Raw genomic sequence first — 72,089 nt, forward strand, 5'->3', positions numbered from 1 at the left:
TCTTTGTTCTTTCATGTTTTCAATGATCTTCACGCGTTCTTCAAATGTTCTTGACTTTCAAAAATTTGGGAGATTCTAGCCTTTTGCCCCTATTGAACAAAATATTTGGCAATATGTCCCTGTTTTGAAACTAAATAGGTTTGTGCCCCTGTTTTGAAACTTGATTTTAACAAAATCGAGTTTCAATCGAAAGCTCGATTGGCTTAAAATCGAGTTATGCCAAATGAAACTTAAAAAAAATAAATAAAAAAAACTTGCATGGAACTCGAGTTCCATACCTATAGTGGCGTTTTTTATGGAACTCGAGTTCCATGCAAGTAGTGTAATTTTTTTTTTTTTTTTTTTTTTAAAGTTTGATTGCCCCATACATATAGCTGCATTCAGGGAGTCTATAGCGGCGTTTTTTATGGAACTCAAGCTCCTTGAACTCGAGTTCCACGCAAGTAGTGTAATTTAAAAAAAAAAAAAAAAAAGTTTGATTGCCCCATACATATAGCTGCGTTCAGGGAGTCTATAGCGGCGTTTTTTATGGAACTCAAGCTCCTTGAACTCGAGTTCCACGCAAGTAGTGTAATTTTTTTTTTTTAAGTTTGATTGCCCTATACATATAGTTGCGTTCAGGGAGTTTATAGCGGCGTTTTTTATGGAACTCGAGCTTCTTGAACTCGAGTTCCATGCAAATTTTTTTTTTTTTAAGCATACATATTGCTGCGTTCAAGGAGTCTATAGTGGCGTTTTTTTTATGGAACTCGAGCTCCTTGAACTTGAGTTCCATGCAAGTTTTTTTTTTTTTTTTTTTTTTTTTTAAGTTTCATTTGGCATAACTCGAGTTCCATGCAATCGAGTTTTTTTATTGAAACTCGATTTTAGTAAAATCGAGTTTCAAAACAGGGGCACGAACCTATATAGTTTGGAAACAGGGGCATAATGTCAAATATTTTGCTCAATAGGGGCAAAAGGCCAGAATCTCCCAAAAATTTGTAATGGAAGTTCTTTGGAACTTTGGAGTTTGAATCTGATGGATCTTTGATGAATTAGAATTCTTCAAGTTTCATAAGGCTTTAGAACATGATTCTAGGAAAACTCCAAGACTTGGTAAAATGATTTTGATGAATGTTTTTTGTATTTGAAGGTTGAAGTTTTTAAAGTTCTTGGAGACTTTGGAACTTGATTCTATCAAAGTTTCAAGACTTCTCAATGTCCTCCTACAAGACTTAGGGTCTATTTGGATAAGCTGTTTTAAAAAGTGCGTTTTAAAGAATTAGCATTTTGGACGTTTTAAAAACAAAATTTTTAAAACCACGTATAAGTGTTTGGTAAAACTTATGAGAACATTGAGAAGATTTCTTTTCCGTAAATTACCAAAATAGGACACAACTCTAACACCAAAGTACACTCATAAAATAATATCAATATATATGTGTGTGTGTGTGTGTGTGTGTCTATAAGTAAATGCCTCATGTGAGAGTGCATGAACTCCTGCCATGTAGCACTCTAATATTGCATTTAGCCTTTTTAACCTCTTCTCGTTAAGTTGTTTTTACTGTTACCCAAAAAATCACATTATTTTTTTCATTATTATTATCTACAAGATGGGTCGTTGTTAAAAATTAAACCAACTCTTATGAAAAGCCCAAGCCCACTTATTCCCTTACATATTATGACCAAAGCATGATCATTTCCCATATGTAGATGAAAGCACAAAACCTAACCCACTTACAAACTCCCTTTCTCCTCCCCCATGAGTAGATAAAACTTGAAAGCCAAGACCCTTACTCACTAGACACTCTCTTCCTCTGTACAAGCTTCCCTTCAAAATACACACTCTCTTCAATTTATTTACAAACAATGGTTTGTAGGCCCTTCTATGTAAACAAATGGAGATGTATGGATAAGGAAGATATACAATCACTCTAAAAAACTTACAATCACTCTAAAAAAATAAAAATAAAATAGGAAATATACAATCTAACATCAATAGTCCCACCACTCTCTCTCTCTCTCTCTCTCTCTCTCTCTCTCTCTCTCTCTCATTTTGAGTGTTATATTATGATTCTCCAAATTGAAGATAATATTCAATCTTACCAATGGGCTACACATTGGAAGATTGTCTACTAAGATAATGAGTGCTTCTCTTGTTGTGTTACAAGAGTAATTCTTAAGTACTCTCGGAGCATGGTGAATAGTATTCACTTATCTCACATTTATAGTATGATCTACTCATTAAATTTATGGTAGAATTTATCATGAATGTGAGAAGATGGAGCACCATTTTACTATACACTGATAGTATCTAAGAATTTTTCGTGTTAAAGAAAAAGTCAAATGCTATGTGGTATGCCATAGTCACCAATAGGCATATTGCATTCAACTATATTCATATTAAAATTTTGAGTTATCTATGATTGTATGGTACTAGGTATGAAAACCAATTTGTTAACGACTTTTGATTTGCTCCTACAACCAATTAAGAAATTCACAACAAGTTAGATCAAGCTGTTTGTGTGCCTTCAAATTGTAGGTTTTTTATTTTATTTTTCTACAAATGCATGTAAGTAGCAGGTCCATCATAAGCATAAAGATAATTATAAGTTCAGATATTGACAAAAAAAATTGAGCTACTGCGGTAATAGATTCTAATAGCATTTGTCCCTTTAGTAGATTCTAATAGTTTTTGTCCTTCTTTAAAATCTAAATAATTTATAGGATTCTAGCCTCAAATATTTGGTATAAAATCTACAATGCAAAAATAATTTTGGTATGCCACTCTAGAAACTAGAGAGGACTACAAAAACTTTAAGTTAGATGCACACCAATTTTTTTTTTAAAGTCTTCTTGTAGTATTTATTGTTTCAGTTTAAGACCAATATAATTTAATTATACTTTTTATGCAAAGTTTAAAACCAACATACTTTTAGGCAAATTTTCCCATGCATCGCACGGGTTTCCGACTAATTTAGTCAAGTTACAGTTCCCCACCACTATAGCGGTTCACCAATACAGTCACCCCGCCACTATAGTTGTTCACCAATCTCAATAATAATATAACTTTCCCAAATCAGGCCTTGCCATCTATTCTAAACCACAAAAACTAAATGCATTGAAAAGTTGAAACCCAAATCACAAATAACATAGTGCAAAACTAACGGGAGAGGAAGAAAGAAAGAGCTTGCAGCAATGACGTTCTCTAATTGTGGTGATTGAGCTTGCAAATGGTGCAATTGAGGCTCTGCCAGTGCGTCTTCTTTCAATTTCCAATAAATATTGCTACATGTGATTTGGGTACATCATATTTAGATGCCTCTACCAAATGTGTCTTAGCCACAATTGGAGCTTTGCTGTGATGTCGTTCTGCAACTTGTATAAAGAACAACAAGAAGTAGCAAGTACAAGTTGTCATTAAGCAAAATTTTTGTCATTAAGTAAAATTTTGAGGATATTTAGGTATTGACACCCTTCAAATTTGGATTGTAGTGAGTTTCTTAAATTGCCGTTTCCAAAAAGTGCGCCTGTATTCCATTTCCAAAACACCAAATTTGACGTTTTGGAAAATGCAATTGCTAAAAAATTGCAATGCCAAACGTCGAGAATTTTGTGTTTTGATAAAAACATTCGATTGCATGGTGCAAACACATATCCAAACGGGCTCTTAGTAGAGCTTTTATTTATAGGAGTCTTGAAGAAGGTATGATGATACATGATTGACTCTTACTAGTGACACATGTCATAATTTAAATAGAGGAGCTTTATATCTTGTTTTCCAAGGGATACATGACATTTATTTGATTAGCCAAAATGTCTTAATTTAAAATAATACATGACAATATTTAATTAGACTTTTATGTCATTTTAAATTAAATATCAACATATCAACACGTGTCGACATGTGATTGGCTCTCAGATATTTTTTGGAATTTCTATTCAGTGACACTTAGAATATTTTCAATAGTCTTTGAATAATAATAGTGGAATCCACTAAGTAGCGTTTGGTAAATTGTGATTGTTTGAAAATTTTCCACTTCAACAAAGACCGGAAAAAAAAAAAAGAAAAAAAAGAGTCATTTCATGCAATCACGAGGCTTGGGAATTTTAAATGAAAAATAGAATTTTCAAGAGTAAAATAGTCGGTTCTCACATGAAATCAAAACTATGGTTCAAAGATATTGGAGAGTCAAATTTCATTGGTTAATTTTTTTTTTTCTTTTTTGAGAAACACATACACACATGCAATTTTGGTGTTGGCGTATGAGTATATTCCCTTATCTCATCTCCTTTCTCTTATATATATATGTGTGTGTGTGTGTGTGTGTGTGGTTAAAATATATTAAATGGAATAAAATGAACATAGCAAAATAGTTGATTTTAATTGGTCCTTGAATAGGATAAAATAAATTACCCATAAAAATTTCATCGGTTCAAATTCAAGGAAATGAAATGAAATTTAGAGCATAATTAGGCATTTTAAATTATTAAAGTCATTAATTATTTTTATAAATGAATAATTAATTAATATTGACAACCTAATCTGTTCTAGAGTCAATCTAATAATTAATTATTTCTCTTTCAATAGCCACCTCAACAACACAGTCACCATTGCCAAATTCAATTATATAATCCATTTGTTTCAATATTAGTGTTTTTTTTAAAGTAATTGTTTTAATTATTTATTTTCTATGTTGTGGGTTATAGTTAGCTCAACTAATAAAGTCTCTGATGATTGAATAAGAGATTTGAGGTTCAATCCCCGTCTACACAAAAAACTGATTGGTGTCTTAGTCTGATGATAAAGAGCTATCATCAAGAGCAGATGTCATAGGTTGTGAAAGTCTAAAAAAAAAAATTATATGTTTGATAACAACCTTAAAATTGAACTTAAAAAAGTATATTTTGACTTTTCTTTTTAAGCTTGACATAAAATAGAGTTGTTTTCTGAAAAATTGTTTCAGAAAACAATTTCTAAAAAGGAAGTCATACTTTTAATAAGGTATTCCATTGTTGTACATAGTTTTCATTTGACACATTTCTTCAGTACTACCAAACACAAAGAAGGTGAAAAACTATTATCATATAAGATTTTCTATCGAAACAAATGGAGAAAATTACTATTTTATAGGCACAAGGGTAAAAAGGTCATTTCAGTCAATAACGAGGCTTGTGAATTTAATTCAATGGACAATTAGATTTTCGAGGATAAGATTGACAAATTGTTATTTCTCACGGTCGAAGATACAAGGGAGTCAAATTTCATTGATTGAAATTTTTTTCATAAAATGGACTTTTTTTTTATAGAGAATTTGAACTTATAGCGTCCGCTTCTGATGATAGCTCTTTATCATTAGACCGAGACACCAATTAATTTTTGGTGTAGGCGGGGTTTCAACCTCATATCTCTTAATTGCACACAATAAAGAATAATTGGTTTTAATTGGTCCTTGAATAAGATTAAAAATAACTAAATGAGCATAAAAAAGTCACAAGTCCAAATTCAAATAAATAGTAAACTCACATGTATGGAATGAAAGCTAAGCATAATTGAGGCGACTTCCACTTTTGGTTGGCAAGACACAAAAGTCTTCTTGCCATTTTCTTGGGCGAAGACTTTGAGCGTGTGATTGAGGCCATTCGGCCATTTGGTTATAAAAGTCCTAGAGAGCAAGAGTGAGGATAGCGCAGTTTTGAAGAACTGCGAGAGAGAGAACAAGCAAAAGACAAAATTACTATTTACGTAAGTCAATTAGCACTTAATCCTGACTTGAATTGAATTGTCGATTAGCATGTAGAGGTGAGCTGCATAGATTTCTTGTCAATTGGTGGTGAGCTACATGGTTTTCTTTAGTGTTCTGAAAATTAAGTTAGAGATGCGAGATTTGTTAGGGTTTGTGCCCTAAAATCAAATTTATGAGCTTGCTATAAATAATTAAATTTTTTAATTATATGAAGCTATTTATAAATGAACTAATGGGACATTATCATAATCTTTGAAATGCATTATATGTGATTTAATTATAGAAGATATAAATCACAAGTTCCTTGTAAACTTAAAATATAGTTCGTAGTCGGTGATGAAATTGGGCATTTCATCTATGAAGACTATAATGCATCAACTAAGATGGTTTATCTTGATCATGGAATTGGAGACTTCTAGTTGTGTTTTGATATGTCTTAAGTGTGTAAGACATATTGAACTAGACCACTGTGATATTAATTAATCAATTAACAACTATCACATAAATAATTAATCTCACGACTTCTAATTCATAGACTCTCAATCTTGAGAGGATAGTGAACCTGATCATGAAATGTAGATTACTTTGATATATCAGGAGTGAGATCTAGTTTAATGATCAAAACCTCAATATATTAGGTAACTACATGTAGTATTGAGAAAACACATATTCTCAAGATAGAATCTACAATCTCTTTCTATAAAGACACGAAATATCCCATTGAGATAAGTTTAATGGGAACTGATTATTTAGGGCCAGTCACTTTAGTAAAGAGTTACTAAAGTTCATATCTTATGAAATTAGATTTCATAAATATGAATAATTAAAAGATTAAACCAGGGGTTCAAAGAATAAAATAGTTGTTTACAAAGTGACAGTTTAATTATAACTAAGGGGATTCTCATGAGAGATAAATCGTTATTGAGTTGCTTCTTCTAAGGTGGTCTTATCCTTGAGTGAACGCCATTCTATATAATGATTTTTCCTTGTGTTGTTTCTTTATAACAACTCAATAATGATTTTTCCTTGTGTTGTTTCTTTATAACTAAGGTGGTCTTATCCTTGTGTTGCTTCTTCTATGGCGTTAACTCAACGGAGATTCTTTTTTATTTCCCTTTTTGGAGATTATAATTTTATGTAAATGAAATGAGATTTCTAAACAAATGTTAACTTATATATTTTTATTGATATGTATTATATGTGGGTTTTAGTTAACTTAATTGGTAAACCCTTTATAGATGAATAAGAAATTTAAAGTTTGAACCCTGCCTACACCAAAAAATCAATTGGTATCTTAAGCTAATAATAAAGAAAAAATCATTATTGAGTGAGTGCCATAGAAAAATCATTAAAAACACTTGATAGTTATGAAATGTTATGAAAAAGGATACTCCCCTATGCAACCTCAGTTTTGATAAGACCACCTTTTGGGTGCAAGTACACGTTATCCTCATTCGATACATGAATAAAGCAGTGGCAGAAAAGATTTGTGAACTACTGGGGGAGATTATTCAAACCACAAAAAACCCTTTGAACGAGGGGGGAACTTCATATGAGTTAAAGTTGCTTTGGATGTATTACTACCTCTCTACAGAGGCCGTGTAATATCCCTGGAAGATGGAAAGCAAGTTTGGGTTACATTCAAATATGAGCGCCTCCTAAATATTTGCTACTAGTGTGGCTGTCTGGATCATGATGATAAAGACTATGATATTTAGATTGAAAGGGAGGGACCCTATTACTTGAGCAAAAACAATTCGGACCTAGCATATGAGCACCGACCTTCATCTCATCCTAAAAGAATATAGCTATAGTCCCAGGTTTTTATAAAGCCAAGATAAACGAGCTTCCTCAACCCACTAGCCTAGTGGAAGAAAGAGAGGTTACACCAATGGAGCATGAACTAGTGATTGGAACAACCTTGGCTTCATCGGAATTAGTCCAAGAAGTGTCATTAGGGAGTACAAGCCAACTTAGGGAAGAGGTGACAAATTTGGCAAAATCTAATAATTTGCATGAATCTTGGAATGACAAATCACACTATGCAGTTACTTCTCCAGAAACTGTGGAAGGAATTAATCCCAAAAATAGTGGCCTTGATTTTTCTCTATTCAATTTCGAAACACAACTCAGAGATATTGATTAATATCTCACTCAATACGACCCCCAAAATTCTCCTTGATTTGGTCCCGCTCTGCAAAATAAGTCTGACACTTTTATTCAGCTCCAACCAGCCGAAAAGGTGAATGCGCATGCTATTAGTGAGACAACAAGGGCTTCCGACTTTCCAAGTTAACTACAAGTTATGCCTAATTGGACACGTAAGACTAAGTCCAACATTGCCAAAAACACCCCAAACACTAAAGCTACTCGGGGTAGTTTGAAACAAAGACTGGAACAGGATGTAGATCACTTAGAATTATCTCAGAAATGACAACAGATTTTGATGAGTGAAGAAGTAACAACCCTTGTATTAGTGGAGGCTGATCATCAGCCCTGCTAACAACAATGAATTGCTTAGCATGGAACTATTGGGAGCTTGGTATTAGGTTCATATTTTGTGTAATTGGCTAATCCTTTGACAAAATGCACTATACTTGTAATTGTGTAGATCTAATATGGGTTTAGTACTTCAAGAAACATGTTGTCCAAGTCAAGTATTAAAGACATGAAATTTGGTTCAAGAAATAAGTGAAGAAAAGCTGTTCATTAAGTCTCAACAGATAGCTCACAGATGCCTGCTATCGAGACTTAATGTGAAGCTCAATAGATAGCTCGACAGTGGCTCGATATATCAAGAAATAAGATTTTAGAATTTCCAAATCTGAAATTCGGCCTAGTCTTGCATATTTGTTTGGGGTTTCTTTTCTCACAACCCTAGACACATATAAGACTTATTTTAAAGGCTGTCACATACAAATACAAAATCCAAGAGACTTATTTTTTCTATGTGAAGTTACTGCATTTGTGTGTCATAGGGTTCTGTAACCAAGTGCTTCCAGACCTTCATTGTTGATAAAGTGAAGAACTTTGCAACCAACAACATCTATTTAAGTTGCTAGAGTTAATCATGTACTTGGGATTCGTGCAAAAGGATTAGTCACAAATTGGAGGTTTGTGCATCAAGAGAAAAAAGACTACTATAAGATCAAGCCCAATTGGGTATTGGAGTAAAGGTTCAACTGTAAGTTAGTATTTCGAGTTAAGTCAAGGGTAATTGGTAAGATTCCTTATACTTGTAACCACTTGATTGTTGATTAGTGGATTCTTGAGAGTGATAACATTAAAATCACCTAATGAGGTTTTTGCCTTACGAGGTTTTCCCCATTTGTCAACAAATCACTATGTCTAATTTATTTTCTGCTGCATTTAGTATTTTTGGGTGCCTCCATGATTTGCATGAAATTAAATCTAATTAATCAATTTGGGTAATTGAATTAATCAACCAGAGTCAAGCTATCTTAACTCAACACTTGGAAACCCACGTACGGGGAAGTAGCTTGTAGAAATTATATGGGCGAAAGATCCCTCTATTGTGTTTATAGCTAAAACATGGACAGATGAAGCTAGGCTAGACCTTGTACAACGAAACATTGATTTTGAGCATAGATGGGTGGTTTCCAATGATAATAGAGGGGGTGGATTGGTTCTTTTTTGGAAAGCAAAAGTCAATCTCACTGTGGAAGATTCATCAAAGCATTCCATAGATATTTACATTGACAAGAACACTGACCATGCATGGTGTTTTACTAGTTTATATGGCCAACCAGAAGCAACAAGGAGGTTCAAGGCTTGGAAAAAGCTTCCTAATCTTAATCACCACCCTAATCACCCTTGGATCTATATACGAGATTTTAATGAGATTACAAAACATAACTAGAAATTAGGGGGAGCCCCATGGAATAACAAGCAAATGTAGCTATTTTGAGAAGTGAAAAATGAATGTGGGTTTATGGACATGGGGTTTGTTGGCCCTTGTTTTACTTGGTGTAGGCACTTTGCAGACGAGTGTTCAATTTAGGAAAGAATTGATAGGGGACTTACTACCACTGAGTTCAATCTGAAATTCCCAGTCCTTAGAATTAATCATCTCCACTATGATTCCTCGGACCATGCACCACTTTTACCTAATCTCTCAGGCCTAGAGCCCTCCCTCCATGGATTTTTTTTTCTTCGTTTTAAGGAGATGTGGCTATTTGATAGTTGATGTGGGGAAACGGTGGAGACATCTTCGAGGTCATTAGGTAGCCATGAACCTGATAACACAATTTTAAAGAAGATTGATAAATGTGGCAAGGACCTTGCGTGGTGTAATCTGAATTGCTTCGGTAGTGTCTAAAAGGAGTTGGAAAAAAAAGAAAAGGTCCTTGATTCAGGCTAAGGGGGAGGCTATCCATAGTGGGTACAATGATTGGTTATAGAATTGAAGGTCAAAGTGAACGTACTCCTAGATAGGGAAGCTCATATGTGGAATCAACGGTCACGTGTTTTGTGGTTGAGAATGGGTGATAGGAATACTTTGTTTTATCATAGTAGGGCCATGAAAATACAGAGGAAGAATTCAATCAGGGGAATTTGGGATGATTCCAATCAGTGGCATGAAAATTCGGAGGAAATAGCTGCTATTCTAACCAACTATTATCAGGATTTGTTTTCCACCTCCAATTCGATTTCTATTTCTAATGCTTTGACACATATAACTCAGGTTATTACCCAAGATATGAACGATAAGCTTTCTAGGGAATTCCATGAATGTGAGATCACTGAGGCTCTAAAGTAGATCACTTCCCTCAAAGCTCCTAGCCAAGATGGTTTGCTACCAGTCTTCTACCAACATTTTTGGAATACGGTAGATCATGATGTTACTAGCTCAGTCTTGTCCTGGTTGAATACAGGTACTCTTTCTTCTCCAGTTAACCATACTTTTATCACCCTCGTTCCCAAAATAAAAAACCCAAAACATGTCCAAGAATATCGCCTCATTAGTTTATGCAATGTACTGTAAAAGATTTTTTTCCAAAGTTTTTGTTAATAGATTGAAGAAATTTCTTCCAATAATATCACTAAACACCAATCGGCTTTTCCCGAGGATTACCTTATTTCTGATAATATTTTGGTGGCTTTTGAGACCTTGCATTGCATGAAGAATAATAAGTCCAGTAAGTCGAATTTTATGGCTCTCAAATTGGACATGAGCAAGGCGTACAATTATGTTGAGTGATTTTTTCTAGAATCATTGATGAGAAAAATGGGCTTTATTGAAAGGAGGATTTCTCTTATCATGATCTGTGTTAAATTAGTCACCTACTCAATTCTAGTTAATGGGGATTCTAAGGGTACGATTCAGCCTACCAGAGGCATACGGCAAGGAAATCCTCTATCACCTTTTCTATTCTTATTGTTTATGGAAGGGCTACATGATCTCATTAGACATGCATCCAGTGTGGGGGAGATTACAGTTTTTTCCTTGTGCAAACGAGGACCAAAACTAACTCATTTGTTGTTTGTAGATGACAGCTTTCTTTTTTTACAAGGCTACCTTAGATGAATGTAATAAATTGATGAGTTTGTTGGCTATCTATAAATATGCCTCAAGCCAAAAAGTGAACAAAAATAAAATAACCCTCTTCTTTAGCAAATATACTCCAAGAGATACTAGAGATCTCATCAAAAGTATCTTGGGGGTACAAGAGGTTCATCAGTATGAAAAATATATAGGTCTCCCTTCATTGGTAGGGAGGGGGAAAAGGCTAGTTTCAACTATATCAAGGCAAGAGTATGGCAAAAATTACAGGATTGGAAAAGAAAGCTACTTTCTCAAGTAGGATGTGAGGTTTTGATCAAATCTGTACTTCAAGCTATCCCTACATTTGCTATAGGATATTTTATAATTCCTCTAGGGTTATGCTAGGACATTGAGGGCCTAATTGAAAAGTTTTGGTGGGGATAATAGGGAGATGGTTGGAAAATTCATTGGCTTAAATGGGATAAGATGACCAAGTCCAAGATGGTAGGTGGAATAGACTTTTAGGACTTGGCTTTGTTTAATGATTCTCTTCCAGGATTTTGCACAATGATACATCCCTTTTCCCTTATTGCACTATAATGGAAGAAAAGGATTCTAGATCTGGATCTTATGCATGGAGGAGTATTTTACATGGCCAAGATATTATCCAAAGGGGGGCAAGATGGCGTATTAGGGATGAGAGTTCGTCTTTGGCTTCCCACAGTTTACTCATTGAAGAAGCTAAGTTCTATTCTAGGTCCTTTCTCAAATTACTTTACTCTCATACTAGGAGAGAAGGTAATAAGTTAGCCCATAATTCAGCTAGACATACAATAAATGTCTCTCACTATGCTATGTGAACGGAGTTTGTTCCTCCACAATTAAACACTGTATTTCAGGTTGATTTAGTTGCTATTTCTTAATAAAAGTTCCATGTCTTTTCCCTTAAAAAAAAAAAAAATTAATATTGTGTCAAAATAGTGATAAATGAAATTTTCTAATGTGACTAAAAGCTAAAATAAAATATTATTCCACCCAGAATGCAATGTTAACTGCCATGTGGCCTAAACTAAAATAATAATAATAAAAGTAATATAAAAAAAAAAAAAAAACATATTCATGTGAAAACACATTCCTTTTATCTCATTTTTCTCTTTGCACTTTCTCATTTTTCTAGTTTGATTTCCTTGGAAATAAACACATATGATGACGCCAAAAATTGTCAATAAGCTACATAATCCTCTCATGCTCTTAGGCAAGACCTGCACAACAAAGAAGAAGAAGAAGAAGAAGACCCTACAGAAAGTACCGGTGTGGTACCGGCCAAATACCCTCTGAAGGTTAAGTTAGAGAACTTTCACAACTCTAGAGTATCAAAACTGGGGGGAATTATGCGTACCTTGATTCCTAAGGGTTTTGGGTTTTTATAGTAGTGTAAAACCAACATTTGTTTCTTGGTGAAGAAGATGTTTCCTTGTGGGGAAAATCCTTATAAATGTACGTATTTTGAGGGATTCTTACCATATTTGGGATTCCATTGATTAGGGTTAATCGTAAGGTGTAAGACATTTCCATTTAGGGTTCCTTGGAGACCACTTAAGCCATATAGATGCCCCGTGGCCTTGATATCTATCCCCCTTGTGTCAGTTTAGCTAGAATCCGTCCACTATGGAGGATTAATCCATCTTATATATTCTCCATCAAGCGCATTAATCCGTCACCTTCTCCTTATGTTTTAATCATCCATTATCCCAGTACCGTCGCCTACGACATGTTTTATTGAATGAGCTCGTCTACCTTAATTTTATCCTCTCCACAGCTATAAACTAAGTCTAGGAGAATTGCTTCTCTAGTACTTTTCCAACAGGTGCTTGAAGAATTGGGACTTCATGATATTGTTCTTGAGAGTTCAAACCATTAGTGGTTGCTCTCTTCATCCTTTTTAACTTGGGGGCACCTGATTGAAGATCTAAAAGCTTTACAATGATCTTGACCCACTCAATTCCCAAGATTCCTAACAAACTTTATAGGAAAAAAAAAATAAGTGTAAAATACAATTAACATCCCTGAAGTTTTGGCTAATATCAGTTAGGTTTAAAATTTTTCAAAATTGACCAACTTGGTCCCTAATTACCGTGAGAGATAGGAGAAAAATGAGTAATGGTTTAGGGTCCAAGTTGAGTTTACCCATTTTAAGGACTAAGCTGGTCAATTTTAAAAATCTTAGACCTGGTTAACATTAGTCCAAACCTCATGGATGTAAACTGTATTTTACCCAAAAATAATAATTAAGAGGCCTAATTTTGGGATTCTTTGCAGATTTTTTTTTAAATTAAAATTTTTTTTGGTCATTTTTTCCTTTCTGGCCAAAATTTAATAAATATCTTGGTATGACCAAATTAACCTCGGTACAACTAGTATATAACCGACACAATATAGCAGCATTTCTATATTGGCCTAGCTACTGGCACAACAAATTCCAGCCATATTGGTCAGTGTAGTACTAAATTGATTTTCTTATTTACAACATAAGGAAGAATGAAATATGTTAAAGAAGAGCAAACAAGTACAATGACTTTCAAATCCTTAAACAAGGGAATGGATCCCTATTGCAAATATTTATGTATATGGATTTGGAGTACACCAACGAGCGGTGATTTTCATGTTAGACATATATTAAAGCCAATTTAATATATTTAAGCAAGAATGGTGATTCTTATATCCATGAAATTACCGTTCATATATAATAGCAAAAAATATAAAAGTTAAATACACTTTACACTTTTTAAATTTGGGTTCATTGTTAAATTGCTCACTTGACCATAAAATCTTGTAACTATTTTAAGAATAATATTATTTTAAAGAGAAACACGAGAGGCCCCTAACCCGTCTTTAACTTTGGGGCAAGAATCCAAGAAGAAGAGAGCAGATGGAGATGGCCCTTCCTAATTACAAGAGACAGCCTGATGAGCCACATTATATGACAAAAGAGCAATTATTATTTCTAGAGAAAAATAAAATCCCACTAAGGCAAGTAGCCCAAAACCGTTTTTTGATCAGAGAAGACAGGAACTAAAAACCATGGGGGAGAGGAATGCAGTTGCAAAAAAAACTTCAATGAATCCTTTTAATCTCCTTCGAACATTTTGGAATTTGTTGTGGACAGTGAGTTTTATTGCTTGAAAAGCTAGCTATATAGGCTTCGCCTTGAATCGAATCTATAGGGGGAACCAGGGAAGAGATTTGAGTGGGCAAACACGACATCCCCAAAATTATTCTAGCACCCAGCAGCAGTGAAGGAAGCCCAGTAGCAGTGAAAGAAGCATGGGGTCGTATGGTAACATCGAAGTTGATTTTCACCCAACCTAAATGTAGAGGACACCGGCATAAGTTTAAGGTTGATACATGATACCACTAAGGATGAAGCTGACAAGTGGTCAAGATAATCCTTTTTTTTTAATAATCTTTTTAGCAACTTTTGTAGGATTTGGGATGTGCTCAACAAAGATGGTTTGGTTACGGAATCTCCAAATAATGTCAAACCAAAATAGTAGCATAAAGATTGAATTTGTAACCTCCAGTAGTAGGAATCTTCAAATATCATTGTGGAAAGATGACATATTTTACTAGATCACTTGGAGTCACTATAACAAGTGAATTAGTGAGTATTGGCCATGGAGAGAGACCAAATGATGGTTCTATATGGGCATGAGACAAAGATGTAGTTGACTAATTTCATTGCTTGATTACATAGGACACACGACATGTCTGCTTAAGGCTACCTTCTATTGAGTGTGTCTTTGGTTGGGAGAATGTCCCAAGCAATATAAAAGCTTGTAATTTATACCTTTAGTAGGATGTATTATTAATAATTTATACTTTTTTGTTTAAATTTTTTTTACAGGAAATGTTAAAAAATAAAAAGATGAGATTAAATTGCATATTATATCCTAAACCTTTGACCATTGTTTCAAAATCGTCCTTATCTTTTAAAAAGTTTCAAAAACATCATTATCATCATCTCATGAATAAAAATACTGACATAGTAATCAATGAAACCGAGGTTACCGTGATGACGTAGAGCTTATGATGTGGTATGAACTCCATTTGACGAGTTACCATTATCTATCCATCAGGTGACCGTAACATCATATGAGGAGGGACATTCTTGCTATAATCCATACTTCTCTCCCAAATGAGGAGGGACATTCTTGCTTTAGTATGGTGTTCCTTTGTTTGAAAACATAAACATAGTGAAATGAAGAAAACGAAGATGCTGTCATTTTTCGGAAGAAGAGCTTTGAGAAAGGTTAGAAATTTAGAACAGAAATTCATAGGATAAAACTGAGTTTTGAAGTCATGGGATAAAGTTGAGTTAGAAATCTCTAACATGGATTCAAACCATGGTTTTAAAAACCGGTACGTTGAAAAAACAAATAATTAAAAAAAAAAGGTAATTATCAGTTTTATAGTCAAATCGATAATGTCATAAATAATTTAATTATTATTTATTTAAATTATATAAATAATTAATAATTTTTAATATACTAAAACTAACCAACCAATAGTAATAAATATGTTTCATTTAAAAAAAATACAAGCATATACGTATATAACATCTTTTTAAACAATTTAACATAATAACATTACAAAGCAATCGTCATTAACCTAAACTTTCAACAAAACCAAATAAATAAGTTCATAATTCATTACATTTACGTCCAAAACATTTACATCCAAATGGCAAAACCCCACTAAAATTCAATCCATAAAAAGCAAAACCCAGAAACAGATCAGCCCCAAAACCAAAATTTTAATAAGAGTCAAACTGTTGGTCTTAGATTGAAGCAGCACTCAACATTTCTAAGCACAATAATAAACCACCACTAATTTTTTATCCATAAAATGTAAAACCCAGAACCAAAATATTAAACTTTTTAATCTTAGATTGAAGCAGCACTCAAAATTCCCAAGCACAATACTAAAACACCACCAAAATCCATATATTATCTATACCAGTTAATTGAGGGCATATAGGTATAAGACTTAATTTTCCAGTCTATAAGACAAGTAGCATAGTGTAAGTACTAATTATCTTCATGTTTGTGTAGCAATTAAAACTCCCAACCGCCTATCTACCCTAAACTTTGAATCAAGCTGACTCATTTATTTTCCAACCGATATTTATTTATCACAGCAGCCCTATTCTACTTCAATGTTAAAGGTTGTTTCAGACAAGTAGTACAAACTTTGTATATCAAATGGCATGCATGTATATCAAATGGTTCCTTTTAACCCTATTTCTTCTAATACTAGTTGCCAGAACTGGTGCCAAAGTTCCAGCAATTATAGTGTTTGGGGACTCATCCGTTGACGCTGGAAACAACAACCAGATCCCAACAAAATTCCCAAGCACAATACTAAAACACCACCAAAATATTTCTAAGCACAAGAATAAATAAAAAAACAAAGCAAACCCAATATCAAATCAACCACAAAACCATAAAATTTCACATAAAACCGAACCTTAGGCTTGAGATTGGAAAAAAAAAAAAAAAAAATCAGAGTCGTGTGTGAGGTGAGACCGTGAGAGTGAGGGATATTCAGAGAGAGTGAGCTTGAGTTGAGTGAGGCAGAGAGCGTGAGACCATGAGAGTGAGGCAGAGATCTTGAGATGAGGATTGAGGCATAAGATGAGAGTGTTTCGTGTTTAGGAGTTAGCGTTAGTTTTTAAGTTCCTGGCCAAAACGACGTAGTTTTAGGCTGGTAAACGACAAAAAATGACCAACCGGTCAGTAACTGGTTCAACCACGCCGGTTTTCGATTCTCAAGTTGAACCGACCGGTTTTCACTATTTACCCGTTTTAAAGTTATTTTTTATTTTTTACCATAGTCAGACCGAATTAAGTTATTTTTTATTTACCTATTTTTTATTAAGTTATTAAGGACCGATTCTCGATTGAATCGGTCGGACTTATCAGTCCGGTCCTGTTTTCTTAAAACCATGATTCCAACTCACTGTTGCGTGAGGATACAGTCATTGGAAACTTTTAAAAAATGGGCCGAAAGTTCATCCATTTCTTTAAAAATCAGCAACATCCCCGAATTACTTGGCCCAAAGGTCCATTTCTTTTGTGGGCTCTAAAGCCCCCAAAATCCTTTTTTGAAAAAAATGTATTTTAAATATTGGGCCCCAAAGCTTTGAAAAGCACATCTATTCTTGTATAGTTTTTTAGGAGTACCAATTTTTCAAGGATTTTGTTCGTTCTTATTAAAAAATGATCACTTTTGAAGCCTGTAATGATAACTTTCTTTCTATTAAAGCAACAATATAATTTTTAAGAATTCATATATTCTTTTCTTCTTGATTTAGTAATGGAATGCTATCTTTTCATTAAAGAAAATTTTTACTTTGAATAAGTTCCGAGTGGCTTTCTTTAGTGTCGTACTTTTTTTCTCCATATTCTATACTTGTTGAGTTAGTAAATTATCAATTAGGAATTATGTAATTGACATTTAATTTGATTCATGCTATTATGTAATTCGAACAAGTTTTGAAATAGCTTTGTTTTGGTACGCCACTTGTTCCATGGTTTCTCTCATTTGTGATTTAGTAATGATCACATTTTGTTAGTGCAAACACAATAATATTAGAAATAACATAAAGAAAAATTGAATAATATTGTTGAATATTATATATTTGAAATTTAGATAAAAAAATATCCAACACTATTTGGATTAAGGCGCAACATTTGCTCTTTTTAAGGAAACTCAAGTCTCTAATTGGCTAAACTTTGTAACTGGTGCAGACATTTTCTAACTTGTCTCTCCTATGATACAACAGCCTAACAAATGTCATATGACTAGAACACTCTTCCTTGCCAAGAATTTCTCTATTTTATAGTGTATAAGAATACTTGTAATTACTGAATTTTTTGGTATAGTAATGTTGTTACTCGTGTTGAGTCTGTATGAGTCTATTTATAGGCCCAATGAGCCTCATGAAATTATTACCCAAATTAATCTGATTAATTAGGTCCATAATTCTAGCCTGGAGTTACGCAATTAATGGATAAAATAAGGAGTTTTTGTAGAAATAAATAGACCCAATAGCTAATTCTTTAAGTGAATGAATTGCTCTTCACCCAAAGGTCCATGTTTTTTTGTGGGCTCTAAAGCCACAAAAATCCTTTCTTGAAAAAATGTATTTTAAATATTGGGCCCAAATTTCTAAAAGCACATTCTACTCTTGTATAGTTTTGTTAGGTGTACCAATTTTTCAAGGATTTTGTTCTTTCTTATTAACAAATGATAACTTTTGAAGCATATAATGATAATTGTCTTTCTATTAAAGCATAAATGTAATTTTTATGAATTCATATATTCTATTCTTCTTGATTCAGTAATGGATTGCTTCTATGTAATGCTATTTTTTCATTAAAGAAATTTTTTTTACTTTGAATAAGTTCCAAGTGACTTTCTTTAGTGTGGTACTTTTCTTCTACTTATTCTATATTTGTTGAGTTAGTAAATGATCAATTAGGAATTAAGTAATGGACATTTAATTTCATTCATGCTATTGTGTAATTTGAATAAGTTCCGGAACAACTTTTTTTCAATACGCCACTTGTTCCATGGATTCTCTCTTTTTTGATTTAGTAATGATCACTTTTTGTTGGTGAAAACACAATAATAATGAAAATAACCAAAAGAAAAACTGAGTAATTAATGGATGAGATAAAAAGTTTTTGAAGAAATAAATAGGCCAATAGCAAATCCTTTTAAGTGGATAAATGGCTCTTCAACCAAAGGTCCATGTTTTTTGTGGGCTCTAGAGCTCCCAATATCCTTTCTTGAAAATATGTTTTTTAAATATTGGGCCCAAAAGTTATGAAAAGCACATTCTATTCTCGTATAGTTTTGTTAGGTGTACTAATTTTTCAAGGATTTTGTTCGTTCTTATTAAAAATTGATCACTTTTGAAGCATGTAATGATAATTTTCTTTCTATTATAGCAACAATGTAATTTTTATGAATTCATATATTCTTTTCTACTTGCTTCAGTAATGGATTGCTTTTGAGCTATGTAATGCTATTTTTTCATTAAAGAAAATTTTTACTTTGAATAAGTTCCCAGCAGCTTTCTTTAGTGTCGTACTTTTTTTCTACCTATTCTATACTTGTTGAGTTAGTAAATGATCAATGTAGGAATTGTAATGGACATTTAATTTTATTCATGCTATTATATAATTCGAATAAGTTCCCAAATAGTTTTTTTTGGGTACGCCACTTATTCCATGGATTCTCTCTTTTGTGATTTAGTAATGATCACTTTTTGTTGATGCAAACACAATAATAATGGAAATAATATAAAGAGAAACTGAATAATACTTCTAAATAATGTTTATTTTAGATTAAAAAATAAAGTCAACATTATTTAGATTGAGACACAACACTCGCTTTCTTTAAGTAGATTCAAGCCTTTTGTTGACTAAACTTTGTAACCAATGTAGATCTTTTCGGACTTGTCTCTGATTAATTAGGTCCATAATTCTGGGTTGGAGTTACACAATTAATGGATGAGAGTTTTGGAAGAAATAAATAGACCCAATATCTAATCCATTAAGTGGATGAATAGCTCTTCATTTTTCATAATAAAAAGTTCATTTACTCATCAATGAATATGAAAATTATTTATAAATGTATTTAGCCCAATATATGTTCCAGTACATTTTAGCTCATTAATCACCACAATTAAAAAGAATTAAAGAGTCTCTCTCTTTTTTAATGTAGGATTAAACATTTCATCAATTCCTTATCTTCCATATTAACTCTCATATAATTATATTTATATTGTCATATTAATCCATTTTAATTAAATAATATTAGAATGCTCAAACACTTTTGAACCTTGTAATGGTCATTTCCTTTTGTTAAAAAAAAATCGTGTAATTTCGATAAATTCACTCGTACTTGTTCCACATATTCTATTCTTCATATTTCATAATCCTATAATGATTGCTTTTGAGTTATGTCATGGCATTTACTTTCCTTACAACCATAATGCAATTTGAATAAGTTTCGCATAGTTTTGTTTGCTTTACCGTTTTTTTTTTCCTCAAAATATTCTATTGTTCCCGATACAGTTATGATCACTTTTCATTTCGTTAAAGCAACTACAAAACTTGAATAAGTTCCTACTTAGCTTTGTTTAGCATGTCATTTGATCTATTAATTCTATTCATTGTGATTCATTAATAATCACGTTTCAGCTATGAAATTACCACCGCACATCCTTGGTGCGATAGTCACTCCACATGTATAAATGCTTATGGAGTGTGGGGGGCAAGGGTTGGGGTTCAAGTTTCCAGGAGGGAACTTCACACACATTTACACTTAGATTAGGCTAGAGTAGAAATTCTATCTTGTATAAATAAAATAAAATAAAAAATAAAAAAGCTATGAAATTGTCCCTACAAACTGTGTAATAACTAATAAGTTCCAATTTAGCTTGTTTGGGATACCGGTTGTTCTCAAATATTGTATTTCGGGATTTAGGGCCTGTTTGGTAATGTTATTCTAGTAACGTTGTTTATATTTTTTAAAAATACGTATATGTGAAAAAATATGTGGAAACACGTGTAATGTTGAAAAACTGAAAACTATTATATAAGTGCATGTATCAAACGAGCCCTTAAAAATGATATTTTTGAACCATTTTCTTTTTGTTTAGGGAACTATGTAATTTCTATGAGTTGTTGTGTAGCTTTGTTTAGAATAACACTTCTTTTACATATTCTTAATTTAGCAATGGTCTGCTTTTCATTAAAGTAACTGTGTAACTTATATATAAGGTTTTATCTTTTATTTTTTATCTTTTTTGTTTTTGAGTAAACAATATTACTTATTAAAACATACACAAAAATAGTAATACTAGTATTTTAAACCGAGTTTATAATACATTACATAACCATAGTACAACTACAAAATGGTCTAACCTTTGTAGTTGTAGACTAAGGTTATAAATCACAGACACTAGACACACACAACCAATGTGTGATAAACATCTTTATTTAAAAAATAAATAAATAGTAATACTTGTTAGAACACACATGAAAATAGTAATACTAGTGCCTTTTATTTTACTTCTTAGGATAAGTTTAGTACCTTTTATTTTTATTAAGGTAACTATGCACTTCTAATAAGTTTTTCATGTAACTTTGTTTGGTATGCTGTTTGTTCAACATATTCTATTCTTCCCGATTCAGAATTGGTCACTTTTGAAATTCCTATTGGCACTTTTTTTTTTTTTTTTTAAATATTAAAGCACCTGTGTAATTTGAATAAGTTCTTACGTTGCTTTGTTCGGTTACTTTGGTATACCTTTTTTATTTTCACATAAACTATACTACTTGATTCAGTAATGAATAACGATAACTTTTAAACCAAGTAATTTTTTTTTTTGTTAAAGTACCTGTGTTGTTTAAATATGTTATGAAAAAGCTTTCTCTAGTATAGTACTTGTTTCACATATTATGTAAAGTTTTAGACCTCTTAACACAATATGTTTAACTTAGTTATTTAGTCAAGTGATTACTTAGATAAATTATTCTGTTCTAGGTTAACACATTAAAATCATATCATGTAAAAAATGTGAAAATATAAAGAACACAACGATATGATAACCCAGGAAAACATAACCGATAAAAAATTTGGGAAGAATTTAACCTAACTATCTTCAAAGTAAAAACAGATCTACTATGAAAGAATTGAAATTTTTACAATAGAACTTCAACCGCTAACATCTTATTGCTACCTCGTGTAGAAAACTTACTACCACGACCATGTGACAGCTTCGAGTTCACGGGCTACTTCTTTCCTTGATCTGCTACAACCACAAGTTCTCCTACTTGTGACTTTGAGACTCCACTGAAAGGTTTAAGATTTTCTTTAAAGTTCTTTAAGCAGCAACTGAAGCGATCATCAAGCTCTTGATACGAATCTTGATCTTGATAACTTTATGTGTGTGTATGAAGGTAAACACCTCAAGATCTCACAAAAGATTCACCACAAAACCTAACAAAGACTTTAGAGAGTTTTTGGGTACAAAACCCTAGATTTACAAAAGAGGCACACTCTTCTCTCTCTGAAAGCCCTTATAAAAACGTGCTTAGGGTTTCCTTTATATACTAAAAGAAGTATATTTGAAACTCTAATCCTTAACGAGCTTAAATTGTTGTTGGGCTGAACTTAAAATTCTGCAGATACATGTCTTGACTTGTATCACCTTGAGCATTTCTAATAATACCTATAGACTCTAGGATCTATATTTAGACAAGTTTGTATTCACGATTTGCCAATTGTTCTAAACTTTTAAAACCTAACAATCTCCCTCTTTGGCAATTGGTGACAAAACTTACATACAAAATGAAATGCTCAAATACAAGAACAACCCAATACAATAAAATGCCCAAATTATAATTCAACTTAACTACTAACTATCAATTGCAAGAATAGACAACAACTTTGAATGAATTAACCTGTAAATTCCTGAAAGGCTAAACAAACCATAAGCGCATGTGTGGAAAATACAAGTAAATCAGATGAAACACAATATAAAAACAAAAGTAAATTAACTCTCCCCCTAAGTTAGATACATCAAAAACTTTTATTGTCTCCCCCTTTTAAAAACAATTTCATCTTCCCCTAAACAAAACATTTTAAAACAAGATTCCCACATTTCATCTATTTTTCCCCCTTTTTGTCACGTATTGATAAAGACAACTCAAACAAAAAGTAAATAGTAAACATATGCAACAAAGGATAAGAGAAAATAGAAAAATCAAGGGGAACACAAAACAATTCAGCTTTATAGAAAATAGAGGCAACTTCCCCTATAAACAACAAAGGTTAAAAACAAGTTTCTTCCCCTATAAAAATAGAAAAAACAACACAAGTTTTGGTAAAAAACAGTTTTGGAGAACATTTAGGAGGTGGGGAAAAACTAAGTAACACAAAAGTTGAGGATACACTTGAAGAAAAATATTTTCTCTTTCAATAAATGCAAACTTGACACCATGTAACCCATAAACAGATGCATAAGTATAGAAAATATTTGCACATTGATTATCCATCATATCTCTTAAGAAAAATATTTTTTGCATTTCACACATAAAAAATAGCATATACTAAAATGTACAAAGGACTCAAAAATTAATCAATCAATTTTTATTTCAAGTTGAGTACCCAATTTAGTAATGTGTATGCATGTTATGTGTGAAAACAATGAGAGACATGATTGTAAAACTGCAAGATGAATACAGAAAAACAGTGCAATGCATGTGAATCCTAAACACAATTGATGCATGAAAGAAAAAATATTGGTGAAATACTTAAAAACTGAAAAAAAAAAATTCAGTTTCAATTGGTCGAGCATCAATCGAACACCAATCGAGTCAAACAGAAGCAAGCTTAAAAAACCTGGAAATTTTCGACTAATCGAAAATCACACTCGATTGATCAAAATTCTGGAAAACTAAATTTTTGAAAAACTGCAAAAGCTTATGCAGAAACTACTCAAACCAAGGAATTTCATGAATGAAATGCATGAGAATGACTTTAAATGTTTTTCAAAAACATGAGTTTTCAATCCAGAACTTTCAAAACAAGATTATGACACATTTTGTCCCCAAAATTCAATCTATGAAAATATTTTGTATCAAACTCAAGGAACATATAATCTTGGATTGCCAAAACAAATTCACACACATATCATGTTAAGTTTAGCAAAGAATAACTTGTGTGGTGTGTGTAACTAGTAATAGCATGAGATACATGTGAGGTGAAATGTAGATAGTAGTCAATCACAATTTCTACATTATTCATCACATAACTTTGAAAGTAACTATCACCTAAAGAGTTACATCATATAACTCTTACATCTCCTAGAAAACAAGCTTACAATCATGTAAGTTTCTTTTAATTTTGCCTCATAATGTACACACCATTTTTATTTCATTGTGAAATTGTTATTTTAGCCAGATAATGTACACACCAAATTAATTTCTTTGTGTAATCTTTATTATAGCCCAATAATGTACACATCAATTTTATTATTAATCCGAGGTTACACCTTATGTTCTTTTTGTACATGTGCTACACTTTCTCGAATACAAAATCTTACGATATGCACTAAGGTGTTCATGATTGACTAGTAAACAGTGGTAAGATAGTTGTTTATGCCTTTCCTTTATGTTCTAGTCCTAACAATCAAAAGCATGTAACAATCAAAAGCATGTAACTTCAAAATCAAGATCATGTAATAAAAAACTATAAACAATTCCCACAAATTTGGTGTGTATTTTCTCTATTTTGTTTCTCACAGATTTGAGAATTTTGTGTTAATTGCTTACAACTGGTATCAGAGCCTAAGGTTAGGTTTGAGTGGGAGCAATGGTAGAGGAAGCAGGAAAGGCGTCAAGAATAGAAAATTTCAATGGCATAGACTTTGGATTCTGGAGGATGCAAATCGAGTATTATCTTTACAGGAAGAAGCTGCATCTGCGGCTTCTAGGGGAAAAACTTGCGACTATGAAGGATGAGGAATGAGCTCTTCTTGATAGACAGGTACTGAGAGTTATTAGGTTAACTTTGTCTAGGTCTATTGCACACAATGTTGTAAAGGAGAAGACCACAGCAGATTTGATGAAGGCTTTGTCTCGTATATATGAAAAGCCGTCAGCAAACAACAGGTGCATCTGATGAAGAAACTGTTCAATCTGAAGATGGCAGAGAACGCATCAGTAGCACAACATCTTAATGAATTTAACACTATCACAAATCAATTGTCGTCTGTAGAAATTGATTTTGATGCTGAGATTCGTGCACTAATCATTTTGTCTTCTTTGCCAAATAGTTGGAAGGCAATGGGGATGGTAGTAAGCAATTCTACAGGAAAAGAAAAGCTGAAGTACAATGACATATGAGATTTAATTCTAGCTGAGGAGATTCACAAAAGAGATGAAAGTGAAACGTTAGGATCTAGTTATGCCCTAAACCTTGAGACAAGAGGTAGAGGTAATGATAGAAATTCAAATTAGGGTAGATCAAAATCTAGAAATTCTAATAGGAACAGAAGTAAATCTAGATCAAGCCAACAAGTACAATGCTGGAACTGTGGGAAAACAAGTCACTTTAGGAGGCAATGCAAAAATCCTAAGAAGAAGAATGAAGATGATTCTGCTAATGTTGTAACAGAAGAGGTACAGGATGCATTACTTCTTGCAGTAGACAGTCCACTTGATGATTGGATTTTGGACTTAGGAGTTTCGTTTCATACCACTCCACATCGAGAAATCATACAGAATTATGCTGCTGGTGATTTTGGTAAGGTATATTTGGCTGATGGTGCAACCTTGGATGTTGTGGGTATGGGAGACGTCTAGATATTGTTGCCCAATGGGTCTATTTGATTACTAGAGAAAGTTCGACATATTCCTAACCTGAGGAGAAATTTGATTTCTGTTGGGCAACTTGATGATGAATGGCATGCAATACTATTTATTGGTGGTACTTAGAAGGTTACAAAGGTTGCTAGAGTATTGGCTCGTGGAAAGAAGACTGGTACTCTATATATGACCTCAAGTCCAAAGGACATAATTGCAGTTGCTGAAGCAAGTATTAATACAAGCCTATGGCACCGCAGACTTGGTCACATGAGTGAGAAAGGGATGAAGATGCTGTTGTCAAGAGGAAAACTGCCATAATTGAAGTCCATTATTTTGACATGTATGAAAGCTGCATCTTAGGAAAGCAGAAAAAAAGGTTAGCTTCTTGAAAACTGGCAGGACACTGAAGGCTGAAAAGTTGGAGTTAGTACACACTGATTTATGGGGGCCTTCTTCGGTTGCATCCCTTGAAGGTTCAAGGTATTACATCACTTTCATTGATGACTCAAGCAGAAAGGTATGAGTTTATTTTTTGAAAAATAAATATGATGTATTTGAAACTATTAAGAAATTGAAGGCCATGGTTGAGACAGAAACAGGTTTGAAAGTAAAATGTTTGAGATTAGATAATGGAGGAGAGTACATAGATGGAGGGTTCAGTGAGTATTGTGTTGCACAAGGAATTAGGATGGAGAAGACCATTCTTGGGACACCACAGTAGAATGGTGTGGCTGAGTGCATGAACAGAATTCTCAATAGGTGTGCTAGAAGTATGAGGTTGCATGCTGGACTACCAAAAACTTTCTGGCCTAATGTTGTTAGCACTGCAGCTTACGTGATAAACTAAGGACCATCAGTTCCCATAGAGTTCAAACTTCCTAGGGAGGTTTGAAGTGGTAAAGAGGTAAACTTTTCTCATTTAAAAGTTTTTGGTTGTGTTTCTGATGTTCATATTGATTCTGATGCTCGTGGTAAACTTGATGCAAAGTCTAAAATATATATTTTTTATTGTGATGAGAAATTTGGCTATAGGTTTTGGGATGAACAAAACAGGAAAATCATCAGAAGTAGAAATGTGGTATTTAATGAACAGGTTATGTATAAGGACAAGTCAGTTGTAGTGCCAGATGTTATTGAGATAGATCAAAATAAATTTGAGTTTGTTAACTTAGATGAATTGACTAATAGCACTGTCCAGAAAATGGGTGAAGAAGATAAGGAGAATGTAGATTCACAAGTAGATCAGAGTACACCTATAGTTGAAGTCTGCAAATCTTCCAGGACCATTAGACCTCCACAGCGTTATTCACCCGCTCTAAATTATCTCTTGTTAACTGATGGTGGTAAGCCAGAGTGTTATGATGAAGCCTTGCAAGATGAGAATTCAAGCAAATGGGAGTTAGCCATGCAGGATGAGATGGATTCTTTGTTGGGAAATCTGACATGGGAATTGACTGAATTGTCAGTAGGAAAGAAGGTTTTGCACAACAAGTGGGTATACAAAATAAAGAATGAGCATGATGGTAGCAAACGTTACAAGGTTAGATTAGTTGTTAAAGGGTTCTAGCAAAAGAAGGGCATTGACTACTCAGAGATGTCAATAACTAGACTGGTACTAGGAATGGTGGCTATAAAAAACTTACATCTTGAGCAATTAGATGTGAAGACGGCATTCTTTCATGGTGACTTGGAGGAAGACATTTACATGCTTCAGCTAGAAGGGTTCATTGTTCAGGGACAAGAGAATCTAGTTTGCAAACTAAGAAAGAGCTTGTATGGCCTTAAACAAGCTCCTAGACAATGGTACAAAAAATTTGATAGTTTTATGCATAGAATTGGGTTCAAGAGATGTGAAGCTAATCACTGTTGCTATGTTAAGTCTTTTGATGATTCTTACATAATTTTAATGTTGTATGTGGATGATATGCTTATTGCAAGGTCTAGAATTATGGAGATTAATAACCTAAAGAAGCAATGTCCAAACAGTTTGCAATGAAGGATTTGGGAGCTGCAAAGTAAATCCTTGGTATGAGAATCATTAGAGACAAGGCTAATGGTACATTGAAGCTTTCACAATCAGAGTATGTGAAGAAAATTCTGAGTAGATTCAACATGAATGAAGCTAAACCAGTGAGCACACCCTTAGGCAATCATTTCAAACTAAGCAAAGAACAGTCACCGAAGACAGAAGAAGAAAGGGACTATATGAGCAAGGTGCCCTATGCCTCAATTATTGGCAACTTGTTGTATGCTATGGTGTACAAAGCCAGACATTGCACATGCAGTGGGAGCTATGAGCAGATACATGAGTAGGCCAAGAAAACAACATTGGGAGGCAGTCAAGTGGATTTTGAGATATTTGAGAGGTTTATCAAATACAAGTCTTTGCTTCACAGGTGCAAGTTTGAAACTGCAGGGTTATGTAGATGCTGATTTCGTTGGTGATATTGATAGTAGAAAGAGTATTATTGAGTTTGTATTTACTTTGAGTAGTACAACTATATCTTGGGCTTCAAATTTACAAAAGATTGTTACTTTGTCTACTACAAAAGCTGAGTATGTTGCAGCAACTAAAGCTGGAAAGGAGATGATTTGGCTACTTGGCTTCTTAGATGAATTAGATAAGAAGCAAGAGATGGGCATTCTACATAGTGACAGCCAGAATGCAATTTTTCTTGCTAAAAACTCAGTTTTTCATTCAAAGTCGAAGCATATACAGACAAAATACAACTTTATCCGATACCTTGTTGAAGATAAGCTAGTAATACTTGAGAAGATTTGTGGATCTAAGAACTCAGCAGACATGTTTACTAAGAGTGTCACTATTGAGAAGCTGAAGCTGTGTGCAGCTTCAGTTGGTTTTCTAGCGTAAGGATGGGGGATTATTGCTTTGGGGGGCCAAAATTGTATTATTGTACAAAACTCTCATTTTTATTTTTTATTTTTGGGTTAGGGAAAGGTGATAATATGTAACCTTAGATGGAAGACACTTGTCACATATTGATATAGATGGAAGACACTTGTCATCTCACTAGGGCCGAATCTCTAAAATCAAAAGGCTTGAAAATGAAAATTGGCCATTCCATAAGAAATATACTAAAATTCAAAACTAAATTAATATATGAAAGCTAAAACTAGCACATATTCAATATTAAAAACATGTAAACAAAATAGGTATAAAAGATGATTATTTCTTATTACATTTCACTTCAATCATTTGTGATATATCAAAATCAAAATTATTTTAAAGCGCAAAAATCATTTGTAATTGATTTTGTACTAAATATTGTAGCGATTTCCCTTTCAATGTACAAATAAATAAAAAAATCTGTTTAAGAATCATCTTTTCTCTTTTAATTCTAATTTTTATGAATCTAACTTTGACAATATTCATGACTGAAAAATGTTTGTTTCATAATTGTAATAAAAACTAAAAAAAGTAAATAGAAGTAAAATTATTATGTAAAGGAAATAGTTTTAACCATGTGATACGTACGAATATTCCTAGAAAACAAATCCAATTAGGATTGTTATGTAAAAAATTAAGACATACAAACACATAGACAAAAAATAAAAAGCACTAACAATCTTTTAGGTAGAAATGTAACACATCATTAAGTTTATGAGAGATTTGGTAATTTAACATTTTATTAGAGAATGACATCCTAAGTTTGATCCCTAACTTATTAAAGGACAGTTTAAACCCACACGTGAAGGGATGTGCTAAAATTATAGTTAAATGATTAAATTCATAATTTCCTAATAACTTAAATTTTTGGAACAATCAATAATTTAATAAGCCAAAAGTCAAATTTTTAACTTTGGGTAACAAATATCAAACAAGCAAACTGAAATACTAAAACAAAAATAAGCAAGTGATTCTTTTATGTTAAAATTTTTTGGATTAATTTTCACTTTGGATTTTGAAACGGCATTTTTTAGACAAGGAATAAATACTCACATGCTAGCAGTGGTAGTGGATAAAAGGTTTACAAACCCCCTTAAAGCTATGATAGGAGGAATTAAATCTAATATTGTTAATGGAATACTTTGGTTTATCATCAAGCCAAATTACTTTATTTCAGTTAATGATCCTAATCTAGAAGACACATTAGAATTAAAATAAAAACAAAATGTATAGACATTTAATCAAATTCTCATGATCTATCAATTCATTGGAAAACCATCCATGAATTAACAAATTACCTCAAACAAGTACAAAATATCTATAAAATGTTTTTTTTTTTGAAATCTTTGGACCTAGACTTTTGAAATAAAAATAAGTTCTAGGTTAATTGATTGGAAGGATCCAGAAGTTCCAAAACAATTTCTTTTAAATGATCTAACAGAAGATCAAAGCAAAGATCCAGGCCATATATCTCTTCAAGCTTCAGGAAAAAATCTTTATTTTATTGATAATAGATTTTCATAAATGAATAAAGGATTTTCCTCATCATGAAAACGAATGGGAAAATTTCGCAAGAATGAGTTTCTTAATCCCAAGAAATGTCATTAAACAAGAATCCTTTATTCATTTATGAAAATATTGGGCTACTTTAAGTTTTATCTATCAATTCTTATAGTTTGGCTCATACCTTAGCTAGAAGAGCAGTTTTATGTGCAAACACGGATGTATGGATAGAATCCATACCTAGTGATTCGGATAGTGTATTCCCATTAGATTTAGTTCAATAAAATTTTCTTACTTCTTTCTATATATATATATATATTACATCATTTAATGAAAAATAAATTCTAGGGGGGCCACACATACTCTCCGTCCCAGGTTTTGAGTACTACATGCTTCACTGATGACTTTTGAACCATGTAGTGCTCTTGCATTTTTTGTTGAGGCACTTGTTTTATAAATTTCAATTTAAATACTATATTTTAGAGTTAGCTTAAAATGAAACCTTATAATTTAAAGAATTTTAAGTTAAACCCAAAAATTTAGTAGTATTACAAACTAAGTTGTGTAGACTGGAGAGAGCACAGAGCAGAGACACTCATCACCTTTTCTGCTTGCTAATGATTGCTTCTTCCTGATTCGGCAAAAGAGCCTTTTTGAAGGACCTGTAAGAATGGAGGAAGAATCAAAATATAGAAGGTTTTTTGTTTTAGATGAGTAAAATATAGAAGGTATTGCTTATAAAAAGTTTTTTTTTTTTTTTTTTTTTTTTTTGGCATAGTACTTTTTTCACACAATTCATTCTAGTGAGTCAGTAGGGATCACTTTTGAGCCGTGTACTAGCTATATTCAGTTTCACTAAAGCTTGGCCACAACTCTATTTAATATCTTCTATTGGAAGTGGATTTTTATAAATTCATTAGTGGATTAAATTTTCCTTATATACTCTATGTTTGAAAAATTTTACTTATGTATGAAAAATAAGTTATGGATTCAAAATTAATAACATTTGATTGATACGAAATTTGACATATATGCTAAAAACATAAAGAATTTGGACAAAGTTTGGTTACAAACTTTGTTATAGCAAATGACTACTACTTTCACTAACAAAACTTAACATAACTAAACATTTGGAAAATCTAACTATTCATTTATGATCTTAACGCACATATCAAATTTTAAGTCAATTAGATGTTATTTACTATTCGATCTGTAAAGTCCATATTTTTAGGTTGGCAACCATGAACAAATTTTAACTTTGAATTCTCACTTTCTTCCTCAACCATTGGATCTAGGGTTTTAATGGATCTTAAGGATATTTAAATACAAACCCTAGAGCACGTTTTTACAATTTCAAGAGGGTGTATTTTGTACATAAATCTAGTGTTTTTCAAACCCTTTTGAAGCTACAGCTGAAGACCATGAGCAAGCAACAAATCTAACTATATAGGAAAGTTGCTACAATCAAATCAACCACAGTTAATGATCTAAACCTTTGAGTGGAGTCTCAAAGTCACAAACAGGAGAGTTTGTGTTCAACAATTTCACAATAGAAGAGTCCATGAGTTGGGAGCTTCGTGTGATCACGTGAGTAAGTATTACATGAGGTAGTAGTAGATTTAGGGTTAAGTATATTGTATAAACTTTCATTCTATTGGTGAAATGCTGCTTTGAGGATTGTTTAGGTTAAATCATTTCCAAGTTTTTTCCTTTGAAACCACAGTTTCAAAAGTTTTTTTGGGTCATCATTCTTGGTGTTCATGTGATCTATACTTGTTCGATGTTTGTTTAAATATGATCTATTGCTTAATTAATCACTTTAATTAATTGGTTTAAAATTTGTTTGAATCAGACTTAACTAGGGTCTAAAACCCTAGCATGATCCATTAACTTATTTTTTTTATTCATAATTTTAGATTACAAAAACTTGAAATTTAAAATTTTAATTAATGGCATAGCTATTGATTTTTGATATTCTAAAAAATATGCAAGTGTAGATACTGTATTTTGTTTTCCCTTGATTTGCGTGCTGAATTCCAAAAATCTAAAAATATTAACTCTGTTCCACGAGGCCCACAGAAACATCTAGATTGACATAGCACAACCCGTTCGGGTTGCGGAGCACTCAAAGTGCCATTTCAGATCAAATTGACCAAAATGCCCCTAGCCAGCCTTGGGTTGACCGAAAGTCAAAATTAGTCAAAATCATCCCAAAACAACATTTTTCATGATTCTACATTAAAAACGAGTTGCTCGGTGGTTTTCGTCAACTTTGACCAAGTTTGACTCGAGGTTGACCCCTAAGAGCATAAAAACGACCATCGGAATGGGTTGAGGATAGCGTTATTGCTAAGATTATTGAATTCCTTTTCCAATGACTATTCATAAGTCAAAATTAGAGTCATTATAGTTAAGATATCTTGAAAACCGTGTGAAGTGTATCAGCTCGCTTTTCTCGAGACCATAACATTTGATCCAACCATTAGCTTTGCAAGTTCTTTAGCTTTTCAGAAACTACACATCTAGACCTTTCTAGGGATACCAAGATCAACCCAATCCAAACCTGGGAAGGCCTTCATCAGGCCATTCCTAGTCAGTGGCCACTAAATGGCCGCTAGAGGTGAAGAGTCACAAATTCATTATAAATACCCCCAAACACCCCCCCTTCAGATTAAAAAAAAAAAGGTTTGGGGCATTTTTTGGAGCATTTTTCTAGGCAGATTCTCTCTCTCTTTTCCTCTCTAAATTCTCTCCTAAACACATCAAGGAGCTTTGATTTCTCTCTCCTCTCAACAATCAAGAGGTAATGTTCCTACACTCTTTTTCCTTTCCTTGGTCTTAGGACCTTAGGTTTGAGGTTTAAAGGGTGTAGATATAGCTTTTTAGCTACAATCTACACCCTTTTCTGTACCTTTGTTCATAATGTGCTTTATTGCTTTTCCTAGCATGTTTTATAGCTTTCCTAGCATGTCTACTTGCTTTTTGCCATGTTTTCATTGCTTGGGTGATGTAGATCTAGCATAAGCATGGTATTTAGGCATATCCTAGCCCGATGATATGTCCAAACACCATTTCTTGTGCCTAGATCTACATCTTTATGTGCTCTATGTCATCTTTGTGCCTAGATTTGCATGTTTATGTGTTGCTTGCTATGTTTTTGCTCAAATCTATATCTTTGTGTGCTCTGTGCCATGTTCATGTGTCCAGATCTACATGTTGGTTGCTATGCCATGTGCTTCTAAAACCCTTTTGCATTTTGTTATGCCCTCTTTCTTGTGTTTTAGCCCTTTAGGTACGATGTAGATCTAGATCTTGTAGTCTAGGCCTACATCCATACACCTTGGCCTATATCAAAGGGTTTGGATCATTTCCTTTATGCATGTCTATGTTTTCTTGCTTGATTTTATGCTTTATATCTATGTTTGCCTATTTAGATCTAGGTTTTTCCATGTTTTGTGCCCTCCATGGGTTTGTGCTTGTCAGTCTTTGAGGCCACTTACTTGTGTGGTTGCATCTGTTTCTCTTGTGGATAGTTTGGGTGTTACCACTTGTGAGATACACCTCCATGGTGTTGGTGTGCTTAATACACACTTTTCTCTGCTCCGTGTGATGTTGATATGCTTGCCTTGCTTGCTTTGTGCCACATGTTTGGCTCTCGCTTTGTGCCACATGTTTGGCTCTCTTTGCTTCTTTGCATGCTTTCCTACATGTTCATGTATAAGTCTGTGTCCTACTCCAATCTCATGGAACTATAGACACTCGATCCAAACCTACATTAGTGCTCCTAGGACACCCTCTTTTGTTTGAAAACATGCTTGTTTGCCTTCGTTTGGCATCTTTTGCTAGCTTGTCTTTTAGCATGTCTTCCTTCTATTTTGTTTCTTTATTTGTCTGCTGCTTGTTCACTTTGTCATTGCATGTACACGCATGGAGCATAGACATTTGGAGAAAGGGTGCGACCTCCTAGGCATAAGCAAAAAGTGCAAAGATGCAAGCAAGAGGACGCAAGCCCACAAAGGGCAATGTTTAATAGATTAGGGGGCCTAGCACCTCCTGAGTGGTTTTCTCTTTCCCTCTCTCTTTCAGTCTCTTCTCTAGAGCATGTATTAAGATTCTCCCTCTCCTTGTACCCTTTATCTTTCCTATTCCTTGCTTGGGCCTATGACAATGTCTATTTTACATTTCATGTACCTTGCTGGGCCATACTTTTAGAACGTTGGCAATGTCTATTTCACTTTCCTGCTTTGTGTGATAGCATTGTGCATGATGTATGTATGTGTGAATGTATATATGTGTATATATATATATATATATATATATGCCTACATGTGTGTGGGTGATTGTGCATTGTGTATGATGGACCCTCGTGGCTATGTGAGCGATCCTCTCTAGCCATGAGTGCTCTTGACCTTGTGGCATGAGTAAATGTTCAATGCAATTGCTACAAATGCATATTCATGTCATACTGTGTGCATAGTCACCACTGTGTAACCGTCCTGATCCATGTCACCAAGTAACATCGGTTTCCTCGTGTATGCAACACATATCAACATGCCTAATGCTTGAGGGGCACCGACTTGTCCTAACATGAGCATGTTGACATGTGCCATATACACAAGCATGAAACCCTTCTAGTGCGCCATAGTGCACTAAACGCGAAACTTTGTTGGATTTTTGCTATGAAATAAGGCATCCCCATTGCCGTATTCTCATGGCGGAAGCTTGGTGAGAATAGTGTTTGGTGTGTTATGACGCACTTGAGGCGAACTGCTACTAGATCTCTGCCATGAAAATAAGGTGAAATGTTGCTAGATTTTCACTGCAGAAATTTGGCAATGATTCCAAACACACTTGGAAAGCATCGATTGAGTCCACACCTTTTTCAAATCCAAACCTCAAAGCCCAATTTGCTTAAAGCTCCAAAAGCTAATGCCAAAAGCTCATTTTCAACTGTCAATGTTCTTAAATTATGATTTTACTAAAATAAAGGACTGTCTTTGGATAAGTGTTGTGGGGTGCCTAACACCTTCCCCACACACAACCCGACTTCCGAACTCAAGGATTAAGATTTTTTACCCATCCACATTAGATTTAAAAAAATGACATTTTTCTTAGTCTAAGATTAGTAATAAAATCAAATAGAGTCAAATGGCCAATCACACCTTAGAAAACCCAATAATTGGTGGCGACTTCACTTATCCTTGTTAATTTCGTTAAAATCGACTCATACTCCACAACACTGGAGCCCCAAGCTCCGTATGCATGTGCATACACCCATTCTCCTAGAAAGGAGGGGGAAGTCTGTGAGTGTTGCAGTGATGGGTGGTCGAGCAGCCGTGAGGTGTCGACAACAAGTAAGGAGGATATAGGAAAAAAATGTAATTTGGTGGTTAATTTCTTAAAATTCATATACAATAAAAAAAATAATTAAGTAAAGTTGTAGCTATTGGATAGAACAAAATTTGTAGCTATACTTTGTCCAAAGAATATCCAATCTAACGATTAGATTTTCAAAATATATAGCAGCCATAGTAAGTTTATTTATTGGGAGCTATAGCATTAGGCTATAACCAAGTTAGTAGCCAAAATTTGTCCTAGTTTGGAACACTACTTGTTGCATGGATTCTGTAAAGTTGTAATTTTCAATTATGTTTTTTTGCCTTTAATTCCGTGTTAAATTTGATTGTAATTCTTTCAATCATTTCCCTATATTTTTGTGGGTTAAGTGTGTGAAGTTGGTGAAGAACTATGGAAACTAGACAACTCGTGACTGTATCGCAACTGGCTCGCGAGTAAAGCAACCTGCGAAAGGTCATGTGAGGAGCACATGCTGGAAGTTGAAGCGTTTAGTGCCTACTGGCATCTCGCAAGTGTCTTGCGACTTGGACAACTCGCGACATGACTTGGCCAACTCGTGACACGACTTGCGAGATGCACAGCTAGCTGTTTTATGTGTCTTTCCTCATTTCTTTGCGTACACTATAAAAGCTCACATTACCCATGAAATTGTAAAAAGAGTTTTAGAGAGAAAACCTTAGAAATCCATTGGAGAGTTAGAGATTGCTTACCTACAATTCTTTACACATTTCTCTTGATTTTCCTCATACTCTTCCCTCTTTAATTCCATATCCATTGAGAGGATCTTAGCCCAAACATATACCGCACCCATTGTGAGTTGTTGTAGAGCTCTTGGGAAGCATTGGGACATGCCATTTTATATGGTGTAAGCAATTGGTGTTAATTGCGAGATCCGAAAAGCTAGTGAAGACAAGGCTCGGTGAAGCCCGTTGGTATCTGAGACTTAAAGGATCTAAATACAGAGGGTAGACTAAGCTTGGAGAGTCTATTTTGTAATGCTTGTACTCCAACTTATTCACTAGTAGATTGATTCAGCTTGGACGGTCACGGAGAGGTTTTTACGTTGAGTACTTCAGTTTTCCTCTTTGATTACACACCATCGTGTTATCCTATGTTTGCATTTTTCTTCCTTTACTCTTTGTGCCTTTACTTAATTGCTTATTATGTATGTCCATGCATTAGGAAGTAGTACGGGTTTATTGTGCATTGATTACTCTAAATCCTCACCTAGTAGAGTAGATTAAAAGTAATTGAGCTGTAATTTAAAAATTGAGGGTCTAAATTAGCTCTAGTAATTGACTATCGAGGGTTCAGATTCTTTTCTTCTTCATTTAGTAACTAATGATGCTTTCAGACCACTCAATGGCAGTTTTCTTTTTATTGAAGGCTTGAAGCCAAGTCTGTAAATTGGATAATAGCTTTGTTTTTAGAACTACTTGCTTCACAGATCACTTTTGAACCATGTAGAAGTCTTTTTTCTTTTTACATTAAACCAACTGTGCAACTTCAACGAGTTCCGCATATCTTTTCTTCACATACCAACAAAAGAGAGCACCCATGGCCTTCTCAATTTTAATTGTAATTTCAATGCGTTTTCTTGCTTCTGTCCTCATAGTCATCGTGCCCGTGTGCCTCATTCAAAGATGGCGTAGACAGGTGAATGACATTTTTGAGCAGGTTCAACGGGATTTCAAGATCTTGGAAGCTATCATAAAAGATATAGAAGAGGTTGCAGAATCAGCGAAAAAAATAGATGAGAAACCCAATCAACTTTGGGATTCTCAACTAAAACCAGGAGCCACTGTACAACTATCTGATGCTGAGAGAGGCTGGTTTGAGGCAACCAAAACCCTGGTTGGCACGGTAAAGGATTGCAGTGAAACCTACTGGAGACTACATGAAATAAAATATTTTCTGGAATTGTTTTACTCTGGTTTTACTGGTTTCAAAAAAATTTATGACCTCAAGGCTGACTTGGGTTTGTGCAATTCTCTGATAAATGACCGACTTTGGAAGAAGACAAAAATCTGCAAATCAGTGGAGCGGTCAAGGTCTATTGTTAGAAGCCTGAAAGACAGACCAATAGAGGAGGATAAATCTTCCGTTTATAAACGAGCAAAAGAAACTGTCTTTATTGAAAAGAAATTCAAAAGCCTGATGGATAATATTAATCCAAATTTAGTGCCGGAAACACAAAAGGAAATAAAGTACTCAATCCAGTTACCACTGCATCTACTGAGTGCTTTCCTGCGAGATTTAGAAGGGCATCCATTAGAAGGCGAAACAGAAAAGGCCTGGGTGAAAGAAGCAGAGGAGGTCATCTGCAAACTACAACATCAGATCGACCGCAAAACCACAGATCTATTGAAATGGCTTCCGTTTTTAGGTAATTGGATGATGGCAAAGGATCTCCCGAAGAGCTTTGAGAAGATCGAAAGACTGCTCTGGCTCCTCTTTTCAAAGAAGTATGAGCTTGATTTCACCTTTATCCGAAGAGTTCCATCAAGATCTGTTGATCGGACCCCACATCAGAAAACTCAGGCCAAAATCGATGACAAGGAAATTTTAGAAGTTCTAGATAAGTTTCACAAGCAGCTCAGTCAAGAACAACCCAAGGCAGCTTTTCGACTCAACGAGCTACCAGACTATTTCGAAAAAGTGCACGAACTTCTCAAAGATGCAAAACCAGTTGAAGGCATGGACAATTCAAGAATGGCTTGGAAGGATCAAATGAAAATCATCGTTAAAGATGCAATTTTTTCTTTGTCTTCCTCCCAACCACAAAGCAGCAAAAGCCAAAAGGAGACATATCCTTGGCTAAAATTCTCTGTGGAAACTGAAAGATTGAAGAAAGCTCTCGATTTGCTAGCCATAAGCATAAAGATATTTCGCATTGAACTAATGAGGGAGACAAACTTGGTGGTCGGCATGGAAGAAGACATACATGAAATCGTCTCACAACTAACCACCAACAGTGCTGAGAATTTCTCCACTCTCACCAGTGTGGGGATGGAGGGCATCACCAACAGTTTTGAGAATTTCTCCACTCTTTCCATTGTGGGGATGGAGGGCATCGGTAAGACAACTCTCGCCAAGATGGTGTTTAATAATAGAGCTATTCAGAAGCATTTCGTTTACAGATACTGGGTATCTCTACCAGATATAACAGACGATAAGACCGAACTCCTGAAAAAATTAGGAAAAGAGGTGCTGCCAGCTAATGAGAAAGAGGAGGCAAAAGATTACTCTTACAAGGAGGTGAATGACTTTTTGAAAACTAGGAAGTACCTTCTAGTTCTGGACAAAATTCCCAACAAGGAAACCTGGGATAGTCTAAAAGAAGCATTCCTAGATAACGGAAAAGGGAGCAGAATTTTGCTCACCACACGGGACAAGAGTGTAGCTTCACATGCTGGCCCAAGTTGCAAACCGTACCATCTTAGACTACGAACTAATGATGAGAGCCGGGCTTTGTTTGGGCAGATGGTGCACAGTATGGATGAACCTTCTCATCCTAATCATGAAACCTCTTCAGAATTGAAAAATCTTGTCAAAAAAGTTGTAAGAAGATGTGGGGGCTTGCCACTTTCCATCTTAAATCATGGCTATCTATTGTCCGGGAAAGAAGTGACCACTGAGGACTTGTCAAGGGTGCTTGAGCATGTCAATCCTTACCAAAGACCATGGTCAGAAAATTTGGAAAAAAATAAAAAAGACTTGCATCTGTATCTAAGTCAATGTCTTTCCTACTTTGTGAAATTTCCTAAAGACTCAGAAATTTCTTCAAGAAGATTAGCAGCTTTGTGGGTTGCAGAAGGGCTCGTAGAAGTGAGTGATAATAAGCCTCTTAAATCTGTTGCAGAGAATTATTTGTTAGAGTTGATAAGCCGCAACTTGGTACAGATACTGGAGAGAAAGATGAACGGGAAGGCTGGGACATGTGTCTTACCTTGTACTCTCAGAGAAATCTGGTTGCGAGAGAATCCAAGTTCTTGCTTAGATGAGCAAATAATTTATTATTTTTATGAAAATGATGTCAGATCTTGTCAAGGCTTTGGTGGTAGCAATTATTCACCGAATATATCACAATGCTCCAAAAATCCCCAGTCCGTGGTCTGTTTTGATACTAGAGAAGGAGATAAACCTGGAGAAGAAATTGGTAGCTACCTTAAGAAAGGGATTTCAAGAGGGCAGCTCTTACAGTTGAAGCTGCTTGATCTAGAACAAGCGTTCAAACCTCAGTTGCCAAAGAATATAGGAAAACTCAAACAATTAACGTATCTGGGTTTAAGGTGGACTTACCTTGAGACTCTCCCGGAATCAATTGGCAACTTAGTGAACCTTGAAATATTGGATGTGAAGCATACTTATATTCGCAAACTCCCTAGTTCAATATGGAAACTGCAGAAACTTCAAAACCTGTATTTGAGCGATTTTTGTCGAAGCAAAATTGATCATCAATTTGGAAAGAAATGTCATCAACCCAATAGGAAATTTCTGCAAAATCTTCAAATTTTGCGAAGTGGATTTGTAGATGAAGACAATCCTCTGAAGGATGCCTTCGATATGATGACAAACCTTCAGATATTAGATCTGGCATTCCAGTTGAAGTTGTCACAGCAAAAAGAATTGGCAGGTAGTCTTGTGGAGCTAAAGAAACTTCAAGAATTGACGTTAAAATCAATCGATGAAATTAGTCAACCTCAAGATCTCTATGTGGATCACTTGTCATGCCTCAAATATCTCTCATCCCTATCTTTGTTTGGAAAATTGAATGATCCATCCACCATCATAAACACTACTGCACTCCCCCAAAGCCTGACTGATCTTACTTTATCTGCCTCTGGCCTTTCAGATGATCCAATGCCACAGTTAGAGAAGCTTCACAAACTTGAGTGCCTTACTTTCTACTCTGCTTCTTATACTGGGAAAAGCATGTTTTGCTCTAAGGGAGGCTTCCCTAAGCTTCAAGTTCTGAAATTCATAATGCTTCAGGAATTGGAAGAATGGCATGTGGAGGAACAAGCAATGCCGACCCTCAAGAAGTTGGAGTTCCGATCTTGCAAGAAATTGAAGGTCCCCTCCGGGTTGATCCATCTCAAGACCCTTCGTGAATTGAAGTTAAAAATGATGCCACTTAATTTCACAAGACAAGTGGAAAAACGCAAGGAGCAAACCTGGGAACATATTTCTGTCTTTCCGGTCTTAATTACTGATTTGCAGTAGTCAATGCTGAACGGAACTCGAGCTACTGGCTATGTTATTGAGGTTGTCTTTCTTTTTACATCTCTGTTCCTTTTGATTTTTCAGCTCTTTAAACAAGTTATTATGATTTTGACATTGCAATTTGTATCTACAGATTGTCCTTCCTTTCATGTCTCAAGCAACTGTTAGGGTCTCCATGAATGAGGGTACTAAGGTATTTGACCAATAAATGTCATATGCTTGCAATGCAAATGACTGGAATAAAATTGCAAGCTTTGCTGCAAAAAAGTGCTACTCTATGTCTGTTTAATTCATTTATTTGTTTTTTTCTTTCTTTCTTTCTTTCTATCAGTTGGTTCTAAGGCATTTGATCAATAATATGTAGCTCATATCCATGACCATAAAAAAATAGTCATTCCTTACTATGCAGATGACTGCAATAAATTGGGGGTGCCATATTTTTTCTACCAGAAAAAAAAATATTTGTTAGTGATTATTGAACTCTAGTGGCTATCATTGAATAATTACCCAATTTGTTGTGCCAATTGTCCTTTCACCTTGGTAAAACAAGTAGCTAACACGTTTTTAGAGTTACTAGTTGCTAATGTGTGCCATGCATTAGAGAGTTAAAGAAAAAATGCAAATATTTAATTAGCTAATGGAGGAAATTCGGATTTATTGTTTTAATGCTAGAACCAACGACTTTGTAGTTCTTCACCTTCCCATAACAACCAAATGCATAACAGAAAGGTTAACATAAGTATGTGTCCAGCAGCCGTTTTTCAGCTTAAATTATCAAAATCAAACCTTCATAGTCAGTCTAATAATCTATGTATAAAAGGGAGGGGGGGGGGGGGGGGGTGCTGTTGTGAATTTATTCATTTCATAACAACTGGAAAATAGAACGCTAGCGTCAAGCACTAACAAAATGCCATCCAAATTTTAATACAAGTTTAATTGTTTTTCAGTATAAATTATCAAATCCACCAATATATCGATACTCTTCCACCAATTTATTAATACTCTTAAGATGACTTCAACTAGCGAAGGAGTCCTGCTTCTTTTCTTTTTTCTTTTTTTCAATCTTATGCTTGCAAATACTTATATTGAATGCTTATAAATAAAAAAATATACACTGTTCGAGACCATGGATTTTCTCCATCCACCTTGAAAGTTTCTATTATATAAATCCTAAAAATCTCACAAAAACATAGCATTAAGGAATACTCAAAATCTATGAAGCAAAAGATGAACTATATCAATAGATATACCAACATCGTATTGCAATAGAAGTGCGACAATTGGAACTTCAATTTTAGTAGCCTATTCATTTGGCTTCCTATTGTCCTAAGTATCAACCACAGCCAGTTCATCGTTGTGTAGTTCAATCAAATCACCATAGTGCAAAAGCACCCTTAGTCTTTCCTATATATTATTTAGAATTAAAAAACAAATTCAATCGAATAGTTTATAGATATTAGATAGTAAGATTTTCTTTTTAGGCCAAATTAAAAGTGACAAATTGGAGTTAAATATGTGGTTATCTTTCGCCATATTTATTTATCAAATAATCCCTTTTTATTTATAACTAATAAATTGAACCATGATATCTCAGTTGAAAACATCTGACGTTCCAATTGATCTACAAAGCTCTTAGTAGTCCTTCATCACACACCTTGCAAAGTTTAATTGAAGTGATTTTGATCGGAAAGTTTTTTACTTTCCACTCATCCTTTTGGAAGGAAGAAGTACCGTTTAAGTAAGAATTCATTGGCGCTACCAATATGCACATGATGATGGGAAGTTTTACTGGGAAGTTTTATCTGATGCTGCATTGACAAATTACCCATCAATTTAAAGCTAAGTATATAATTTTCTCGAACTGCTTCATTAAATTGGATCCTTAACCATAGTAGAAATGTTGTGTGTGCATATTCCTTTGCTAAACTTAGAAGGATTCCTACATGGAAAAAAATAACATTCAACGTAAAAGAGCATTAAAAAAATCTCAAAGGCAAAAAGAGCATTATACTTCCACAAAGGACAAAACTTATGTACAATATTTTAGGTGCTAGCAGTTTCTTAGGTTCCACCTCTCAAGGGCGGACCTAAGTAATGCATTAGGGTGGCCATGGCCCCTCCAAAATTTTTTAAATCCTCTCTAATTGTAGGTAAAACTAGTTCTCACTCCCTTTGATTTAAGAGCTGGCCCCCATATGATAAAAAACTCCCCCCCCCCCCCCCCGCTCCCTCTACACGTCAGCCATAAGAATTCCCTTTCCTCACCTTAAATCCCTACTTTTCAGCCATAAAGATTCATTCATTTTGTTTTTTCCATTCTCCATTAAAAGCCACCGGTAGATCCCATCTTTATTTATTCAATTATTTTTTTGCTAAAAGCCTAAGACCATATCCTATGTCCTGATGTCCATGTCCATGTCCTTTACTACAATTTTACCCCTCACTTTTACAAATTTTTAGTCATTCAATTTTCTTAATAGGATAAAGTCATAAAACTGAGGTGTAGTACATTATATTTCTCAATTAAACTCTATTTGTATCTTATTTGTCATGGTAAACATGTGTTTGAATTTAATTGAGAAACCTAACGTATTACAATTTAGATATTGTACTTAAAGTTTTGCAATTTCCCAAAACTATTACAATATCACCTTGCACTTTATAGCCACCCAAAAGAGTCTACTTATCACCATTACCGGGTGCTCTCTCTTCAATTTCTCTTCATTATTTCTTCCTTACGATGCTCAATTGGTCGATTAGTTTATTTATGTTAGGAATGCTATAAGAATATGAATAATAGTTGTTGTACTGAGATTTAGATAGTTAGTTAGTTACAATTCCAAGCATATTAATCACATTTAGCACGTTGGAATTGTTAATGCACATGAGAAATAATAGAACTAGTAGGATGAGGCCATGTGGGCCAATGAGATTAGAGCTAGTCCCTTATAAATATATGATTGTTATTTAACATTGGATCATGGAAGAATAAACCAATTGCTTAGTGCATTAGTTCATCTCTCTCTCTTAATCTCTTTCTCAATATTTCTCTATAGAGGGTGACTACCTCGAATTAAATCAATTCCCCTACAATTTATATCCATCTTCATTAAGAACCACTGGGTTCCTAACAATTGGTATTAGAGTCATCGATCTTGATACAAACGAATGTGACCGAAGAGAAATTTGGAAAGAATTACGGCAAATGGTGAACAAAGTTTCAAAGAATGTCAAGGTTTTGTACGAATCTCACAATGCCATTTTAGAAAAGCTCAAGGCCTTGGCTAAATCTAACAAGGTCATGAATGAAGAGTTCTCAAAATTGCAAGAGCGTCTTGAGAATATGACAGAAGACAAGTTACAATCTCTTAATTCAATGGAACTCAAAGAACAAATCAAGTTCCAAGAATTTGCTACTGTTGTTGCAAGCTGAGATGTTGATTTTGTGTCAAAGTAGATGATGATATACATGTGCACACTACCCTTGAATTTCAATCCAAAGAACCAACAAAGAAGGTGATGATGATCTTCCAAGAACCAATTCTTGATGTACCAATGGAGGCTTCCATTCAAGAGTCTATGATTCAAGAATTGGCAATCCAAGTATCGTTGATCCAAGAATCCAAGATGCAAGCGCCAAAAATTTTAATGGTTCTAAAATCAATTGAGGTCTTGACGATACAAGAACATTCCAAGGTTCAAAGAACCAATGAGACCTTGAAAATTGAAGAACCATTGAAGGCTCAAGAATCCAAGCAAAGTTTAAAGATCTACGAAGAAGAAACCTTCATATGCACAGGACCGCTTGTTAAAGAGAAATGCATGAATATGGTGATCTAAATGTCACTAAGGTATTGGTCCATTGGAAGGTCTCCTTTGATGAAGATGCTATTTCACTAACACCTAATGGGCAAGGTGTTTTCAAGGGGAGGGAAATGCTAGGAATGCTATAAGCATATGGATAATAACTGTTGTACTGAGATTTAGTTAATTAGTTAGTTACAATTCTAAGCATGTTAATCACATTTTGCACATGTTAGAATTATTAATGCACATGAGGAATAACGGAACCAATAGAATGAGGCCATGTGGGCCAATGAGATTAGAACTAGTCTCCTATAAATACATGATTATTGTAAAGTTGTGATTTACAACTATTATGTTCTAATACTTTAAAACAATTGGCAAACTATGAGTACAAACTTATCTAGGTATAAATCTTAGAATCTATAGAGTTTATTAGACAATGCTCAAGGTGTTACAAGTCAGAATAGAAGAAAATACAAGCTGCAGAAAGAAGAGTTTAAATTCAATGAAATCCAACCGATCAAAAATTAGATCCGACCAATCGAAAATCAAAGACATGAAATTTCAGTGAAATCTGACCGATCAAAAATTAGATCCGACCGAATCGAAAATCGCAGACATGAAATTTTTGCAAAATTCTATTTCAGCCCAAACTCTACTCAAAGTTTTGGGTTTCAAGTGAAATACTTATAGTATATAAAGGAAAACCCTAACTACATTTTTCAGAGCTTTTTGAGAGACTTCTGAGGTGCTCTTGTGAGATCTAAAAGGTATTGTTCATTCCTCTTTCAAAGTCATTAACGAAAATTATTTTCATATCATTAGATAGGATAGATCTGAAGTTGCTGCAACAAGATCAACATCTACTGATGATCTAAACCTTCAAGGGTGGGATCTCAAAGTTACAAGCAAGGTGACTTGTGTTAGTGTAAATCCAAGAAGAGAAGGAGTTTGTGGATTCCGAGCTTGCACGTAATCATGTCAGTAAGTTACTACATGAGGTAGCAATAGATTTAGGGTTAAATATGATTGTAAAAACTTCAATTCTCTTATAGTGGAATTACTTTACCTTAAGGATAGTTAAGTTAAATCCTCCTCAAATTTTTACCTTGCAACGGTTCGTTTCATCGATTTTCTTGGGTCATCATATTGTGGTGCTATTTATTTTTCGCTGCTTTGCATGATATGATTTATTTGTGTTTACTTAGATCTGAATAATTAATCTAAGTAATCAAATGGTTAATATATTAGGTTAAAAAATCTATTTTAAGGAGTCTAAACGAACAAACAACAACTATGTTTTATGTTGTCTTTATTTCATAACAAAAAGTGTTGTAATTGCATTAATTTTAATCCATGTATTTTGCGAAGGAGCTGATCAAGACCGTCGTTTCCAAGTCCGTCGAGGCCTTTCAGCAGACTAAGGAGTACAACACTGTGCTCTTTAGTTGGTACTACAAGGGTTTCAAGCTCCTCTAGCGATACCTCGTCAAGCATCCCACTAGTGTGGACCCAGAAAACTTAGATCTGAAGGAGGTGGATAAGGAGATGGTGGTGGCCGAGGCCTCTCAGCCTACTGCTACTACTCCTGAGGCTGATGCTCTAGAGAATGCTCCAATGCCTCCCCTTATCGGTGGTGATGAGGCTACTGTTTGAACCTGCTTATGTATATGTTTCATGTTTTGTTTGTTTGTTTTTGTTTTTTTGGGTTCCCAATATGTTTTTTGGGCTTTTGATTCTATATCCAGAACAATATTTTTAGTCTAATTTAAGAACAATGTTTCTTGCCTAGTGTTTTTGGGCTTCTGTTTCAGGCAGAGTGTACTTATGCTTACTGTTTATTTTTATGCCTTCGTTGATTAGTCCTTCATTTTGCCTGCATGTGACTTGCCAGAATCCTCTTCCATTTACCCTCGTTTGTGGGGGCTTGGTCAATTTCAAATTAGGAGTCTGGCTGATTAGGCTTCGTCAATGATTTGCATTATTCTAGGCTGACTCCTATCACTTAGCCAATCTCTTTAGATGACTTACACCCATTCGGGGGATTTTGTCATTTGGCCCTGATAATAATTTACATCCTTCTAGGTGAAATCTTATTATTTAGCTAGTTTTTAGGTGACTTACACTCATTTAAGGGATCTTGTCATTTGGTTTCGTCAGTAATTTACATCCATCTATGTGGAATCTTCTCACTTAGCTAGTTTTTAGGTGACTTACACCCATTTAAGGGATCTTGTCATTTGGCTTCATTAGTAATTTACATTTGTATAGGTAGAATCTTATTACTTAGCCAATTTTTAGGTGACTTACACCCATTTAAGAGATCTTGTAATTTGGCTTTGTTAGTAATTTACATCCGTCTAAGCGGAATCTTATTACTTAGCCAATTTTTAGGTGACTTACACCCATTTAAGAGATCTTGTCATTTGGTTTTGTCAGTAATTTACATCCGTCTAGGAGAAATCTTATTACTTAGGTAATTTTTATTACTTCTGGGCTTGCATACAGTCCATTGGGATATTGGCTGAATAGTAATTTTATTGATTTCTTTCAAAAGTGAATACAATCGTCTGTTACATTTTTTAGTGGTACTACTTCAAATGCTCAATATTCCACAGTCGTGGTAGTTTCTTCCCGTCTATCATTTCTAGATGATGGCTACCTCGTCTTGAGTAATGGATAACCTTGTAGGGTCCTTCCTAGGTTAGACCAAGCTTCCCCTGGGTTTGATCCTTAGTAGCGGGCGTGACTTTACGTAAAACGAGGTCCCCTATGTTTAGTCGCTTGAGTTTCACTCTCTTGTTGCAGTATTCAGCCATCTTCTGTTGGCACTTTGTCATCGTTTGGGATGCTCCGTCCCTTACTTCATCCAAGAAATCCAAGTTAACTCTCAGCTGATCGTCGTTGCTGCTTTCACTAAAGACTTGTCTTCTCATGCTGTTGATTCCCACTTCAACTGGAATTACTGCCTCAATGCCATAGGTAAGCCTGAAGGGAGTTTCTCCTGTTTGGGTTCTCACTATAGTTTTGCTTCTTCCACCCGAGTTTTGATGATCTTGAGCAATGTCCGGTTCGTCACTTATGTCTTTCCATTGGCCTGGGGGTGGCCTAGACGAAAACTGGTTCTTGATCCCCAATACCAAGCAAAATTCTTTGAAGCTTTGACTGTCAAATTGCCACCCGTTGTTCGATATGATCGTCCGTGGTATTCCAAATCTGTAAACTATATTCTTCCACACGAAGTTCTGGATCTTTGTCTCCATGATGGTTGCAAGTGCTTCTGTTTCAACCCACTTTGTAAAATAGTCAATAGCGACCAGTAAAAACTTTACTTGTCTCTTACCTCTAGGTAGTGGGCCCACGATGTCAATTTTCCACTAGGCAAATGGCCACTAGGAAGCTATTGGTGTCAGTCTCTCTGTTGGGATGCGTTGAACGTTCCTAAATCTTTCACATTTGTCACATCTTTCAAGGAACTTTCTTGAATCCTTCTACATAATAGGCCATAAGTAACCTGTTTTGATTATCTTACTTACTAGGGACCTTGGGCCTGCATGATCTCAGCAGATTCCTTCATGGACCTCTTCTAAGATGTATTGGCCTCACTTTCATCGACGCACTTCAAGTAGGGCATGGAGAAGCCTCTTTTGTATAGGGAGTCATTTATGATAGTTAATCTGGTTGCCCTCTTCTTGACTTTCCTAGCTTCCTCGACGTCCTATGGAAGTCATTCGTCTTAGAGGAAGGATTAGAATTAGGGTCATCCAGCTGTTTTCACTTTGGATGACGAAGGTGAGGATTTCTTCAATGCTAGGACATTGCTGAACTGTTAGGATTAGTGCCCTTAAATCCTATTGTATGATGCTATGTATGACATTATGTATGACTTAATGTTATGATTAATAAAGTTATTTTATTATTATCTAAAAATAATGGTAACATGAATATTTGAACATTATCATATAGTCCATGAAATGCATAGTATGTGATTTATGTGAAAAGTTATCGAAAATATAAATCACAAGTTCTTTGTAAACTCAGAATTTTAGTTCATAGTCGGTGATGAAACTGGGCATTTCATCTGCGAAGACTATAATATCTCAACTAAGATGATTTGTCTTAATCATGGAAGTGGAGACTTCTAGTTGATATGTTGATATGTTTTAAGAGTTAAAAAATATTGAACTGGACTGCTGTGAGATTTATAATTCTCTAAACCGCTGTTATCTGAATAATAAATCTCACAACTTCTATTCACATGAACTTTAAATCTTGAGAGAATAATAGATCTGATCATGACGTGTAAGTTGCTTTGATATATTAGGAGTGAGATCTAAAAGTCACGATCAAAACCTCAGTATGTTGGGCAGCCACATTTAGTGTTGATGGAACATATATTTTCAAGATGGAATTCATAATCTCTTAAAGTGTTCCTAAGTACTTCTGATCTTTTGGTTTGAATTTCACCGCACTAAAGTACGTTCTCTTGTTCTTGAATTCTGAAATTTACATAGTACATGTTATCAATTGCAAATGAAGTAGATTCGTTAATTTTTCGCTGTGTATATTTTGTATGCGATACAAACATGAATTTTTCTATCATGAACTTCCATCTTTAAATCTGTGCTCATTGGCTCTGCTCCTAATGATGCCTTTTTCCTATCTCGTCTGCCCCCATATTCTGTTTCTAGGGACTTGTATGACTTCTACCTAATCAAATTCCAACTGCCTTATCCGTCTTAGGTACTTCCGCATCCTTTCCTCCTTTGCTTCATATTCCTCCTTTATTTGCCCCACAATCAACTTTGAATTGCTCTAGGGAAGTAGGTTTTTGGTGCCCAACACCTTTCCGACCCTTAGTCCCGTCAGTATTACCTTATATTCAGTTTTGTTGTTGGTGGCAGGGAACATCAGCTGAACTCCATACTTGGGCGTCTCTCCTTCTAAGGTGATGATAATAACCCCTACTCCCCCCCCTCTTTCGGGCTAATGACCCATCAGTCTAGATTGTCCATCTTTCTACTTTGCCCACTTCTTCGTCCTCGTCTAGGACTGTAAACTTGGCGACGAAGTCTGCTAGTGCCTGCACCTTGATAGCTGTTCTGGGGTGGTACTCAATGTCAAACTAGCTAAGCTCGTTATCACTAGGATTGGATTCGCCTAGAAGTATGGTCGCAGCTTTCGTGAGGCGACAATCAAGGCAAATGCAATTTTCTCAATTTGTGGGTACTTTTCTTAAGCTTCTTGGAAGGCTTGACTGACATAATAGACTAGGAGTTGTGTTCCACCCTCCTCCCGAATTAAGGCTGCACTCACGGCTGTAGTTGACACAGCCAAGTACAAATACAAGTCTTCTCCTTATTTGGACGGGCTTAGGAGGGGTGGATTGTTCAAATAGTTTTTGAGCTCCTAGAAGGCTTTTTCGCACTCTTCCGTCCAGGTGAAAGCTTGCTTCAGAGTCTTGAAGAAGGGCAAGCATTTGTCCATTGCTTTAGAGACGAACCTATTGAGTGCTGCTATTATTCCTGTGAGCTTCTGAACTTCCTTCACAATCTTGGGCGTCGTCATCTCTAGTATGGCTCGCACCTTCTCTAGGTTTGCTTCTATCCCTCTTTGGGACACCATAAAGCCTAAGAACTTCCCTGATGCTACCTCAAAGGCACACTTGCTGGGGTTCAACTTCATTTGATACTACCTGAGAGTAGCAAATGTCTCTTGGAGATCGTCCAGGTGAGCAGACTCCTCCTTGCTCTTGACGAGCATGTCATCCACGTACACTTCCATGTTCCTTCCTATCTATTTGCTAAACATCTTATTTACTAACCTCTGGTAGGTTGCTCTAGTGTTTTTCAGTCCGAAAGGCATTATCTTATAGTAGTAAAGCCCTTGGCTTGTGATGAAGGCAGTCTTTCCTGGTCCTCTTTTGCCATTTTTATCTGATTATATCCCGAGAATGTGTCCATGAATGTAAGGAGCTTGTATCTTGCTGTGGAATCCACCAGCTGATCTATCCTCGATTGGGGGAAGCTGTCCATTGGGCAGGCCTTGTTCAAGTCCGTGAAGTCCACGCACATCCTCCATTTTCCATTTGCCTTCTTTACTAGGACGATGTTGGCTAGCTAGTCTGGGTAATAGACCTCACGGATAAAGTCCATTGCTAGCAGTTTATTGACCTCATCAATGACTGCTTGGTTTCGTTCTGGAGCAAAGAATTGTCATTTTTGCTGGACAGGCTTTCTCTCGGGATCTACATTTAGCTAGTGTTGGATGATCTCTGGGGATATGCCTGGCATATCCTCGTGACTCTATGCAAAGACGTCTAGGTTCTCCTTGAGGAATTGGACTAGTTTCTTCTTCGTCTCTGTACTCATGGCCATCCCTACCCTTGTATTCTTCATTGGCTCTCAGTCTACCAACTCCACAGTTTCCAGGGTTTCCACCTTGTCTTCCTCTTTCTACTCTATCATCCATTTATGGGGACTCAAAGGGACATAGTCTACTTGGATCCAACTTCAACTGCGGAAAAGCAGAAAGGTATATGATGTTCGCAGAGCTACCGTTGTCCACAAGGATTCTCCTGGTGTTGAACCCCTCTATCATAAGCATTATAACCAGGGGGTCATTATGCGGCTGCTTCACACCTCTGGCATCTTCTTCCGAGAAAAACATGTCCATGTTCGTTTGTCTCTGCTTCAATAGTGGTATCCTATAGATGCTGTTCACCTACCTCTAGTGTGATTTCTTGAGGGATCTGAACAATCCTCTTGTGGATGGCCCACCTATGATCATCTTTATCTCCCCGATCGCACTCTGTGGATGATGGGACGCATGGTCCTCGTCCCTTGGTGAGGCTTCGTCTTTGTCCTTGTTATTATCTTTGGATCTGCTGGAGTCTTCTTTTTTATGTATTTCTGTAACTTCCCTTTCTGGATGAGTTCCTTAATCTGCTCCTTCAGGTCTCAGCAATCTTCTGTGTAGTGGCTGTGATCCTTGTGGAAACGAAAATATTTCTTCTTGTCACGCACATTGGGTAATAAGTGCAATGGCCTTGGCCATTTGAGATAATGTTCATCTTTTGATCTGTGCCAAAATTTTATCAACAAACATAACTAAAGGAGTGAATTTTACCGTCCAATGGGTTTTATCATCTTTCCTTTTGTTCCCGTCAGTATTCTGACAATCTGTCCATTCCCTTTTTCGTCCTTTTTAGTTGTCTTCCTTTCTTTCCCTCTCATTGGAATTCTCTACATCTTCTATTGCTGCTAGGGCATCTTCGGCATTCATGTACTTCTGCACCTTCAAGAGCATCCTTGCCATCGTTTTAGGGGAATTCTTCACGAACGAGACCAAAAACTCCCTGGACTTCAAACCAACCTTAAAGGTTATTAGCTGTACCTTGTCATAAGCTTCGTCGACCTTAAAAGTTTCTTGAGTGAAAAGCTTCGCATACGACCTCAGGGTCTCCTTTTCTCCTTGCCTGATGGTAAGCAAGTGGTCTGTTGGCCTTCTTGGGCGTTGTCCCCTAACAAAGTGGCGTAAGAAGGAATTGCCCAACTGCTCAAAGTTGTCGATGGACAATGTTGGCAACTTCGTGAACCACTCCCTCGTAGCTCCTTTAAGGGTGGTGGGGAAAGAACAGCATAGAATTGCGTTAGGATGCTGTTGAAGACCTAGGGTTGTCTTGAACATGTTGAGGTGATCTAGAGGGTCTTTCAGCAAGTCAAACGGCTTGAGCTGAGGTAGATGAAACTTCATTGGCATTGGGCATTCTAGGACCGCCGTCGTGAAGGGTGAATCCGTCCTCTTGACCATCCTATCTAGGCTCCGGTCCGTTTTTTCCTTAATTGTGCTCCTCAGCTCGTCCATCTCCTTTCTCATTTCCTGGAGAAGATCCAAGCTTGGTCCCTCTAGAGTGGCGGGTCTTCAACGGTCATTCCTTCTTTGACTATCTCCATCGTCATCCTGGTTGGTCCCAGACTGGTTCTCCTCTTTTTACTGTCGCATCCTCATTTCTTGATTCTGTCTGGTAAGCTCCTCCACACTGGCTGTGAGTGTCTGAATTTGTAGAGCTAATGCTGTAGAATCTTGGTTGGACTCCATCTAGACTTGTGAGTTGGATGGAACTACGCTCTCAAACCTAAGTACGAAAATGTCGTTCCCATAGACGGCACCAAACTGATGATGTGGAAATCGTCAGTAGAGTATGTTCGTCTTAATGAAGCAACAATCTCGTCCCTACGCTCGCAATGGTCGTGAAAAGCCCTCCTTAGATGGTCATCGGTGTGGTGCCTGCCACAGAGTCTCCGATGATAAAGTTAGCGCATAAAAACTTTTAAGAAAGTATGAGAGTTTAGAGTATCAAAGCTACGACGTATTAGTATATTTAGGATGTGTGTATGTACCTTGTCTAGTTCTGAGGGGTGTGTATATATAGCTCTATGGCTCGCAGCCGTTGTAGCCTTAATTGTGGCTTTAGAGCTTCTTTTGTAAGGCCTCTAGGCTCATTAATGTGGGTTTTGATGAGCTTACAACAGTCTAACAGTTAGTTTGTAACTGTCCGAAGTATTGACTCCTCTTATTAATGGCTTGCCTTCCTTCCTCCATGACATGGCCGGATGGACGAAGGTGTCTGATAAGATCATCTGGGCAAGAAGGTTCGTTGGTCCTATCACTTACTTGTCATTTTTGGTGTTTTTTTTGGGGGGGATAAACGATTACATTTGTAAATACTTATTTCATTTTGGTACAAGCTGTTCTTTATGCGTGTGGTTTGAACTTATGTATAAAGTTATTGGGGAAATGGGCATTTGCCCTTAATTTATAAACTATGCAGCAAAATGCTTATGTTTTGAAACTATTTAGCAAAATGTCCCTATTTTTTAAACTCGATTTTAACAAAATCAAGATACAAATGGAACTTGACAATTAGCAATGTTGAGTTCTATGCATATTTTGCCACTTATATTTTTTTTGAAAATTTAAGTGGAACTTGACATTGCTAATGTCGAGTTTCACTTAAAAATATACATTGAAATCGATTTTGAGGATATCGAATTTTACATAGAACTCGATTTTGTTAAAATTGAGTTTAAAAAATAGGGATATTTTGCTAAATAGTTCTAAAATGGGAGCATTTTACTACATATTTTTTAAATTAGGGGCAAATACCCATTTCCCCTAAAGTTGTTTTTTAGGCATGTTCATTGTGTTCTGTGGTGATTGTTGAAACATAAGGGAAATTGTTGTCATTTGAAAATATTTTGATGACTAGACGAGACATTGGAGTAGTGGATTTCAAAACATTATGAGTAGGGTTCATTTCAGTAAGCAATTGTAGCATCTTTTTTCACTACAGGATGCATTAGAGCACTAGCATCAGGCGTGTTATGTCAAATGCTATTTAACTATACCAAAACTTACTTTATCAATTTTAGCCCATTATTTTACAATACACTATACATCAGATATTCTATTTGAACATTACACCACATTAAAATAATAATAAAAACCCAGATATATTAAAAAAATGACAAAGTTTAGCTACAAAATTGGTTGTAGCCTAAGGTAACAACCATACTCAATAAAATAATGATTATTACATATTTTGAAAATTTAACCACTAAATTGCTTGTCCTTTATGCGCTTAACATATGTTAAATTTTGTATCAATCGGATATTATTTACTATATGATCTGTAAGTGTATACTTTATGCATAATTTTAAACTACAAAAACTTGCAATTTAAACAATTTATTGATGATATAACTTTTAATCTTTAATTTTCTAGAAATTTTGCAAGTATAAAATATATAAGAAGAAGATATAATCCAATAGTTGATTTGTCAAAATTCACCTCCAATAAAAAAAATATAGAATAAGGTTGTAGTCTAAGGCTACAACTAATTTTGCAACCAAACTTTATCCTTAAAAAATTGTACTGTAGCAATTGTTATTTAATGCACATCAATTATGTTGCCTATGTGAGAGAAGAGAGAAAAGAAAAAAAAATAAGAGGGGGAGGAGACAAGAGAGAAAAAGAGAAAAAAAAAATTATTTAATTTTATAACATTCTACCATACAACACACAAACTCTATGACTCTAAGAGCAATCACACCAATGTGTAAATGTGTAAATATATACATTTGCTAAAGTAGCCGTGTAAATTAATATACACAGTTATTGTAGCTTTGCAAATAATATTTTATTCATTTTTTCTCTCTCCCTGTGTTGGAACCCTCACAGCCTCACTACTGTCTCTTTCTCTTTCTCTTTCTCTTTCTATCTTAGAAACTCACTCTCACTTTTCTCTCAATTTCCCTCTCTCAAAGCTTCCATGGTTGGTCCTCTCTCACCGTTGCACGCCACTTCGCACTACCACCGTGATTTTCTTATTCCTCTCCGCAAAGCCTCTCCACTCTCACCCACTTTCGTTCAATCTTGCTCCCTTTATTTGCTTTGCATTGGTTTAGTGATAGCTAAAGCGAATAACCACAACCACGATGATTCACGATAATGGTTATTGACGTTTTTCTTCTATTTACTCTTTATTTGATCAGTGGGTTTGGGGAGATAAATTCTCTTTGTTTAACTTGTGGGTTTGGAGATTTAGATTTTGCAATTAAGATTTGATGTTCCTTGCATGTGCTTGTTTTAGATTTTGATTTCAAATGTATTTGGTTTCTGTGAATAGGAAATTTGAATGGGTATGGTAGATTTGATTTGAGATTTCCTTGGATTTGTGTTTTGTGTTGCTATGGGTGTAAGGCATGGTTTGGGGTTTGCTTCTACATGTCTAATATGGTGTTATACGCCTTGTGGTGGTGGCCGTGGCAATGGCCATTGTATGTCTAGATAGTGGTGGTACCGTGGCAGTGGCCAGTGGTGGTAGTTGTGAGGGAGGTGGAAAGAGAAGTTTGAAAATGTAATAAAAAAATATTATATTGAAATAAATTTTTAGAATTGGAAATCTGATGCTGCTTTTTTAGAAAAGTAATAGTGTAATATAGAAAACATTAAGTTCTTAGCGTAAAATAAACAGAAAAATTTAGTTAGACTGATGCAATTGCTATAACTATATAGAGGCAGTTACTTATATAGTGTTTCACATAGTTCAATACAATAGACATTCATTCTTTAACATTACTTAATGTTTAGATGAGACATGATAAGAAACATGTTATAAATAGAGCTTTTTTTAGCTGGACGAAAACCTTCTAATTAGTAGGGTTCATAATTCAATCCGTAAAGAAAATACATAGAAAAATCCTTGCAACAGTAAATTTTTATTGATAAAGAAAGTATAATAAATTCTCTAGGAATGGAATTAGAGGATAATATACGCTTAAAGAGACATCGTATTCAACATAAACAATATATTATAAATAAATAAATAAATACTGTTAATGCATTATTTTGGAAATAAGAGCACTTTCGCATACCATAAAAGCTTTTTCACTGTATTACCAGCATAGCCCTTGCATGACCTTTTGAAATTTGAAACTGCTCAGTTATACCAAGATGTGCCATAAGAAGCCACACATGAGTGAAAAACTCTCCGCCTCGACAGAGCTGCTGAGCATGATGGTTCCATCGACACTTTGTCGCAGCATAACACATCATTTCAATCCATACATTACTTACCAATTCCCACTTCTTATCAATCTCCAGGCATTGCAAAGATTTAGCAAGTCGACATCCATCAAATAGCACTGACTTGCTTCTGTCTCCTTTCACAACAGATGGAGGAATATCAGTATTCACTACAAGTAACTTTTTCGATGCTTGGATTTCATCAGATACAGATCTTTCTTCAAAAAATATTTTAGCCTCGGCCAATGTATCTTGGAACCTGATTTGTTCAATCCCATTAGGCAGCATGATAGGACGCATGACTTGAAGATATAACATATAGTCTGATAACAACTTGCTGGCCTCACTATGATTTTGACAACTAGTGTTTTGGTGTGTGTTTTGATCAACATTATAACATAGGCTTGTTGCAATATGCCACTGAAGAATGCTTTGGTCAAATTCTACCTCGACGCTCTCTTGGAGTATATTACGATATTTTCTGTTTATTTCATTCAAACATTTTGCATCTTTATCAACATGATCAGATTCTTCCTCCACTGTCTCATGGAATATTCTACTTTCTTCTTTTCTGATGCAATTAGAGCATTTCGAATATTTTAGAACCTTCTCATGTTGTGTTTTACTTTCTTCTTTTCTGATGCAATCAGAGCATTTCGACTTTTTAAGAACCCTGTCCCCCCTACAAGCACATAATTCCGTGCAAGGCTTGAGATCTTTGGCACTCCTTGATTTCTCTAGAAGATGCTGAAATATCAATTTCTTCAAATCCTGAGAAACCTCCTTAAGCTCTTGGTACCGATTCTTCTCTAACATTTCATGATAGAATAAGAACCTCTGGATAAGACCACACCTGGCTGGCTTGCATTCCGTGCAATATTTTATTAGATTGTATTGTCCCATTTTATTTCGCCACCTCTTTTTCTGAGCCAAAAATGGAATTGATGAAATCACTGAAATTGCTCTATACAAGAGATCCACCGTTGCATTCTCATGCTTACTAAGCCAATGCATTGACCAGTCTGAGGTAAGAATTATCAACACTGAATATATCTCTAGCGAGATGGCTCCACACAGCAATACATAAGTGATGACTCTGTCGCCTAGTGTGTAAAGGTGCTTGTTGTCACCTACAGTCGAGAAAACCAAAAGTACAACCAAGGTAGAACAGAAACTAGTAAGACGTAGAAAACAACCAGGCTTTAGAGAATAAACTAAGAAAGCCTTTGTATAAAACACATCGTACATGAATCCTAGCTCAACCTCAATCACATTAAAGGCTTCTTCAAACGAGACTTTCTGAAAGTAGGATTGGCTATTCTTTATATCTTGGATGCTCAGTATGAGATCGGAAAATATCTGCTTGAAAGTCTGGAACATTACATATGCCCGTTGAAGAATGGCTGCATCTGGGATTTTACAATTTTTTAGCATAGGAAGGGAAATATCTGATACAAAACGAGCTTCAATCAACGTATCTAATGTGACGTCTAACCCCTCGTCTTTCTTTAATTGGTATTCTTCCATGAATCTAGCATAATTGGGACCCGGATCAGGACGACGAAGTGTGGTTGCTTTAAAGTTTTCACTGCTTCCAGACCTCAGAACCCAGATTCTCTCCCCAATCTTGATTAACCCAGGAATCAACATCACAACTGCCAGAAAATTCAGCAACTCATTTTCCCAGGCTCTAAAGATGATAAAGATAGTCACTCCTACTTGGCCAACTAGAATTAGAGCCTGCCTCCGCCACAATGCATTGTCTTCCAAGGAGTACGCTGTAATGGTGTCTGGACCAGCAAGGTGCAAGAGAAAAAATGGAGCCCAGAATGCTGCTATGGAAAACTTCGGGTCTTTGGTGTCAGGTGCGAAGTGATTGGAGATTATACTCAGCGATACAGTTGCGAACCATCCTGCTAATTGGTAGGCAACCCACAGAAGGAGGACAATTTTGTTGCTGTTGGAAACCTTGTTGAACAGAAAAACTTGATAAGAGCAAAGATACTTTTATTGAAAGAACAAAACAAACGTCTAAAGTAAAGAGTAATGCTTTCTTTTTCTTCGTCTTCTTTTATTTTTATTTTTATTTTTTATTTTTTTATTTCTTTTTTTAAGAGCAAAGATACTTTTATTTAAAGAACAAAACAATCTTTAAAAGTAAAGAGTAATGCTTTTTTTTTTTTTTTTTTTTTTAATACTATTGGAAAGAGAACACATGGGTCAGGTTCCGGTTGTATAGTTTTTTTTTTTTTTTTTAATTTTTTTTTACAAAGTAGAAATTTTACTTTAGTCTAATTTAAGTATATGTATGTGTAAAAACTCCTTTCTAAAGACTTGAACTCCGGCTCTTACCCCCTATATCTTACAAGCACTTATACTTGTAGAGTGACCATCACACTAAAAGTGTGTGGTAATCCAGTTGTATAATTAATATAACATATTTGACCTCCAATTAACCCAAAAGCTTTAAATCTATAAGTTTTTGTTCAACTATTTATATTAATAAGTTACTCTTTATATTATAACTTAATATGAGATTTCACTTAAACATGTATACCCAACATATAAGTTGACAAATTAACATGGATGTGAAACCAACATTCCTTCATGGGAATTTGAAAGAAGAGATCTTCATGGAGCCACCAAACAAGTTCACGCAACCAATTATAGGGAATCTTGTATGCAAATTAAAGAAGTCAGTTTATGGGCTTAAGCAGTCTCCGAGAAAGTGGTATAACAGGATTGATTTCTATATTTTCCTGATAATGTATATGGATGATATATTAACTATTGTTAATAGCAAGTTTGAGGCTGACAAGCTAAAGTCTTTGATGTGCGAGAAGTTTGTCAAGAAAGACTTGCGTACTGCTAAAACATTTTTTAGGTATGGACACATTCGTAGGGTAGAGAAGCAAGAAAGCAATTGTTGTATCACAAGAATTACATCAAAAAGGTGCTTAAAAATATTAACATGCAAGGTTGTACCACTGCCGAATCACCTTAGATTACCTTTTAATCGGTGGCTGAAGAATGACAAAAAAAATTGAAGGCATGTCAAAGTTGTGATGCCCCATATTTTTTTATTTAATTAAGTGGGTGTTTCGTGGGTGTGTCTTGAGTACTGGGTTGATCTGAACATTATTAACAACTAAAAAGAGCCTTAATTATAACTAGATTAGTACATTTCGAGTATAAGTGCAAATATATTTCTTGGATCATTACTAAATATCCCATATTTTAGTGCTGTGGAGTATTAACCCGCAAACATGGCAAACCCAAGAACATGGAATCTTGTTTGCGAGACTATAAGACTAATCCAGTGGATGACTAGAGTTCTACTATAGGTTATATGTTTACAATGTTAGGAGGGCCAATTTGTTGGAGATTCACAAAAACAATTCTTAGTAGCCATGACTACTATTGAAGCTCAAATACATGGTAGCAGCTAAAGTCGTAAATTGGAAACTCAAATGGTGCAAAACACTATTGCTTGTATAGACCCTCAATTTTAAACTTACGGCTAAATTGCTTTTATTTTACTTAACTAAGTATAGAATAAGAGTAAATGAAACGCAATAAACCAGAACAACTCTCTAGTGCATAAACATAAACAATAAACAATATATGTAAAACACAAAAAGTAAGAAAAAAGAGATGCAAACACAAGATAACACCGAAATGTGTTATCGAAGAGGAAACCGAAGTACCCGGCAAAAAATCTCTCCACCGCCCTCCAAGCCAAACTGATCCACTCGTGAATAAAGTTGGAGAATAAGGATATCAAAAAGACCCTCCAAGCCTAATCTACCCACTGTACTTGAACCTTTGAAGTTCCAACTACCAACGGACTTCACCGAGTCTTGTCTTCACTAGTTACCAGGATCCCGCAATTAGCTCCAAATTGCATCTGCCAATCAATGGCTTCTTCCAATGCCTCCCACATGCACCAAAACTTCTCTTAATACTCAGATTGGGTGAGGTAAGTGTTGGGCTAAGAACCTCTCAAGCATTTGTAATTGGAGAGGTAGGAGTAGAGGAAAACTAAAAGAAATTGTGTAGATGAATGTAGATTTACAATCTCTAACTCTCAAGTGTATTACTAGGGTTTTCTCTCTAAAAGTCTCTTTACAATTTCGTGGGTATGAGAGCTTCTATATTGTGGGTAAAGACATGAGGAAGGCACATTTAAAAACAGCCAAACAGAGAGTTTCGCGAGTCACTCGTGACTTGGTCCAGTTGTGAACTGACTTGCGAAATGCCTCCTAGCACTTAACTATTTAGCTTCCAACATGTGCTTCTCACATGACATTTCTCGAATTATCCACTCACGAGCTAGTCGTGAGCTAGTCTCGAGCTAGTCTCGAACTTCACTTTTCATCACAAATGTTCACCAAACTCTCACACTCAACCCTTAAATTAAATCCCACAAACATACAAAGAAAATATTGACAGAATACAATCAAATTTGACACTAAATTAAAGCCAACAAAACATAGTTGAAAATCACAACTTTACATAAAATATGCACTATGGTTGAAGGAATAATTAGAGAGCTTAATTTAACCCAAGGTGGAGTTCAGTTGCATTGTGGCCACCGTAGTTTCATTTATTTGGCACAACATCAGGTGTATCATCCTAGGTTAAAGTATATTAATGTGAGATTTACAAGATAAGATGTTTGATTTTTGTAAGAGAGATAAATCTTGAGAAGATTTAAACTTTAGAGAATTCATTTAGTGTGCAACTAATATTTTTCACAACAATTATGTTGACAAATGTTTATTTCATATTTGGACCAAACACAAACATCATTTGTTTTGCTAGCCACCAGTTATATCTAAATGAGAATTTTCTCCCTCATTTTCTCAAGCAAATTCTTAGCTACCAAACAAGACAAAATCTACACCTCTCTCTCTCTCTCTCTCTCTCTCTCTCTCTCTCTATATATATATATCTCTCTATATATATATATATATATATATATATATATATTGTGGTGGTGAAGCCTAGTTGAATAAAGGTTTTGGGCTTATTTCCCCAATTTATTTGTATTGTGGGTCAAGAATATCCAACAATGAAAGGCCTAAAAGATGGCGACACAGCTTCTATAAGAGACAAATGATATCTATCCTTTCAGTAGAACTTAACAGCATAACTTACCCTCTTTTAGGAAATCCGAGTTGGACTTCTTTCTCTCTGAGATGTATTTATCCTCACTACACTCATGTTTCTCTCCCCTAATTTTTCCAACCCCCACTCTCTCCCCCATCGGTCTCTATTTATGGACTTCCCTTAGTGAGATTGTAATGATGAGAAGAGTGTTTCCCATGTTAGTGGGTCCCTTTAAGCCATATTCCTGACCAAATGGGACTCACAACTCATGACTAATGTGACTTTCATGGAACTTGCACTAAGCGTCAATCGATGCTCGGTGAGCAGATTCCCCCAAGACATTATCTTTTGATCGCCTAATAAGTGATGCTTGGTCAAGCCATAAGCTTGGGCCGAGCCTGTCTAGGAAATGTGCTAGGTGCTTGGCAAGTAAGCAGGGCAGGAAGGGCATATTTTAAGAACATGTCCTAAGCTTAGTGTGTGCCGATATCTGTGGACCGTACAACAACCCCTCACAATCCCATTTTCATAAAATGGGAATGAGATCGTGGGTATGCTCTCGGTATAATAGGGGATCATGCATGATATGACTATTGCTTCTCAGGGGTTCTAATCTTCAAGCAATAAATGTGCCGAATTTGACAGCCTGTGCTTTAAGCACATGCTAGGCCATCGGTCAAGATCAAAAGCCAGGAATATCTATCTGTATAGATACCGAGGCGTGCGTGAAATATTGGATTGGAGTGGTTATCAATTTTCCCACGCAAAGCATTTAATGCCCTTACCCCTATAAATATCACCTAGTTCCTTTAGATTCACTTTCTCTACTTCATTTTTTCTCCTCGAGCTTCAATCTAGAGCCTTTCCAGTCCCCAGCTCTCTCTCTTCTCCGAGAACTCTCTTCTTTCCGAGAAAGCCCATCCATCTGTAAGTCTTCTTCTTCTCGTTGCCTCATTTATTCCTTTTGTTTCTCTAGTTATGAGTTTTGCCCACTTAGTTGATACTAAGGAAGCCGTGACGGCCTTCAAGGCTAGATATGTCATCCCCAAGGAAGTACATATTGAGTACTGTGTAGAGGGAGACATAGAGGATAAGAAAGTGCCCACGGTGATATTTATCCCCCTAATGGCAGTCCTAAAAGGTGGAGTGAGATTCCCTCTAGATCTGTTACTGTTAAGCACCGTTAGGTTTTATGGTATTTTCCCCGACCAATGTCTGCCAAACTTCAATAGGGTAGTTGGTTGCATCAGCAGACTAAATAGGCTTTTCAACCTAAAACTTACCATGACATCAATTTCCTATATAGCTATTGTGGTAATGTTTTCAATAGGTATTATCTTCAAGTTTGGGACCCTCGAATAAGGTTAATATCATACTTGCCAGGCTCTAATAGGGGAGTACATAAGGGTGTGGGGAAATTGGCTTGGCGATCAACTTACATGCCCAACATCACCCAATAATGCAAGTCGATACCCCCAAAAAGTCTACTATGCTTTTTTTTTACTATTTGTCATATTTATTTGCGTGTGTATTTTTATATTATTTTTCTTTTTGCTTATATTTGAATTTTCACGCTGACCTATTTGACTCTGTTGCTTAAGCAAGTTCTCAGTGCTCAAAGCTAAACTTAAGGTTAGTTGAAGTTCAAGACTTGAACTGGATTCTACACTCAAAGGTGTTTATCCATACTAATGGGCAGCTTCGAGCCTCACACCTTATCATTGGTCGCATCCCCTCCTACACTAGCTTTTAGGACTCAGGGTAGCCTTCTTGGCCAAGCATCCCCTGCTGACATATATTGACGTACAACTGAAGAGATTTCTGCTGAATATCTCGAAGAACGAAGCTCAGCAAGAAGGTCCTTGCAAAAGAAAGGCAAATTTCCTAGAGCCCTATAACGATATTTTAGGAGACACGGTCTTCTAGGCAGAACTTCAACACCGACCTATGGGTGATGTTGAAGAAGTGGAACCAGACAACAACATGGTTCAAAGAAGGACTATTTAGTCGGCTTGGTACACCCTTGCAACCTGGGCTTCCAGGGGCAAACATCTTCTCTGCCCACACCGCCTATCTTACTTGTATCTCGAATCCCAATTAGGACCTTACCTTGTACACGCAAGAGGCAAACGGGAGCTAACATCCAAGTAGAGCAGGTTGAAACTCAGCCCAGAGTCATCACTCCAATCACATCGGTCCCTGCAGCACCCCAGCAGAATATCGTTGTTAAAGAGCCAGCCATCCTTTCACCCATTATTGGGACTAAATAAGTCTCGCCATCCAACCTTCCTCTTCCGAGTATCAACATTCCTTCACTCTAGTGAAAGGCCACTCCCTTCCACAGTATTCCTTAGGACATACAACAAGGGAGAGGGAGGCCACATGGCAAGCAATTTCGGGAAAGCCCTGCTGCTTACTGATGACATTTGCTTTTGGGAAGACGCCATTGATGAGGAGCTCTCCCTCAATCTAAAGTGGCATTCCATCACTGTAAGTATTTCACTCAGTTATTTTATATATAACATTTTAAATATGTCCCAGCATTGTTGCGTGCACCCATGTATACTCATTTCCCCTTCTTCCCCCCCTCCTCCCTCCCCTTTTTTAATGTCTTCTGTTTGGTTCCAGACCATGCAATTGGTATAACTGCTGGATGGTCGACTGAAGAAGCTGTGGAGTTAGCTGAGCGTGAGAAGGCCTTGAAATAGGTCACTAAGTCCACCCTTCATGAAAAAGAACAAGAGGTTGTTGAAGCCGAGAAAAGAGTGGCTGCTATTGAAAGGGACTCGGACTATGCCGAGCATAAATTAAAGGTGTTGAAGGGGAAGCTGCAAGAGTCTGACACCAAGCTTGCTCAGGCCTTGAGTGTCATCATGACTTGGAACATAGAGATCAGGGACCTAAAACAGAGGTTGTATGAGGCAAAGCAAAACTTCTATGACATAAGGTTTGATGATGTCAAGCACTCCATAGCTCTAGTTATAAAAGAAGCTCAGGTTGCTGGATTCACAGAGGGGTGGATCACTTTTACAAATGCCATTCCTCTCTCTAAGTCTTCCTCATGGCGGGATTTGTCAAACATTCCCCTGCCCGTGTTCCCAAATGAGGAGAGCCCCCAACTTTCAACAAATTTTGGAGGAGATAGAATTCCACACAGCTACTACAAACTTGGTGGTCATTGAGAATCCCAATCTTCCGACTACTGCTTGGACCCCTGCTACTCCCCCAAGTCACGTCCCTCTCGATCCTACTCCTTCGGCTAAGTAAACTCATGAACCCGAGTGACTGCCAACCGTAGAGAGTTCAAGGCATCCAAGATACTTCCCGTTGGGAAATATTTAGCACTGAACACTTTATACAGCAATGTTTCCTTTCGATGTAATAGTCTCCAAACCTGCTTCACAAGCATCGCCTTGTTAAAATTTTGGATATCTCGAAAACTCATACCCCCGATAGATTTTGAGGAACATAAAGTACTCCACTTCACCCAATGGATCTTCTTTGCCTCACCTTGCCCCCACCGAAATTTCTAGATCATCATCTCAATGTCTTTGCAAAGACTGATCGGTAATTTAAAAACACTCATAGAATATGCCGGAATTGATTGGAGCACTGCCTTTATCATGACCTCCTTTCCCACTTGAGAAAGCAGCTTCTCCTTCCAACCTTGCATTTTTACCATACTCGTTCTTTGATGTAAGTAAAGCTTGCCTTCTTCGCCCGACCGGAGGGTAAACCCAAATACTTCTCATAATTTTGGATTGCCGGAAGACCAAGAGACACTTTGATTGCTTCTTGAGTGGCATCATCTGTATTCCTACTAAAGAAGAGGGTGGTCTTATCCTTGTTCACGATTTGGCCTAAAGCAGCTTCGTAGGTAGCTAATAAGTCTTTTATTTTGTCACACTCGGCCAATGTAGACCTACAAAATAATAAGCAACCATCTGCGAAAAAGAGGTGGGTAAGCTTCGTGCCTTGCCTAGAAATGGAGAAACCATGAATATGACCATCATCAGCAGTCTTAGGCCTTCTGCACAAAAGAGAAAAAGATAAGGAAATAGTGGATCCCCTTGTCTTAAACCTCTAGTCAGAACAATCATTCCCTGTGGCTCACCATTCACCAAGATAGAATAAGATACCGTGGTAATACACTCCATGATCAAAAATACCCATGAGGCCTAAAAACCCATCTTCAATAAAATTTTCTCCAAAAAAATCTACTCCACTTGGTCATAGGCTTTGTTCATGTCTAACTTTAGAGCCATGAAACCTGTCTTCCCTGAACTGCTAGTTTTCATATGATGCAAGGACTTGAAAGCAATCAAAACATTGTCAGTAATCAACCTATCAGCAATAAAGGCACTTTTTGTTTTTGAGATGATACTTTTGAGAAAAGGTTTTAGCCTATTAGCAATGATTTTACTGGCAAACTTATAGATCACATTACACAAACTTATTAGTCTAAACTCAAAGACTCTTTCTGGATTTTTTGCTTTTGGAATTAAAGTAATAAAAGTACGGTTTATGGATTTTAGAATAGAGCCAGAATTAAGACAAGAGAGAACAGCTTAAGTAATATTTATACCAACTTCAGACCAATACGTCTGATAAAAGAAGGGAGGCATACCATTCGGTCCAAGAGCTTTTAAGGGAGCCATATCGTTTATTTCTATCTCTACCTCTTTAGCCTTATAAGGTGCCATGAGTGTTGTGTTCATCTCCCCTATAACAGCTTCCTATACCCCATCCAAAACACTATCCAGGTTATGCGGGCTGGATGATGTAAAGAGTCCTGCATAAAAGTCAACTAGCATTTTTGAAAAAACAGCTTCCTCTGATTGCCTAACATTATCAACATCATGAAGCCCCTTAACGAAGTTCCTGCGCTTCCTTTGAGTGGCTGTCCCATGAAATAACTTTGTATTCTTGTCCCCACTTCTAATCCATTGAACCCAAGATCTTTGGTGCCACATTTTCTCTTCTTTCTCATACAATATATTCAACTCTAACTTCAGTCTCAAAAATTGTTGATAATTGTCCCATTTGACCAATTTCTCTTCTGCCTTCCATAGAAACTCCTTGGTCTGCTGAACCTACTTTTTGATATTACCGAAATGAGCCATACTCCACTTCTTCAATTGTTTCTTGTATCTTTTTAACTTTTTTGCTGCGACGAACATAGGGGTGTCGTCCTCTTCTTGATGTGACCAAGCTCTAGAGATCGTATTGCCACATTTCGGGTCTGTTACCCACATCGCTTCAAACCAGAATGGTTTTCGCTTCCATCTTTGACTTTCCTTGTTTGGATCAAGAGCTAGCAAGATGGGCCTATGATCCGAAGTAAAACAGTTCAGGTGTTTTACTCTTCTAGTGAGGTATCGGGCTAGCCAACCATAATTGGTAACCCCTCTATCAAGTCGCTCCCAAATCCATTCACCTCGCCGACGTCCGTGCCAAGTGAACTCTGGTCCTGAATAGCCCAAATCAAAAAAGGCGAATTCATCAAGAACATCTCGGAAAGATTACATGAGGTTGTGAGAACGTGGTGCTCTTCCACTTTTGTCCACCACCTCTAATAGCTCGTTGAAATCTCCAAAACAGCACCACGAAAGCTTCGGTTTTAAATTCAACATACGTAAAATGTTCCACCCGTCAGTTCTTCTACTCGTCTCTGGTTCACCATAGAACCTGGTTAAGCGTCATGCATTCTCCGATCCTCCCTGCATTGTAGCATCAATTTGGTAGTTTGAAAAGCTATCCACCTAAACAGCATCTTCATCTTTCCATAAGAGGGCCAATCCACCGTCCCTATCATTTTTAAGGACAGTGAAACAACCATCAAACCTCAACTGACAGCAAACCCATTCCATCCAATCTCTATCTGACCATGTTTCTGACAAAAACACGATCACTAGACCTTGCGCTTGTACGATCTCTACAAGCTTCGGAACTACACGGCGGTTCTCAAGCTCCTAGCAATTCCATACTAAAAGATTCATTTGTTTCGGCGAGGCTGAGACCCAGCCTTCATCGATGACATTAATCTAGACTTAGCTACTTTCTTCTTTATCCCCTTTGTTTCCCCATCTTCTACGTCTTCATCTCTAGAAGCCCTTTTTTATAGGACTAATAAATGTTGTCCAATGGGCTCACCTCTGTTCTGTTCTCTACGTACCCAACCCTTTTCCTTTTTTTTTTTTTCCTTTTTCTTTTACTACAACCGGGCTAGAGGTTAGGCCCAAAGTATCTGGCCTAGTAAGCTTCCTCTCCTCTGACGGCCCTGGATGGATGTTGAACTCACTAGCACCATTTTCACCCCCTATGACCTCCACGTTATCAAATTTGGTAAGCTCATTGTCAATCTCCTTTAACTGATCCTAAAATGAAGCATTCTGAGTATCTTTGGCCAAATTCAACGTGCACCGGCTGGATGGCGTAATTTCCATGTTATTTGGACTTTCGATAATGGTACCCTAATTTCTTGGACTTACCAATCCCATATCTCGGTCAACCACCAGGTCTGATTGATCTCCGATGACCTCACGGTTCTGATCTGCCTCTTGTCAACCCACCGGGGCGTTTCCTCCACCTAACCCCAATTCATACTCCTCCCTAACCTTGTTCTCATGCATTCTAAATTCTTCCTAGCCATCTTCATCATCTAAACTTGACACACAGATCACTATTTTTAGAGATGGATTTGGTGTGGTTGCACATAACCAAGCACCAAACTATTGGTCACCTACCTTAAGAGTGCCTCTACTTTTAACCTACAGTGGACATTCACTGTCACTATGTGTAAGTCTACCACACTAATAACAAATATTGGGTAGTAGTTCATACTTGAAACTCACCCATCCCCCTTTTCCCCTCGCCATAGTAATTGTACATCCTTGGCATAAGGGTTTTAAAATATCCACAGCAACCCTAATCCTTATGAAGTTAATCCCCCTCTTCTAATGCTCTTTCATCCACATTGCCCACTATCGATCCAATCCCCTTTGCCACATCTAAGGCAAAGCTCCTAACTAGTAGATCATGGACTTGAACCCAAAAACTGATCAAGTTAAAATCCAAGGATCGGATTATGTCACTTCTATCCATTCTTTGTAATGCCACGAGATGTCTATCGAAAGTCCAGGGTTCACCTTGCAAAATGCTATCAATATCCGATGCCTCAGGGAACGCAAAGAGAACCCTGTGATCACCCATATCCCTTATCTCAAATCCTTTTCTAGTCTTCCACAAGAGCTTGAAAGTCTTGGCTATGGCCTCCATGTTCAAAGCCCTTTTGGTGTGGAACTTGGCTGCCAACAAATGCTCCTCCACCAAGACCTCATCCTGGAATGCAAACTTATTGCCTTCGGATTCTAAAAGAGAGAATCTCTTTCATGATCCCATCATCTTCTCCATAACTAAAAAACCCAAACAGCTCTCTCCCTCGGTTCAGCAAAGGCGCGAGAAAGAGGACTCTGAAAGCTTCACTCAAAAGTAGGCACTACGCCATTCTCCTAACTGTTGGGGTTGGCAGGCTTTGCCCTAGGTCAAAGAAACTCCCAAAAGACTGTAGTTGTTGGTCATTTGTAGACATGGCAAAACAGGCAGGTGGGGTCGGGTTCGGGTCGGGTTCGGGTCGGGTCAATTAGGTTGCAGGTCAAACGGGTCACGGGTCAAAAACGGGTCATCTTAAGCGGGTTAAAAACGGGTTCGAGTCAATCGGGTTGCGGGTCAGTTTGGGTTGGGTCGGGTTAACCTGTATTTTTCACATGATTTTTAAAAAATAAAAAATAAAACAACATGTATTTGTCATTTGAAAAGTTATGCAACAAATTATTTGATGTAAAATGCATTATTTTGACTTCACCACTTATATCAAGAATGAATTCAATTAAACTTATTAATACTTATTCAATAATTTTAAAATTATACAAATCCTAACATTGCTATCTAAAACAAAATAACACAAACATAAGTAAAACAAATACACACGTTTTATTTCTACACAATATCAACATTCCAAAATATAAAACAAAATTGCAAATGACTTATTAGATAACTCATTTGATAAAGAATAAAAACATATAAGAAATTTACAATCTTGAAAATTGATTTTATAATCTATCATCAATTGTGATTGACACTCTATTTCAATTTGAGATATACATTAAAATTTGATTGCTTACTTATTTATACACGGTCTCTTTTATGAATATCATATCATTGTTAAGTAACACACACTCTAGAAAATATCATAATTTATTTTGAAAAGCCGTTTATTTAGGACATAAATTGTTAAAAAATAAGTCTAAGAATTCATAATTTATGCTAATTTGATACTTTGGCTTCACTATTCCTCAAAAATAAAAAATCATCCACTACTCCAAGTCTTTTTGGCCAAATATTGTAAAAATTAGAGTTTATAAGCTTTATGTGTACTATGCAAAGATTTTTAGCTAAATGAGGAGAGATGTAAAAATTAGTGTTAGTATTATCGAATTACAAGAAAAAGGATCCCGGCCGCTATAGATACTAAAATTAAGGACAGAACTAGGTGGGGCCAAAAGGGGCCGGGCCCTTCTAGTCTTAAGAAATAGGTATATATATATATATATATAGAGAGAGAGAGAGAGAGAGAGAGAGAGAGAGAGGTATATTTTATACAATTTTATATTTGACCTCCTCTTTCAAAAAATTTGGACCTCTTTTATATATATATATATATATATATATATAGAGAGAGAGAGAGAGAGAGAGGTATATTTTATACAATTTTATATTTGACCTCCTCTTTCAAAAAATTTGGACCTCTTTTTTGACAATTTTACATTGATTTCATCATAATAGCATTTATATCAGTTGTAAAATAGTGCAAGGTCTCAAATTTTTCCAATCAACTCTAAAATACACCCACATTAGTCTATCTGCCTATGTATTATTATTGATGTTTATGTCAATGAACATGATGCTAATGTCTGTCAATGTTCATAATGATGAAAAAAAATATCAATGGAAAAATAATTTTGCAAGATTATGAATATGATGGTAACATTAACTTAGATGCCATTAAACACATATTATCACTTCTGAGTTTAATCAATCTGAATATGTATGTTATAAATATATGTTAATTTTTTTTTAGTTAGCTTTGTTAAAAATTATTACATAAGTAAATTGGTCATTAGTTGAATATTTTCTAAATTTATAACAAATATACATTTTATATATGTATATCTATAATTTTTTATACTTTTATTAGGTGTTTGTGTATTTTACGATATACGATATGATACAAAACGATACTATTAGAAAAGGAAAAAATCGATTCACAAATCAAATTACATTTTGACAACTATGAGAATTTAACATAGAGAATCAAGTTTGTGGAGAGACAAAATTCTAGAAAAGAATTTATAGAAAGAGAGAAAATGATTGATTTTTAACAAACCTTTCTCTTGTAGCCCATCACGATGAGGATGATTTGTATGGCAAGGCTAAATACAACCATAGTTTGTATCTCCCGTTCACTAATAACTTTTCTCAATTTTGGTAAGAAAAGCACTAAGCCCTTGTTCAACTTCATTGTCAAAATGAAACTGCTAGCCACTGAAGGGTGTACCAAAAAATAAGCAAACAAACAATGAGTAAATAAAATTTTTTTTTTAAAAGGAAAAAACAAAATAAAACACACGAGTTATTGATTACTCGAGTAAGCTCACTTACCAGATTTGGTTTTCAATCTTCGAAACTGACAAGGGTCGCTTGTTGTTGCTATTGTGTAAAGTTATGTGCTTATTTGGATTGCCACAACTCGTGGTGATTGTCATATAGAGCTTTTAATAAAGCCAGTCTATAGCTAGCTTATTTATATTATATAAGCAATTACAGTGATTTTGGAGTCAGTGACACGTAAAGTAATAACTTTTGCTGTATTCACCCAAAAAAAAAAAAATTTTGCAGGGGTGTACTTCACAAGATTGAGTTTAGTTTTTTTTTTTTTAATTAAGTAATTATTCGATGATAAATATATGTGATTCTGGAGTCAGTGACACGTAAAGTAATCACTTTTGCTGTATTCAGCCAAAAAAAAAAAAAACTTTTGCAGGGGTGTACTTCACAATATTGAGTTTAGTTTTTTTTTTTTTTTAATTAAGTAATTATTCGATGATAAATATTTTTTTTTCTTTTTTTTGCTAGAAGTAATTATTCCATGATTTAGTTTAATGTTTACTGTCCTTTTATTTTATAATATTTGTTCTAAAGAATGGAAAAAGAAAAGCATAGAGCATAAGAACATTGACATAGTCGGTGTTAAAATGTGTAATTTAAATAATATTGCTTAAAAGTAAATCACATTAGTTTGTGTATAATTGTGTAAATTTACAAGTTTTTTATAGTCACCATGTAAATTTACACTAACACTATTCATTGTACATTTAATTGTTTTTTCTTTCACGTATCTTAAAGATGAAAAAGAGAATAGATAATGGTTATTGTGTGTGAAGAAAGAGAAGCAATTTTTAAAAATCAAGAAAATTTGATATTTTAATGAAATATGGTGTAAAATAAATAATCTGATGTAAGGTGTTTTGAAGAATAAATATTTAAAATAGAAAAACTAAGTTCTTTTACTAAAATAGAAAAAAAAAATTGCACGAACCAATGTGAAAACTCTTAATAGAAAACCCAATATTTAGGATAATATTATTTCATAAACATTATTACACATAAAGTATATACATTTATAATGTTGTGCTAAAGTCGTGTGCATTAATTATTGCCCTTATTCTGTACACAAAATGCTGCTCTAGTGCAGATGGTGGTAAGTGGAAACTATATATACATAAAGGTAAACATGGGACGTCTTTTAATTGCTACATCTCCTATGAAATCTTTCCATTTACATCTT

General features: G+C 35.5%; 4 protein-coding genes across 4 annotated transcripts; 1 reads left to right on the top strand and 3 right to left on the bottom strand.

Annotated features, from left to right (window-relative positions):
• Positions 1-37,005: 37,005 nt before the first annotated feature.
• On the top strand, positions 37,006-40,679 carry LOC142634584 (putative disease resistance protein At1g59620). The gene has a single exon (XM_075808884.1). The coding sequence runs from the start codon at positions 37,006-37,008 to the stop codon at positions 40,672-40,674; it is 3,669 nt and encodes a 1,222-aa protein (XP_075664999.1). The 3' UTR covers positions 40,675-40,679.
• Positions 40,680-47,180: 6,501 nt separating this feature from the next.
• LOC142634585 (uncharacterized) lies at positions 47,181-47,744 on the bottom strand. Its single transcript, XM_075808885.1, has one exon. It carries the CDS (start codon positions 47,742-47,744, stop codon positions 47,181-47,183), a length of 564 nt encoding a protein of 187 aa, XP_075665000.1.
• A 3,943-nt stretch (positions 47,745-51,687) lies between these two features.
• On the bottom strand, positions 51,688-52,359 carry LOC142634586 (uncharacterized). The gene has a single exon (XM_075808886.1). It carries the CDS (start codon positions 52,357-52,359, stop codon positions 51,688-51,690), a length of 672 nt encoding a protein of 223 aa, XP_075665001.1.
• Positions 52,360-55,933: 3,574 nt separating this feature from the next.
• Positions 55,934-70,775, bottom strand: LOC142634587 (uncharacterized). The gene is made up of 2 exons (XM_075808887.1): positions 70,629-70,775; positions 55,934-58,039 (listed from the first exon to the last, which is right to left on the bottom strand). Exons 1-2 carry the CDS (start codon positions 70,761-70,763, stop codon positions 55,934-55,936), a joined length of 2,241 nt encoding a protein of 746 aa, XP_075665002.1. The 5' UTR covers positions 70,764-70,775.
• Between the last annotated feature and the right edge of the window lie 1,314 nt (positions 70,776-72,089).

Source organism: Castanea sativa, chromosome 5 (assembly GCF_040712315.1).
Source record: "Castanea sativa cultivar Marrone di Chiusa Pesio chromosome 5, ASM4071231v1".
NCBI classification, from domain to species: Eukaryota; Viridiplantae; Streptophyta; class Magnoliopsida; order Fagales; family Fagaceae; genus Castanea; species Castanea sativa.

Coding starts and splice junctions, on each gene's coding strand:
- LOC142634584 (XM_075808884.1), top strand. CDS start 37,006: ATGGCCTTCTCAATTTTAATTGTAATTTCAATGCGTTTTCTTGCTTCT.
- LOC142634585 (XM_075808885.1), bottom strand. CDS start 47,744: ATGGAGACAAAGATCCAGAACTTCGTGTGGAAGAATATAGTTTACAGA.
- LOC142634586 (XM_075808886.1), bottom strand. CDS start 52,359: ATGAGAAAGGAGATGGACGAGCTGAGGAGCACAATTAAGGAAAAAACG.
- LOC142634587 (XM_075808887.1), bottom strand. CDS start 70,763: ATGAAGTTGAACAAGGGCTTAGTGCTTTTCTTACCAAAATTGAGAAAA. Junction 58,040..70,628: donor TGATGGGCTACAAGAGAAAG/GTTTGTTAAAAA, acceptor CTGTTCAACAAG/GTTTCCAACAGCAACAAAAT.